The sequence below is a fragment of the Camelus ferus genome, chromosome X (genome assembly GCF_009834535.1).
Source record: "Camelus ferus isolate YT-003-E chromosome X, BCGSAC_Cfer_1.0, whole genome shotgun sequence".
Taxonomy (NCBI): Eukaryota; Metazoa; Chordata; class Mammalia; order Artiodactyla; family Camelidae; genus Camelus; species Camelus ferus.
Genome location: NC_045732.1, coordinates 29,195,647 through 29,261,447, shown reverse-complemented (window position 1 = coordinate 29,261,447; position 65,801 = coordinate 29,195,647). Strand labels below are relative to the sequence as shown.

Genomic DNA, 65,801 nt, shown 5'->3' with positions numbered 1-65,801 from the left:
ATGAAACTAGACATCAACTCAGAAAAACAAAGGAGAAAAAAAGGACAGCATGGAGATGACAACAGCATGCTACAAAAAAAAAAACCAATGAGTCAATGATGAAATCAAAGTTGAAATTAAAAAACACCTTGAGACAAATGGCAATGAAAACACAACCACACAAAATTTATGGGACACAGCAAAAGCTGTGCTAAGAGGGAAGTTTATAGTGATACAGGCCTTCCTCAAAAAAGAACAATCTCAAATAAACAATCTAACCCACCCGCTAAAAGAATTAGAAAAATAAGAGCAAAAAAAAAAAAAAGCAGAAGGAAGGAAATAATAAAGATCAGGGAGGAAATAGATAAAATATTTAAGATTTAAAAAAATAGAAGAAAAACCAATCAAACCAAAAGCTGGTTCTCTGAAAATAAATAAAATCGACAAACCTCTGGCCAAACTCAAAAAGAAGAAAAAAGAGCATAAATAAGCAAAATAAGAAGGAAAATGGAGAAATTACAAACAAATAACATAGAAATACAGAATATCATTTGAGAATATTATGAAAAACTATATGGAAGCAACATAGATAACCTAGAGGAGATGGACAAGTTTCTGGAAACATAAATCCACCAAGACTGAATCAAGAAGAAACTGACTACTTGAACACACCGATCACTAGAAGTGAAATCGAATTAGCAATAAAAAAAACCTCCCTACAAATAAAAGTCCAGGACCAGACAGCTTCACTGGGGAATTCTAGCAAACATACAAAGAACCCATACCAATCCTCCTCAAACTCTTCAAGAAGTTTGAAAAGGAGGGAATACTCCCAAACTCATTCTATGCAGTCACCATCACCCTGATACCAAAACCAGGCAAAGACACTACCAAAAAAGAGAATTACAAACCAATACCAATGATGAAGATAGATGCCAAAATCCTCACCAAAATATTAGCAAATAGAATCCAACAGCACATAAAGAAGATTATACATCATGGTCAAGTGGGGTTCATCCCAGGGACACGAGGGTGATTCAACATACGCAGATCAATCAATGTAATACACCACATCAACAAGAGAAAGGACAAAAACCACATGATCATCTCAATAAATGCAGAAACAACATTTGATAAAATTCAACACCCATTTATGATAAAAACTCTCACCAAAGTGGGTATAGAGGGAACATATCTCAACATAATAAAAGCTATCTATGACAAACCTACAGCCAGCATAGTACTCAATGGTGAAAAACTCAAAAGCTTCCCAGTAAAATCTGGGACAAGACAAGGCTGCCCACAGTCACCACTCCTATTCAACATAGTCTTGGAAGTCCTCACCACAGCAATCAGGCAAGAGAGAGAAATAAAAGGGATCCAAATTGGAAAAGAAGAGGTAAAAGTGTCACTGTATGCCGATGATATGATACTATATATAGAAAACCCTAAAAGGTCCACACAAAAACTACTAGAGCTGATCGAAGAATTCAGCAACGTAGCAGGTTCAAGATTAACGTACAAAAATCAGTTGCATTTCTTTACACTAATGATGAATCAACAGGAAAAGAAAACAAACAATCCCCTTTAAAATAGCACCCAAATTAACAAAATACCTAGGAATAAATTAACCAAGGAGGTGAAAGAATTATACACAGAAAACTATAAACCATTGATGAAGGATATTAAAGAAGACTTTAAAAAATGGAAAGATATCCCATGCTCCTGGATTGGAAGAATCAATACTATTAAAATGGTCACATTGCCCAAGGCAATCTACAGATTTAATGCAATCCCTATCAAATTACCCAGGACATATTTCACAGAACTAGAACAAAATGTAATAAAATGTGTATGGAACCACAAGACCTAGAATTGCCAGAGCATCACTGAAGAAAAAGAAAGAGGCTAGAGGAATAACTCTCCCAGACTTCACACAATACTATAGAGCTACAGTCATCAAGACACCATGGTATTGGTACAAAAACAGACATACACACCAATGGAACAGAATAGAGAGCCCAGAAATGAACCCACAAACTTTTGATCAACTCATCTTTGACAAAGGAGGCAAGAATATACAATGGAATAAAGACAGTCTCTTCAGCAAATGGTGTTGGGAAAACTGGACAGCAGCATGTAAATCAATGAAGCTAGAACACTCCCTTACACCATACACAAAAATCAACTCAAAAGGGATCAAAGACTTAAACATAAGATAAGATACAATAAACCTCCTAGAGGGATATATAGGCAAAACATTATCTGACATACATCTCAAAAATTTTCTCCTAGAAGAAATAAAAGCAAGAATAAACAAATGGGACCTGATGAAACTTACAAGCTTCTGCACAGCAAAGGAAACCATAAGCAAAACAAAACGACAACCTATGGAATGGGAGAAAATTTTTGCAAAAGATGAAACTGACAAAGGCTTGATCTCCAGAATATATAAGCAGCTCATACGACTCAATAAGAAAAAAATAAACAGCCCAATCCAAAAATGGGCAGAAGACCTAAACATGCAATTCTCCAAGGAAGAAATACAATGATCAATAGGCACATGAAAAAATGCTCAATATTGCTAATTATCAGAGAAATGCAAATCATAACTACAATGAAGTGTCACCTCACACCAGTCAGAATGGCTATCATTCAAAAGTCAGCAAATGACAAATGCTGGGGAGAAAAAGGAACCCTCCTGCACTGCTGGTGGGAATGCAGCCACTGTGGAAAACTGTGGAGATTCCTCAAAAGACTAGGAATAGACTTACCATATGACCCAGGAATCCCACTCCTGGGCTTGTATCCAGAAGGAAATCTACTTCAGGATGACACCTGCACCCCAATGTTCATAGCAGCACTATTTACAATAGCCAAAACATGGAAACAGCCTAAATGTCCATCAACAGGTGACTGGATAAAGAAGAGGTGGTATATTTATACAATGGAATACTACTCAGCCATAAAAACCGACAACATAATGCCATTTGCAGCAACATGGATGCTCCTGGAGAATGTCATTCTAAGTGAAGTAAGCCAGAAAGAGAAAGAAAAATACCATATGAGATCGCTCATATGTGGAATCTATAAAACAAAAAGAACATAAATACAAAACAAAACAGACTCGTTGACACAGAATACAAACTTGTGGTTGCCAAGGGGGAAGGGAGTGAGAAGGGACAGACTGGGAGTTTGAAATTTGTAGATACTGACAGGCATATGCAGAATAGATAAACAAGATTATACTGTGTAGCACAGGGAAATATAAACAAGATCTTGTGGTAGCTCACAGCGAAAAAGAACGCGACAATGAATATATGTATGTTCATGTATAACTGAAAAATTGTACTCTACACTGGAAATTGACACAGCATTGTAAACTGACTATAACTCAATAAAAGAAAAATCTCCAACAATCTACCTTTACACTTAAGTGAACTACAAAAAGAAGAGCAAACAAAGGCCAAAGTTAATAAAAGAAATACATTTCAGAGCAGAAATCAATGAAACAGAGATGTAATACACAATGGAAAAGAGCAACAAAACTACGAACTTGTTTTTTGAAAAGATAAACAAAATAGACAAAACCAGCTAGACTCACCAAGAAAAAGGACTCAAAATCAGAAATGAAAGAAGAGATATTACAACTTACACCACAGAAATACAAAGAATCATAAGACTGAAGAGTAATTATATGCCAACAAATTGGATAACCTAAAGGAAATGGGTTAATTCAAAGAAACATACAACCTGCCAGGAAAGAATCATGAGGAAATAGAAAATCTGAACAGATCAATAATAAGCAAGGAGATTGAATCCATAATCAGAAGTCTCCCAGTAGAGAAAACCCCAGAATCAGATGGTTTCTCTGGTGAACTCTACCAAACGTTTGAATAACTAACACCAGTCCTTCTCAAACACTTTAAAAAAAACTGAAGAGGAAATAATACTTCCAAAATTATTTTACAAGGCCAGCATTACTTTGATCCCAAAGCTGGATAAGGACACTACATGAAAAGTATACACCAACATCTTGTGGATATATAGATTGAAAAATTCTCAACAAAATATTTGCAAACCAAATTTGACAATATATTAAAAAGATCATACACCATGACCAGTTGTATTGATCCTTCAGTTGCAAGGATGGTTCAACATATATAAATCAATCCATACGATATACCACAGTAAAAGAATGAAAGATAAACATCATCTGATAATCTCAAGAAATGCAGAAATACAATGTTTTTTTTAATTTAACACCAAAAGCAAAGGCAACAAAACCAAAAATAAACAAATGGGACTGTATCAAACTAAAAAGTTTCTGCACAGCAAAAGAAACCATTAACAAAAGGGAAAAATAACCTACAAAATGGGAGAAATATTTGCAAATCATGTAACTGTGACAAGTGATTAATAGTCAAAATAGACAAAGAACTTGCACAACTCAATAGCATGAAAAAAGTCCGATTTTAAAATGGGCAGGAGATCTGAATAGACATTTTTCCAAAGAAGACACACACATGGCCAAAAGGTACGTGAAAAGGTGCCGAACATCACTAATCACTGGAAATGCACATCAGAGCCACCATGAGCTAGCATCTCACACCTGTTAGGGTGACCATCATCAAAAACACAAGCAGTGGGGCTGGGCCAGGAAGAGAGCCACGCCCGGAAGCTGTTCTTCAGGGGAGGGTTTGAGGAGCTGGCAGCAGTGGTCTCCCAGGAGGAATTCGAGACACCTTGCTGCTGCTGGGAAGAGTGGTTGGGGCGGCAGGGCCTCGGGTCTGACTCTGCCACCCTGTGATGCTCACTGCATCCCTCACAGCTCCTCCTCTCCTGGCCCCTCTACCTGGCCCTGCAGTTACTTCCCCCAGAACAGGGGAGTGAACTGCCCATCCGAGGGCCACGCGCTCTCTGAAACTTTCTGGTATCATATACTGAATGAACTGAGTCCAGTTTTCTTATATCATTCATTTTGAAATCACATTTGTGAAAGCATATATTTTCAATCGGAACCTGAGACCCATCTCTGCAATTCATGACTATGCCAATTGCCACAAACATTTTAAGCACTTTAAACAAACACATGAATTATTCCTCAATTCAACAAAAAGTATTAAGACTATGAGTTACGTTTACATTGTAACTATAGTGATGAATGTTAACCAAGCTTATTATGGTAATCAATTAGCAGTATATACATATTTCAAATACTTATGTAGTACACCTAAAACTAACACAATGTTATATGTCAGTTATATCTCAATAAAAATAAATACAAAGGAATAATAGCTACTAATTTCAGTATCTTTCACCACCATTCAATACTCACCAGCAAATAATCAGCATCATTTATATACCATTAATATTATAAGAATGTAAACACACCATTTTTATGTAAAATTGAAACCATCTACCATAAATCATAATTTTAAAAGTCACTGAAGGTAAATATCAGGTACTAGATAAATTTTTTTTTTCCTTCTGAAAAACTGGAGAAAGGCAGGAAAGGTATAGGTTGGAAATTGCCTAAAAAACAAAATATGTGATTTAAATCACTAATCCAAAGGAAAACAATGTTGAGCATATTTGCTCATACACAGCCCCCCTTTTAAGAGAAAATCATATTCTAATACACAGGTTCTTTTTGTGTAAAGAGAAAATAGTTTGCTTGGGTGTAAACAAAATCATAAGTATAAGGATTCTTGTGTCTCAGCTGCACAGACTGGCTCAAATCACTTTTCAGGCAAGTAGAACCATTATCGTCGTTTCAATTAAGGAAAAGGAAGTGAGTTGGATGGCCTTTTATCCCTTCAAGAAAACCTACAACTATGGTGCATTTCGGAAGACTTAAAGAATATCTTGCCCATAGCAAACTATTTCATTTCTTTTATCTCAGGTTAAATTGAGTTATTTCACTTCTTTTTTCCTTCAGTTCAGCAATGTCTATCATATCATGCTGTATCAGAGTACTTTTAAAACTTTGACTATGTCTTTCCTTATTTTGAAACATTCATTTTTAAGATGTTTCAGTCATTTCTTTGGCCCAACTTCATTGTAGCCATGAAACCTATAGCTAATAATCCAAAACGGATTTTTATGCATGTCTGTGGGAATCACCTCGGAGTAAAGTCAAACTGAAGAATTAATGCTAAAGAATTGCCATTAACTCACATGAAAAAATGCTCAGTATCACTAATTATCACAGAAATGCAAATCAAAACTACAATGAGGTATCACCTCACACCAGTCAGAATGGCCATCATTCAAAAGTCCACAAATGACAAATGCTGGAGAAGGTGTGGAGAAAAGGGAACCCTCCTACACTGCTGGTGGGAATGCAGTTTGGTGCAGCCATTATGGAAACAGTATGGAGATTCCTCAAAGGACTGAAAACAGACTTACCATATGACCCAGCAATCCCGTTCCTGGCCATATATCCGGAGGGAACTCTAATTCAAAAAGATACACACAGACCAATGTTCACAGCAGCACTATTTACAATAGTTAAGACAGGGAAACTGCCTAAATGTCCATCAACAGATGACTGGATAAAGAAGTTGTGGTGTATTTATACAAGGGAATGCTACTCAGCCTTAAAAAAGAATAAAATCATGCCAATTACAGCAACATGGATGGACCTAGAGATTAAGTGAAGTAAGCCAGAAAGAACGAAAAATACCATATGATAGCACTCATATGTGGAACCTTAAAAATAAAAAAGATACAAGAGGACACTAATGAACTCATGTACAAAACAGAAAGAGACTCACAGACATAGTAAACAATTTCATGGTTACCAGGGGAAGGGGCGTGGGAAAGGATAAATTGCGGAGTTCAAGATTTGCAAAGGTTAACCACCATACATAAAAATAGATTTAAAAAACCAAGTTTCTTCTGTACAGCACAGGGAACTATATTCCGTATCTTGTAATAACCTTTAATGAAATATATATATATATATATATATATATATATATATATATATATATATATATATATATATATATGAATATATGTAGGTATATGCATTACTGGGACATTATACTGTACACCAGAAATTAACCCATTGTAACTGACTATACTTCAGGTTAAAAAAAAAAAAAAAAAGGTGCCTCCTCTTCCCCAGTTCGGCAAAATTTTGTATCGGTAATGGAACAAAGAGATGTGATCGACCCTGCGGTTGTCAGCCTCCTCTTCCTCCTGGAAGTATTTAATTCATTCCATCCTCTTCAGATAATGGCAGTTTAAAACCACAGGCAAAAAGAAACTAAAGATGCTGAATTTCACTTTTTCATTGCTAAAGGCATAAATATAAGCAAGCAGTATGTATATGTGGATGGGCAGATAGATATTGTACTTCCTTTTCCACCTTATTACCTAATTTCTTCAGCATTCATTTCCTCTCCTCAGAATATCAGAGGTTTCCTATGGTATGTTACCAAGATACAGACTCAGGGTTTTTGTCTACCCCAGGTCCTTACCCCTCCTTTCTAATAATGGTATACAGCCTCACATCCACCTAGGATATGATTTTGTCTAAATGGGGAGCATTGCCAAAGATTCTTTTAGCTTGTACTTTAAAAAAGAACAATGAAAACTTGATAATAAATGCAGGATTATAATCATAGTCGAAAATCCAAGTGGCATAGACCAAAGGAAATGACAAGCATATTTAAGTCATTAAATCACTGGCTCCCCAGTCATTTCTAACTCTGATGTGAACCTGAGGTTGTCCTTAAGCATGTCCATTACTGTTGATTTGCCGAAGCAAGGTCTTGTTTTAAATGGAAGTAACAATGTGCAGAACAAACGGAGCTTCAAAAGGACTTATTTTCATTATTGGAAGATTGGATGTTATGAAAAATTACTTTCAAATGACCTTCAAAGTAAGTTCAAAATAACTGTTTGCACTTAAGAAATTTCTTCCTTGCTGCAAGTGCTGTATTTCACTGACACATGAATACAGTAGAGACACAAATCGACAAAATCTACAAGGAGATTCCCACCCCCAGAGGAAGAACATCCATCGCTAAGCTCCTTTCCATCCACTTCCTCATTCTCTCCTCCCATGAACAAATTCTCAAACATGGAAAAAACAGTTTCCCTTTACAAGCCTCCAAACACATAATTATGATGAAGTAGCCCCATGTAACAAAGAAGAAAGGAACGTAACTTCCCAGGATAGCGCGTATCTACACTCCTTAGAATATCAGTATTTCATTACCGATATAGGTCATCCACAACTCTTATTTCTCCCTGTTACATTGGACTTTAAAGGTACTTGAGCTTTGTTTGTATTTTTGGTTAAATGTCACAGGAACAAGTGGGGAAAATACTGCAGTGTCTACACTCCTTTCTTACCTTCCTAAAGTGAATGCAAAATGTCACATTCTTCTTTTGTGTTGAAGAGACACTGCAAGTGTGCGATAATAACTTTTTATTACAAGAGGAAACATTTCACATTTGTTAATGGGGCATAAACTTACAGCAAGTTTATCTTAACTTCTAAGCAGATACACAGTTTTTTCCCCCAAAGATAATGACAGATAAATCCTGGCATGAAATTCTTCTTCCCTTGGAGGAACTGTTCCTGAATTATTAAGCTTCGGGATTTTTATGTATGTTATTTATGAACAAGTAACAATGAATTTATAATGGATTTTAAAATGCCATCATGAACGTTTTCTCTAGTTCCTCTATTTTTCCCTTAAGTGTAATTTGCCATTATCTGTGTTTGCTTTCATTAAGGCGAGGAAGATCTTCTCAGTCCTCCCCAGGACACAAGCACAGGGTTAGAGGAAGTGATGGAGCAGCTTAACAACTCCTTCCCCAGTTCAAGAGGTAAGCTCCGCTATCCAGAAGTCACTCAGACTTACTGGACATAGGCCATTTGTTTCCACACCCAACGAGGATGTGTTAGTTTCCATGTTTAAATAAACAGGTGCTGACAAACTTCCAATATGGGATCATTGTTACAAGATTTTATTTTCAAATGTGAACGTCTGGTTTGGAGTATTTTGAGTTCAAATACCTGTGTAATCAAGATGTTTCTAAAAATAAGAATACTAACTTCCATTTATAAAGTATTTTTACTTGTTTGGCACATTAGTCTGAAGAGTTAACTATGAGATAGCTTTCACTTCAAGAGCAATTATTAAGTGACTTTTAGAGACGAGGAAATTAATGCCCTGATGGTGCCTTTGCCAGGGACATACAGCTACTCTGTGATACAGCGAGGTGCAGTACATGCCTAGTGTATGGTAGTGGTGGGGACTCTGGCTTGCAATCTGATGCCCTTCGTTTATATTTAAAACCTGTCTCTTACCCCATCAATTAAAGATAGGTACAATAAAATCTTTATGTAATACTTTGTTACTTTTTTCACCTCCATACCGTCTTCACAAAGAAAGGCATTAATATTATTTACTTTAAATATTAATATAGCTTAATATTGTTTATTATTATTTCTCCCCATCTCTTTGACCTTGTATATTTTGCCTCTGCTACCAAAAAAACAGCATTTTACGCTACTGATTTTTCCTACCAGCCAGTATCAGGTGCCTTGCTTCATCCAAAGAGGCATCTTGCTATTGTTAGTTTTTCAAAGTTTTTATTTTGGTCCATGGCCCTAACAGAAAACAGTCACTGACCCACCCACTCCCCTCTTCAATGATTAAAAAGAATGGCAGACAGCAATGGGGACTATAGTCAATAATACTGTATGGCAAATTTGAAATTTGTTAAGAAAGAAAATCTTAAGAGTTCTCATCACAAGAGAAAAAAAATTGTATGCTGAGAAAAAACTTTGTCTGTGACAGATGGTAAACAGACTCACCGGGGTGATCATTTCACCACGCATACAAACGTCCAATCACTAGGTTGTAACCTGAAACTCATATAATGTTGTATTTCAATTATACTTCAATTAAAAAAAAAAAAAAGAATGTCAGTGGTCACTCTGGGAGCTAATAGAGGAAATTCTGGAGAAGCCAAGGAGGGAAGCAGAAGGCTTTGTGGCCAGTGATTGGCACCCCTAATGGGCAGCCAGGGAGAAAAGGGCGACAGAGAATCTGGCTATTTGTTCCTCTCCATAAGGGCAACGAGGAGGGTGTTTTGAGTCATGTGTTTTTCCTATCTTTTTGTTCAGTGTCAGTTAACAATGGCCATTTCCCAGCTATTTGATGTGCGAGTGAACGTTGTGCAGCGCACATTAAAAGCAATAGTGTTCTGATAGAGCGTTGCTAAGGAACCATCAGGGGAAGCTAATTTTAAACGTCTGCACCAGCCATATTTTCACCACTGAGCACCTCTGATGTGTTGGTCTTAACAGATAAAAATCTTATGTTTTCCACCCACCTCCTTTCCCCCACCTGCCACCCTCTTCTCCATCCTGTCTTAGCTCTTTCCTCTCCCTAGATGCCATGATTCATAATGAGAAGACTGCAGACTGGCTTCACATAAATCAAATGTGTTCACCTCTACCCTGCCAGCCTTTACTAGCACCTACTGTGTACCAGTGGAGGTGTTAGGGATGCAAAGAAGAAATGCCAGGCTCCTTGCCCTCAAGGTGCTTATGGTCAGCTGGGGGTACAGACTTCCCAAGAAGTTCATATCACAGCGCGGTAGTGTCACTGCTGTGACACAGAGGTGTACGACAGGAGAGAGCCCTAGGAACGCCCTTTTACATCAACAGGACAGGGGTAGCCTTGAGCAGAGAAAAGTGTCTTCCTCAAGATCACAAAGCTACTAGCGGGGCCCGAACTCTGGGCCCCACACCTCACACACATTTCATTGACCCTAAGACGTGAATCATCCCAGCCCTTTGAACTGAAAGCTGGTTTCCCTGCTGTGGGTGAAGTTAGTGTCAGTGCCCTGGGCATTTCTTTCACATCTAAACAGCTAGAGTATAGCAGAGGAGAGGCTACAGCAGGGCTCCAGCCTCTGCTTCCCCAGCACCAACCCTTTTGATCTCTGGGCCACCCTAATCATCTTTAAGGTGATATTTTTGTACCTTCTCCCTGCGTCCCCCCTTTTGGAGTCCCTGAAGCCCGACACCACATGAGTACGGAAGATTAGAAATATACCTCCTCTGATACGGCATTTCGCAGTCAGCATCTCTGATGTTTGTTATATTTACTTGTACAGTGTTATTTACATGGAAACCTGGGAAATTCTATTCAGGTCGCCTGGATAGTGTTTACTAAATTAGTGCTTTCGGAAGCATATCATCCCCTGACTGCTAACTTGAGTTCTCAAACAGAGGATAAGGGGGCTTTGTCTGATACCGATTCCATTAACTCAGTTCCTACTCACTCAGTAGTAACCCTGGTGACCTGAGAGAATTCATTCATTTCCCCGAAGAATACACAATCAAATAAATAAACAAAAAACACGTAACAAGAGAGTAGATAAGGTGCTAGAAGATCTGGCTAGTTTTTCTGTGATGCCATGACCTTGACATTTTTTCCTTTTTTTTTTTTTTTTTTTTTTTTTGCTGCTTCCTACCAAATTATGTCTTATTATAGGACCTTTATGATTTTGCACCTAATTACACTGTGTGGGTTTTCCCCCTCACCACCAAGCAATTCTCTTACACCAGCTGGGTGTCCTACAGTTCAACTCAATTCTCACGCTATCTACCCAGAGACAGGCTCAGAGCCCACAGGTTAACGGCTCAGTCTCACACGACTGCCTCTCCCTTCCTCACTTCTGAATGCCAATTGCAAGTCCAGGCTGTCCTCTGTGCTTCTGACCCACTGGCTGTAGACTAGAGATTCCCATGACTCTCTTCTTGGGTTTGATTAATTTGCTAGGGTGGCTCAAAGAACTCAGAGAAACATTTTACTTACTAGATCACAGGTATATTATAAAAGGATGTAACTGAGGAACAGCCAGATGGAACTGATGCTTACGGCAAAGTATGGGGAAAGGGTACAGAGCTTCCATGCCTCTCCAGGTGCACCACTCTCCTCACACCTCCGTGAATTCACCAACCCAAAAGCTCTCCAAACTCTTTCCTTTTGGGTTTGTATGGAGGCTGCATTATGTAGGCAGGATTTATTAAATCTTTGGTGATGACTGAACTCAACCTCTAGCCCTTCTCCCCTCCCTGGAGGTCAGGGGGTAGGACTGAAAGTTCCAACCCTCTTATCACTTGGTTGCCTCCCATGGCAACCAGTTGCCATCCTTAGGTACTTTCCAAAAGTCAGCTCCATAACGTAACAAAAGGCACCTTGCTGCTTCTCATCACAGGAAATTCCAAGGCACTCTGTGCCTGGAAACGGGATGAAGACTATAGTTTTCCTATTATAAAATCATAATATCATACCTTTTTCTCCATATATTTAAATACATAGAAAGTCTCATCATTGTAAGAATAGGCTGATCATCAGTGTACCCTAAAAAGTGCCTTTGTGTCTAACTAAAAGCATTTTTATTTTGAAATAATGGAGACTATATAAATATATATGTGGAGGATTTAGTGGGAACATCTTACCAATTAGTAGGTATATTAGGTTGATATTAAGCAGAAAATCTTAAAATTTCTAACATTGTGGGATCAACAGACTCTCCCAAATGGAAAGGTCTTGAAAGGTCATCTTCGCATCTTTGACATTCAAAACAGTGGCTTTTGACCTTTTTTGACCATTATCCATAATTAAGAAAAACATTTTACACATCAAACTGCAATAAAGATATGAAACAAATTATTTGTGTGTATCTGTACACACACACATGTATATATCCACTGTGTATACACCACACATATATGTATATGTCACATAGATACAAAGGTCAGAAACAAGTTTTATGAAACAGTTCTTTCTATACTGCATATAATTCACATTGTTTCTGTTTTATTTTTTTAAAAATAAAATGCTGCTTGCAACCCACTAAATTGATTTTCTGATCCAGTTATATTCAATAACTTATAATAACCTTTATTGGAAAAGAATATGAAAACAAATATATGTATGTGTGTGTATATATATATATATATATGTATACATATGCATGACTGTGACATTATGCTATACACCAAAAAGTGACACATTGTAACTGACTATACTTCAATTAAAAAAATTTTTTTAAAAAACTGTTCTAACTGATCTCAATTTTCCTTTCCCAGGTTAATATCTTTTTTAAAAAATTACATTTTAAAAGTTTTACCATGGAGGTTTCTGCCAAGACTTTGCTAAAACTCAGAGGCCACTGTATTTTTAATATTTAAGTTTGCCATCCACGTTCCCATTGTAGTGTTAGGAAAAATGAAGTTCATGGTTGCTACAGCTGTTTCAGACAGCTGTTTGAGTAACTTGAAACAGATGTCAGAGCCAAAGGTCTGACATTTAGTGGAAATGTGCTATTAAATACCATCTCCTGGTTTACTTAACCCTGCTAGGTAATTGCCCACAGAGGAAAAGACTTGTTTGTAATATTATGTTTTTCATAAATACAAAGCATATAAATAAGGGAGTTACTGTGTACTGTAAATTCACAAGTTTTCTGTTACCCTTTGCCACAGTTTTGATTTAGTGCTTAAGTCTTAAAGTATCAGCTAATGTTCATCTTCCATTTCCACCAGAAGTGCCTGGATGCCCTAAGAAGTTAAGAGCCTTGTTCATGGCCATTCAGCAAGTTAAATTAGGCTTCAGGTCTTATCTTCATGGCCTTGCCACACTGTTACACAAATTAATAAAGGGTGGGCGCACGCTTCTCTACATAGTGATTAACTGATAGCCAGCAGTGTCCTGCATAATGGCCACTATAAACCGCAGGGAGTTCAAGGTGTGAATGTGCCCGTGTTTAGCTTGGCAATCATATCTTTCCTGATTAATCTTTATATACAGTTAGTTATTCATAACCACTTGAGGAGTTTGAGTGCCTTGGTGTATATTCAACACAGACTATTAGCCAATTTCTATCTATATAATGTATTCCTCTGTCTATAAATAGATGTAGAAGTTGAATTCCACTGTGATAAAAATTATTATCTACCCTAAGACAGTTTCTAAATCGCCACCATTATGCTATCAGAACACTACATGGCTACAACAACCAATAAACAATTTTAAAATAAACTTTTTAAGCGATTTGTTCACACATCTCTGATCATTTAGCAGTCAAAGGTATTTTTATATGCATGTGTATTCATGAAAGAAATGCTCCCCTAGTCAGTAGTATGGTACTGGCCTCTCTAAAAATTAGGTTCCACTGTACCTAGATTAGTGATAGGATCCAATGTAAGTTCCTAGTACAGTAAGACAACTCAGGAAGCACTGAGCATTGCTATGCGTGTATTTCTGCTGCCTGTACAGTCTCTTACCTGCTGACCTGTGCCACATTACTTTTATCCCCAACAGCCCATGCCATCCTCTCCCTCTCATATACCCCTTCCCAGATAAGCCCACAAACATTCTGGTAAATGCTTCTCAAGCGACTCAACAGCTTTGCAAAATCTGCCATTTTCTAAAATTCAAGTCTTGCCGGTGGTTCTTTCATGGAAGAGCCACATAAAAAACAAAGGCAGCCGGAGGTACCCCGTGCCCCCTTTCGGGCACCCTTTTCTTCCCCCTCGGCTTCCATAAAGGATTTGAGCTGTTCTGTTATTCCTTTATACCAGGGGCCAGCCAACTACAGTCTGTGGGCCAGGTCTGGCCCACTGCCTGTCTTTATAAATAAAGTTTTATTGTAACACAGCCACACCCACGCATTTACATACTGTCTATGGCTGCAGTCTCACACCAGGTGCAGAGTAGTTGTGGCAGAGTTGGATAGTTGCTACAGAGACTGTGTTACTTGCAAAGCCTAAAATATTTACTATCTGGCCCTTTACAGAGAAAGTTTGCCAACTCCAGCTTTACATTATTAAATTGTTGCCTATTCTAGCTCATTACATATATACAGCCACAGATTTTGGTGCTGATCAACCTTCAGGTCAACAAAACTTCTTTTGAATTGCTTCATACATTTATATCCATGTTCACCACAGATCCTGTGTGTTTCAAAAAGTATAGCCATTTGAATTTTCTTTCACTTGTAATGAAACAGAAATCCTACAATGGGATTCATTCTTCCTTAACTTTTTAAAGCAGTCAGTGAACTGAGACAAAGAAACCAATAAAGATACCCCAAAACAGTAACGTCCCATGATTCTGACTCTCAAAAATGACTTACAAGCAACCATCACAAGTTCATCCGAGGAAATGAGACTTCCCCAGACCTCACCGTGCCCTTTATTTAGACTCGGAACTCCCCAGCACACTTCCCTTCTCTTGTGACTCATTTCCTGACAGACAGCACACCACACTGCCAGATGGACTCCCTAACTGAAGGTCTAAGGCAACTCATTTCCCAAGAATGTATTTTTGAAATAAAAGTTTCATCTGGTACTTTACTTATTGGTAAAGACTTTTTTTTTAATTCAGCCAATGAGCCTCTATTTTTGTCAGTGCGGAAACTACTCCTAGTATACATAAAACACAGTATTTGTTAGAACTTTTTCTAAACAAAAAGTGGACCTTCCTTTTGTACTATGCTAATGAGCACATGGAAACCGAAGTGATGAGGGAGAATTGTGAAAGAGGCTAGGGTTCACCTCACTCTGGGAGGTCCATTTCACATGAGTCTGAAGTACCTGAGACAAAACCCAGATCGTCTGCTGCATCTTCAGCGGTGACCAGTTGATACGGAGCTCCGAACATGGTTTGCGGCGAAGTAATAAAGATAGCTAACTTTTATCATTCTAGGAACCACAATTACATTCTGAAACTAAATCATACGGTTTTCTAATAGCACTGTCCTGCCTAAAGTTCTGAAGTTTAAAACAACAGGCCCAAGTTACAAGTCAGAACGAGTTACCCGCTGTTGGCGTCCAAACTAAAGGGTAGCAGGCCAGGCCAAGTTGCCTAAAACACCAAAGGACTCTTGGCCGTGACCTAGTGGCTACCTTATTAATTCAGTTCAGCCAGCGTTTATCAAATACCCAGAGTGTCAAAGTATAGTAGACGTATCGGGGACAGACGGGGACATAAGCAAAGTGTGGGCCCTGCCTTCACGGAGCTCACAGTCTTGTAGGGGAAGGGAATGAACTCCACCACCAGGCAGTATGACCATGAACTAAGAGATTCTTTAAAATGTTTGCTAAAGGAGTCAAAAAGAATGGATAAATAATTCACGTTGGGATTTGTCTGAGCCATCAAGGATGAAGTAACGTTCACCCCCTTTCCTTTCCCCCTCTTTTTTCTGGTTTGAGGAGCATCATGAGTATCTTGACCATGCTTATAACATGCACTTTTTGTGTCCCCAGGAAAACTCTGACTCAGGAAAATTTAGAAGGAAGGAAGGAAAAGAGGGAGATGGAGGGAGAGATGGTCTACTTAGTAAACCTTTAAATGTACACTAGAATTTTGAAACCCTAAACTTGAATTTTTAAAGGTTTCTTTAGGGGTAGTAGCTCCAGACCTCTACGTTCTAGACTAGGCCTTCTCAAACTGTTTCAGGGAGATGTAGGGATTCTTGGAGCCCCTGAGCATGGCTGGTCATGAGGGAAGAGAGATGCTGTACACGATCTCACAGCTCTGCCTGTATCTGCTCTAAACACTGGGATTTCATGGAAGATTGTTTCAGGAAGTGTCCCATTGCTAAAGCCAAAGTTTGAAAACCAGCATTTTACTTAGAAGACCCCAGAGATAAAAAAGAAATTGCATGCCCAAGATATGCTAGGTATGGTCAGAGATCCCTAATTTTCCGTCCATTTATAAATTTTACCATAGAAAACCTTTCTCATCGTAATCTGCTTTTCCAAAATACATAAATGCATACACCTGTAGGATTATGTAAAACAAACTAGACCAATGGGTCTTTGGCCACCGACTCTCAAGGTTCCTGGTATCTGTTGAATTATAAGGAGGAAGTTGAAGGCTCATTCCTAGATCTGGCTCTGTGTCTTGCCCATAAGTGGGACTTCCTCCTTCCTCCTTTGTTTCGATTTTCTCATATGTCCCCAGTCCCATCACGGGCATGCTCAGCTTCTATCAAATAGGACACGTCTACCCTCTAAGGGCATTCTGCCTTGCATTTGGGGTGTGGACTTTTGGCACGCAAAGCCAACTACTGTTTGTGTTTTGGTGTGTTAATTGTCAAGTCCACAATAAAGGGATTCAGATATTTTTGGACAGTAAGCTTGAGATTCTACAGTTGCCCTTGAAAACAGTGCTCGATTTATCAGACTTCTATGCTGTGCCAGCATTCATCCAGCTTAACACGTGAGCTCTGTGGATTCTATAAGTGATGTCTCTTGGACCATGTTATCTGTTGACACCAACTTTAAGTGTATGTAAAGGTTATTTGACTGGATGTGTCTTTTGGGTTTTTTTGTTCCTGTTTTTTTTTCCAGAAGGGAATAAATGAATTGTCATCTCAACATTTGTTTGGTAAAAGCAGCAAACTGGTATGAAACTGTATATTTATGCATGTTTTTTTTCCCTTTCTGATATCTCTGCCTCTTCCTCTCTCTACTATTAAAGGAAGAAATACCCCTGGGAAGCCAATGAGAGAGGTTAGTGAGATTCAGGCTCACAGCCATGGCTTCTGTCTGTCTCATCCCGCTTTGTTTGGCGTTTGTGTAAAAATTGTGTGCGTGCACGCGCATGTATGTATTACACATGTCATCATGCGAGGATGGTAGTCACCTCTCCACTTGCAGCTCATGAGGAACATTCCTCAAATGTTCATTGGCATTGTCATCACCATGACAACAGGACCAGGGGTTGGGGGAATGAGAATCTCTTTAAAACAGCAACCCTTTGCAGTCCCTAGGTTGGAATCCTGCAATTCATCATCTGTTGCCATTTGCAACACAAACAAAATCTTCAAAATAAATTAGGCTTGAACATAACAGATAAGTCATGAAGCTTCCTTCTACTTCCAGGATCCTAGCATTTTCTGCCAGCTGCCTTGATTTTTATTCTTCTGGGATGACTTCATTTTGTTTTTGTTACCTTTTTCCTGGTTCCTATACTCTTTCTTTCCCACTTTAGCTAACACTTTTTGAGCACTTACTGTATGCCAAGGACTTCTCTAAGCACTTGCCATCCTTTACATTATGTAATCTTCACAACAAACCTATAGGTTGGTACCCTTATTAACCCCATTTTACAGATAAGGAAACTGAGTCAATGAAAGGGAAAGCAGTGTGTCCAAGGTGACATGGCCAGGATTTGAATCCGGGTAGTCTGGGTCCAGAACCACACTCTTAACTTTTATGTTTTACTGCCACTTAGAAAATGGTATATGAAAAGCATATGTCATCTCGCTTACCTTTTTTTTTTTTTCCCTTACTTGACATTTGGAGCCAGATAGAACAATAACCAACTAGGGATAAAAACTAAATGTCGGAGTCTTAAGGGATTTTTAATGCCTTTCATGAGTCGGGCACAGCATTATTACGGAGTCTGGTTTGGGGTTTTACAGTGAAAGCTGCTTCATACGTCTACCAGGAATATTGTCTATACATTGAATCACCTAATGAAATGACATCGGATGACAAAGTGTTGAGTGACAGCCCAAGTGAAACAAGATTGCCCTCACCAAGAGTGTAGCGTGAAGGACGTGAGAGGTAAAGAAAGGTCTCCCATAGGTGGCAAAAGCACATACTGTTGTGGAAGACGGATTGGATGGGATGAGAGTCCTTTATATGAGAAGGTTCTGGATCCTTAGCAACAGGCTAGACCGAAGTAGCCACTGATTCATTTAAACATAAGAAGTCATACTGGAAATCCTCCGACGCCATGCCATGCAAATCTAATGAATTTAATGATCCTTCAGCGTGTCTATACCAGTGCTCCTCTCCAAGGCTTGCTTGGGACAGTGGGGTCCGAGGGAGGGAGTGGTGGGCTGGGAGGAGAAACAGGAAACTCCTGAATCGGTGAAGCATTGACTGTTCCTGGCGGTTTGCCTTCTTATATGAGACTTCTTGGGGAATGATGGTAAGTGCCCCTTAAAATTTATTTTAACTCGCGGTAAAAAGTTGCACCATATTTTTAACCACCCTGAACATATTTGTTTCACGAACGAATTAAAATTCTACAGAAAAGGCCAGCGCATATAGTTGAAGTCACGTAGGTATTTGGAAACTTTACTACCTGAGGTCTGTTACAGTCAGATACATTTCCAGAAAGCCAGAGAATCCAAACAAGAGTGATTTTTTTAATACTACGAAAATACCCCAAATGTATGGTAGACTACATATTTTTTCAAAGATTAAATTACCAAAAAGTAAAGATAAGCAAATTTCACTCCAGGATGCTGGCTTTGCTTTGGCTAACTGAATGTTCACCATTTCTTTGGGAATGGTATCTTTTTTAAATACAGCGCCTGAGTGCTAGTGAGGTCTTGGATCTCTGCCAGAAAATCTCAATCCCAGTCACTGGGGAAAACGACCCCCTGAGGCAGAGGTGGCTTGTGGGACCCAATGTGTCGGGTTAGTACCAGCTTGGAGAAACACACAACTTCCCTAATGTTAAACGTGGGGTGCCTTTCTGTTCAACAATCCCTGCTTAAGAACGGATTAAACGAATACTTTATATATGCGAATTTTTATGTCAACTTGTGCCTGAAGCTCCTCGCAGACACCCGACCCCTGCCTGCTTCCCAAGGCCTCGCATGCTCTTAGTACGAGGCTTTCATTTCGACTTTAGACGGATCTGTCAGGTAAAATTAATGACCTCACTCATTTTCTGCCTTACACACATAGGTAACAGAACCAGGATACAAATCTGCTTTCTGTGTCCCTGTCACAGTGTGATTTTGTGCCTTCAGCAGGTTGAGGTATACGATTCTTTGGGGCAGTATTTTGTCAGAGACAATTTTTTTCTGGCTCTAAGGAAAACCTCTATGAAACCCATTGGAATTCTCATTGGGGTGAAACAGATACTTGTAAATAAAGTAATGAAAGGCATAATATAGACACAGTGAGGTGACTCCAAACGTTCATTATTCTAGCATAGGGATGGCCATGAGGTCATTTGTGAACATTTCACGGTCTGGACAGGTTAAAGGCCACCTACCATTTTATGAGAGTATGTGTGTTGCATTAAGAATCATGAACCTCTGTTTGACCTGATCACTTGTAAACAGCAGATACCTCTAGAACTCAGGCTCTTGAGAAACTCAAGCATTTTCCTCCCATTTAGTAACTGAACACCATTTGGAGGCACAGAAGTAGCACTGGGGTATGTCATCTATAAATACACTTACTTGTCTTTATGGTCTTTGGAACTGCAGTCTACACCTCCTAGCGCACCGTCTGAAATAGGCACTTTTGGATTGCTATCAATATGTCGATGGGAAAAAATGAGTTCCTCCCTCGTTTATGTTTGATAACACATTTCCTAGCTACCAGGTGGGCTGTACTATAGGCAGATGTGGGTAATGAGAAGTGGTTGTAATTATATTTTGGTATCAGGTCGTCATAGGCTTGCCTTTTGTTCTTACTGGCTTCGTTAGTTCCTGTTAAGATCGCAGGTAATTAAAAATTTGCAGTTAGTCCGTGTCTTCTCATTTATACGTGAATAACTGTGCAGGTTTCCCAGGGTTGTTGGGTACTCAAAGATAGATACGAAGGGAGCCCTCTAGCCTGGTGGCATCAGTCATATACTTGTGCTCTGAAGAGCAGCAAAGGACCCACTATGTTTTCCTGTGGTTTTTATATTTTAGAAAAGCCAAAGATGATTTTAGTTCTTCACTGAGGGCTGCCAAACTGTTGGCCCACTCTACGAATAGTGCATGTGCTTTGTTAAAAGTTTTTATATTTGCAATCTCAACCAAACTCCAGACTGATTTTTAAAGGCATAATTAGTCCTCACTGAAACTCTCTGCTCTAATAAAACTCAAAGAGATTTACAAACTTGGTCACCTTAATATAAATGGCTGAATGGCATTAGACTTTTAATAAGTCTTACCTTGATCTGGTGCCATTGCTGTTTAAGTGCCTGCCTGTGAATCCTCTTCAGATCCTCTCATATATTTAAAAACGATATGTCTGTTGAAATAAATATTAGAACAGAATACCTGCCCAAGTCTATCTTTAATTTTTATAGGGATTTTAACAGTTATTATGGGGATCTGTAAAGTTGATACATGGCAAGGTAGTAATAGCCTAGTAAAGCATTTTTAGTTTCAAAGGCAGTACTTGAATAGAAGAATGATTTACTAATGTCCAAGAATTAAAATTAGCTGTATAAAAATATGGGGCATATACAGAAAGGCACGTAATAAAGTATGTCTCAGTTATCTTACTCTAGATCTGAGTTTTGCCACCAAGTACCCAGGGACATTGTGCCACTTTTGTGCTCCGTGCTGGGGGGTTAACGCTAGGTCATGTCACATTATTATTAAAAGGCTGGTAGTTAAACCCTCTCTTAGGAGGAGACCAAAAATGGAGTCACAGGCTACCCACATCCGTGCTCTACATGTGGGTCATATTCTAATTAAGCTCTAGAGTTATTAGGAACGCAAAGTGATTTTACTCAGAAGCTTCCTAATTCAAATATTAACAGTGTATAAAAAAAGTCATTCAAGGGAATATTTTTCAACCCAAGTAAAGACAGAGAGACAATAGTCATCTCCACCATAGCCTTACAAGTGAGCCAACAGCTTGAAACAACCTTGAGATGAAGATTTCGTGTTGTGGTGGTGGTCGTGAAGATATGGTAATGGCAGTAGGGTGGTGGCGGCAGTGGTGATAGTTACAGTGGCGACTGTCTGATAGTCAAAAAAAAAAACTGTAGTACAAGTATGTAGTAAATCACCCCCCACAACAAGGTGGCAAAGAAACATCCCATCATTAATTATTCCGATTATGACAGGAATCCTGTGCTTATCCATAGAATCCTTTTGATATATATTGACATTGGGAAGATGAGTGTAGTCTTTGACATTTTTCCATTTATATGACACTAGGAGCCTGATACTAACAATGTGGAATGGCTTCATTAACAAGGCTTTGCTTCTTCCTGGAAACTGGTGAAAAACCAAACCCTGTTGTGTAGACCCTCGATGCAGCGTCTGTGTTGTCTTCACTCGAAACGGGATGATTTCCCAAGTGGCAAAGAGTCGGGGTGACGTGATGTGCACCTTGTGTAAACTCGGTCTTTCTTTTTGTTTTCCAGGACACAATGTAGGAAGCCTTTTCCACTTGGCAGATGATTTGGGCAGAGCAATGGAGTCCTTAGTTTCAGTCATGACAGATGAAGAAGGGGCAGAATAAATGTTTGACAACTCCTGATTCCCGCATGGTTTTTATAATATTCATACAACAAAGAGGATTAGACAGTAAGAGTTTACAAGAAAAAAACTATATTTTTGTGAAGGGTAGTGGTACTATACTGTAGATTTCAGTAGTTTCTAAGTCTGTTATTGTTTTGTTAACAATGGCAGGTTTTACACGTCTATGCAATTGTACAAAAAAGTTATAAGAAAACTACATGTAAAATCTTGATAGCTAAATAACTTGCCATTTCTTTATATGGAACGCATTTTGGGTTGTTTAAAAATTTATAACAGTTATAAAGAAAGATTGTAAACTAAAGTGTGCTTTATAAAAAAAAATTGTTTATAAAACCCCTAAAAAACACATATACACACACACATACACACACACACACACACACACACAAATTCTGAGGCAGCGCATTGTTTTGCATCCTTTTAGCGTGATATCCATATGAAATTCATGCCTTTTTTTTTTCTTTTCTTGCATATTAAAGACAGGACTTCCTCTAACACCACCAAATGGCTACTTCACATTGCTCTTTTTGGAACTGCTGACAGAGTGGGACTGGCTGTGGGTTTCCGTTTTATATATCTATATGTCTATAAGTATGTAACTACTATAGGTATATAGACAAATAGATATAAGTTTCCAGAGACCTTTTAAATTGCTTGTTCAAATGCTCTTGCCACTTCCTAATGGAAAGAAATTGCTTCTGGTCATCCAGGCTTACCTGCTTGGTCTTGAATGAATTTTCCCTGGAGCCTGAAGCCAGAAGGAAACTACCACACTAAAACATTGTCTGGGGCTCCAGCTGTTTCTCATTTTAAACTTTCCACTGACAACTAGAGTAGTGAATTTTTTAAGGGACATATGAATGAATACACAGGACTTACTATGTCAGAGTGATCCGTTGGTTGATATATTCAGCTTCCTGAACCGTGGCAGTGCCATGGTTTAGATTTAATGATGCTTTAGTCAAAGTCAGAGCATCAGAAAGCATTCTTAACTCCCAGAAAAGAGGACAACTAGGGTAGAGCTGGGGGCTATGGATTCCCAGCCGATCCCTGTCAGGGAGCCGGCCACTCTTGAAGGATTGGATGAATATTCACAACCTTACGTAGAGATCTTTATAATTACAACTAAATTATTCTTTTCTCACAGTCAAACAGCAGTGGGTGTTTTGGTTTTCCGGGTTTTTTTTTTTTTTTTTTTTTTTTAGGATTTTCCCCCATTGCAGTGAGTTTGTAAATGCCGCAAGACTTCATTCAAAATAACCCTTGTGAAAATGTGTAAGACAGTAGCCCCATCGCATTGTGATGCTGTTAAATATCTACCCAGAAGCCCATGAACCATGTTTCCCTCCTTCGCATTTCTCTACAAGTAATTCCAGACAGGTTTGTAAGTGGGAATGCAAACTGATTCAAATGTTCAAGAAGGTACTCCAAGCCCTTTCTGGTGGATTGGGCAGGTTAAATACATAAACAAACACAATCATTCAAAAAGAGGACATTCAAGAAGACTAACTGGTAGGAAAAAGCTTTACTCTTTCATTTCATCTTATTATTAGTCTTTGATTTTTTTTATCATTCACTCAGCAGAAATCACTGTGTGACCTATCATTTTGCAAATCTGTTACCTCTTACATCAAGTGTAATTAACTGTTGGAGAGTAGGTTTTGTTCATTATTTTACTAATGATAATTAACATCAAACATGGCTTCTCATGCTATTTCTACCTCACTTTGGTTTTGGGGTGTTCCTAATACTTGTGCACCTGATTTCACGGCTTCACCACTTGTCCATTGTGTGAACATTTTTCTCCATTTTCTTTTTCCTTTATAATTTGCAAAAGAAAACCCAAAGCTCTAAGGTAACAAATTACACGAACATTTGGTTTTAGTCTTGCATTTTTTTTCCTTTTTGTGACGCTGGACTTTTTCTTTACCCAAGGATTTTGTTTTTAACCAGGACTTAAAACAAGGGGTTACTTTACTGCCTACTAAGAAGTTTAAGTTTCATTCTAAAATCAGAGGTAAATAGAGTGCTTAATTTTGTTTTAATCTTTCTGTTTGATCTTTTAGACATTAGTTCTGGAGTGAGTCTGTCAAAATATTTGAATAAAAATTGAGAGCTTTATTGCTACGTTTTAAGCATAATTTGGACATTATTTCGTGTTCTTTATAACCACCAAGTATTAAACTGTAAATCATAATCAATGTAACTGAAGCATAATCATCACATGGCATGTTATGTCATTGTTTTCAGGTACTGGGTTCTTACTTGAGTATCAATATATTGTGTTTTAACACCAACACTGTAACATTTACTAATTATTTTTTTAAACTTCAGTTTTACTGCATTTTCACAACATATCAGACTTCACCAAATATATGCCTTACTATTGTATTATATTACTGCTTTACTGTGTATCTCAATAAAGCACGCAGTTATGTTACAAAAAATATTCAGTGGACTGCACTACTTTATTTTTATTTTAGATATTTAACTTTTAAATAGGGAAGACTTTCATCTGGTTAAAAAATGAAAAATCTAGAAAGCCAAACAGTCAGAAGACCCTGACAACCCTATTTCCACCTCAGCCTCACTGCCCTCTGAGTAAATACTATTTCCTGTGTATCCTTCCACAGTGTCATTATTATATAAGCAATTATAAACAAATATTCCTACTTTTTCCCTTTTATTACACAGAAGAAAGCATTCTATGCACCCAGTTATATACCTTGGTTTTTTTTTAATTTAAGAATGAACTCAAGAGGTCCATTCTTAATTATACTGAAATAGATCTTTTCATTTCAATATGTAAAATGCTTCCTCATTTTTCATAGTTCTGTAATATTCCAGTGTGTGTTTGTGGGATATCATTTAAGTGGTCCCCTTTGGTGGGATGTGTGGTGTTTCAGTCTTTTGCTCTGACAAACAGTAACACACATCACTCATTTCATTATTTCATTTGTGAAAAAATCTATCAGTGGAACATATGCCTAGAAGTGAGATTTCTACATCAAAGGTGGCAAGCATTTGTAGCTTGGGAGGTAATTTCTGTGCAACAATGGTCATAGTGTTTGTTTTGTTTTCTGTTCCAGTAATAACAAGTATACAAATTAACCAGTTTGCAAGTTACACTTTGCTTTTCAAGACGTCTGAGCAATAGAAGTCACGCCTATTCTGAGGAGGACAGCCCTCTCATACACAGTCATGACCACCACCAGAGGGAGATCCGCTCAGCCCTGTCCCTCTCGGCTTCTGCCCTAGGCGCAAAGGAGGCTAGGAAACTGAGTGGCAATGTCAGCTCCTCTAGGGAGAGGCTGTCTTTGCCTCCCACCAGGATTCACGGAGAGGAGTCCCTCAACAGCGTTCAGATACTGCTGGTCCCATGAAATGACAAAAGTCCACTAGGTATGACCTATTCCAGTGATTTGGGAAATAACAGGAAATGGTCAAGCTGATTTAAGAATGGTGTTAAATGGGTGTGGCACCTGATATGAATCACTAAGTTTTGGAGGATGGGGTGATGATGCCAACCTAAGTGACTACACTGAAAGATTTCCCTTGAAGTCCACATATACCAAGACTAATTTCCATTCTATTTAAGTGATCAGTTATCACCCCTGCCAGTCCCCGAACCTGCTTTTGTTTCAGACGCCCAGACTGGCTGTTTTGATGGCACTCAACTGGGTAATGGAGGAATCTTCAACACTTCAACCTGTCTGAGACAACTGTGCGTGGATGACTCTGAGGAGGGCATTTGGCTTTCCTGTCCACGCCTGGCACAGGCTGGAGGGAGGGAATTATTTCAGTTAAAAATTACAACGGATCGAGGTGGCGCAGTCTGTGCACCAGCCAGCAGAATGTGTGTTTGGGGGAGATCTCCAAGACGCGTGGCTGCGTTCTGTGGAGCTGCAGCAGGATTTCCCTGAAACTGCAATGCTCTGATGGCAGAATGAATGCCAAGGCAGGCACTGGCACACTTGCAAAGACTCTGCCTTCAAAGTGTAGGAAGGACAAGAATCGAATTCTTTCCCACAGTAGCAAAGCCAGTAGAGTAGGAAGCACAAACACATTCTTTGTTGCTCCTTCAGCTGCAGAGCACTGTGATCTCACAGACTTACCTGACAGCAGACGTGCCGCACCAGGTGATGTGCGGAGCGCGTAAAGTCTGGGCGTGTTTCAGAGTGGCTTTCACATACAGAAAACATACGGACAATAACTTTAGCCTTAATTTCTACACATATATATGTCTGTGTGCATGTGTATGTGTTTTACATATATTCAGGATAAAGTTTTAGTTCATCCACAACTTTCTAAAATGACATTTTAAAATAATTCAAACTTATAAAAAAGTTACAATAGTACAAAGAACCCTCACATAGACTTTACTCAGATTCAACAACTGTTTACATTTTGTCCCATTTACTTTCTCCTTCCACACCCTCCCCTCTCTCCCTCCCCCACCTCAGAGCTGACCCTTGAACGACAAAGGGGTGGAGTGCCCAATCCCATATATGCAGTTCCTGTGTCTGCCGTCCCCCACGTTGTAGACTCAGCCAGCCTCGGATCATGTCACACCGTAGTATTCACAGTATTCACTGCGATTAAGTGGACCCATGCAGTTCAAACCCATGTTGTTCAAGGGTCAGCTGTAGTCTGTTTTATTCCTGGACCATCCTGAGAGTAAGTTTCTTACATCATGCACCTTTATGCTAAAATACATCAGGTACGTTTCCTAAGAACTGACATTCTCTTGCATAAACACATTACAATTAACAAAAATTTTTAAATTAACCTTATACAAAGCTGTCATGTACTCCACAGCCCATATTCAAATGCTGACAACTGTGCAATGATTTTTTTTATAGTTATGTGTGTTTCCCTGGTCTGCTCTAGGATATAATTAGCGATTTAATGACATTTAGTCATGTCTCTTTACTCGCCTTTGCACTTATAGGATGTGCCTTAATTTGGGTTTGTGTGATGTGTCCACATGATTAGATTCAGGGTATGTGTTTTTGGCAGGAATAGGACATAAGCAATAATGTGTCAGTACATCATAGCAGGAGGCATGTATATAATGGTGGTATGTCCCATTCTCAGTGATATTAACTTTTATCACTTGGTAAAGGTGGTATCTCCAGGTTTCTCCACTTTGTAAACATTTTTAAAGCCTAATTATTCTTAAATTTTTAGGTTCAACTAGAAATCTAATTTTCCTGTATATCCTGTAGATGACCTCTGTATAATAAGAACACTCCCTTTCTGAGAGTTCCAGTTCAACATGGCCACATAGGAGCCTCCTGAACTCACTTCCTCCCCCAGGCACACCAAATCTATCTACAAATAGAACAATTCCCTCTGCAAGAAGCTCACAATCTATCCTACTCCTACACGTCAGGCAAATTAAGAAAAAAAAAAAAAACACATGGAAACAAGTAGAAGAAGCTGAGACAGGATGTCACCATAAACCTCACCCCCTGGCGTGGAAACACACAACCAGATGGAACTCGCAACTACCAGTTTCTCCCTAAATAGAAAAGGGTTTGAATCCATTATCTGGAACCCTAATTTTTAAGAACTCTACCAGAGACACAGGCTCCCCAAATATCTAGCTTTGAAAGCCAACAAAGCTTATGTCCATGAGACCTACAAGGCTATAGACTAAGAGACAGTCCTTAAAGGGCTCATGGCGGACTCACCATGGCTAACCCCCCAGGACACAGAGGCAGCAAACAGAAACACCCAGTCTTTCTTTGAAAGAGGCCAATTTGCTTATCTTAGTAACTGTGGCCTGAGGGGCAGTATCCTAACTGAACACACATCTAGGAGCTGACTACAGCGCTCCCCGGAGACCCCGGGCACCACACTGGTGCTCTCCTGTGCCTCGCTCCAGGTCACTGGTATCTCCCAGAAAGGAGCTTGTGAACACATCTGGCACCTCAGTTTCTGTGGCTACAGCCCAGGGGCCAGTATCATTTGGTCATTTGGTTTGGTAACCAGTGGGGGGTACACATCACTGTTGGGTTCCAGAAAAGTGTAACAAACATAGAAACAGTTCTTAACCAGCCATCCCCTCAGGGCGTCGTGTGGAGGCAGCAGACAGAAATGCCCAGTCTTTCCCCGAAAGATGCCTACTTGCTTATTGCAACACCTACAGCCCGAGGAGTGGGCTTCTACTATAATGCGCATCAAAGTCAGCCCGCAATGCTCTCCACGGACCCCAGAGCCAGTGCACATTATCTTCGTGCTCTCCTCTGCCTTGCTCCAGGCTGCCTGTACCTCCCAAAAAGGAGCTTGTGAACACGCCTGGTGCCCCGGTTTCTGAAGCTATTGCCCAGGGAATGCCCCTTGATTGCCTGGCTCCGGTGCCCAGTGGGGCTTACATTCACGGGTCCCACAGGATTGTAACAAAGAGAAAAGTAGTTCTTAACCAGCTATCCCCACCAAGGCACAGTGCAGAGGCAGCAAACAGAAACAACCACCTCCCAGTTTCACCCTGAAAGAGAGGGGTGACTATGATTCAGCCTGCTTCTAGATGCTGATCGAGATCCTCCCCTCTGGGATACTGACAGACCTTGGCACACCTTCAACTGCTAGGAGCCACTAAGAACAAAGAAGTCTGCTTTGATAATTGCAAAGGTTGGAGAGACAACCTAGAGCTGGGCAGGATGGAACAACAGTTTTGATCTCCCACACAGACCACTCCTTCCAGACTAGGAGAGGTGGCAGTTTTATCTAATGCATGGATACCTACACAGAGAGTGCAGGAAAATTAAGAAACAGAGGAATATGTTCAAAATGAGTGAACAACTTACGAGCATACCTCATTTCACTGTACTTCACTTCATCCCACTTCACAGAGATTATGTTTTTTTTTTTTCAAATTGAAAGTTTGTGGCAACCCCGCATTGTCAGATGCTGGCTAGCATTTTTTAGCAATTAAGTTTTTTTTAAATTATATACATTGTTTAGACATAACAACGGACACTTAAAACACTACAGTATAGTGTAAACATAACTTCTATATGCCCTGAGAAACCAAAAAATTCACCAGGCTCACTTTATTGCTATACTCCCTTTATTGCAGTTCTAAAACCAAACAGGAGATATCCCCAAGGTATGCCTATAAAACGCTAGAAAAGGCCTTAATAAAATGGAAATAAGTGATTTACCTGATAAAGAGTTCAAAATAACAGTCATAAAGATGCTCACAGACGTCAGGAAAACAATGCATGAACAAAGTGAGGATTTCAATGAAGAGAAGATATAAAAAAGTACCCAACAGAAATTATAAGAGCTAAAGAACACAATAACTGAACTAAGAAATTCAATAGAGGGGTTCAACAACAGACTAGATGAAGTGGGGAAAGGATCTGTGAACTTGAAGACACGCAATAAGAAAAAGAATAAAAATATTTCTAGAAGAAAAGAGAGAGACAAAGGGGCAGAAAACTAATTTGAAGAAATAGTGGCTGAAAACTTCCTTAATTTCAAGAAGGAAACAGATAATCAGACCTAGGAAGATGAGAGGGTTCCAAATAAAATGACTCCAAAGAGACTCAAACCAAGACACATTATAATTAAAGAATCAAAAGTTAAAGGCAATGAGAGAATTATAAAAGCATCAACAGAAAAGCACTTTGTTACCTCCAAGGGACCTCCCCCATAAGACTGCCAGCAGGGTTTTTAGCAGAAACTTTGCAAACCCAAAAGGGACTTTTGTGATATAGTCAAAGAGCTAAAAACAAAACAAAACAAAACAAAACAAAAAGGCAACCAGAATACTCTATCCAGCAAAGTTGTCCTTCAGAATTGAAGGATAGTTTTCCAGAGAAGCAAAAGCTGAGGAGTTCAGCACCACTAGACCAGCCTTACAAGATATATTAAAGGAACTTCTTTAAGCCAAAACAAAAGGGTGCCAATTAATAATAGGAAACTGCATAAAAGTATAAATCTCACTGGTAGAGGTAAATATATAGTTAAATTCAGAACAATCGAATGCGCTAATGGCAATGGGTCAATCACTTATAAATCTAGTGTGTGTGAAGTTTAAAAGACAAAAAGTGGTAAAAATAACAATAACTACAATAATTTGTTAATGGATACACAAGATAAAAAGATATAAATTGTGACATGAAAAACATAAAACATTGGGCAGTAGAGTAAGAATGTAGGGCTTTAGAATGTACTCAGACTTAAGTTGTTATCAACTTAAAATTGATTGTTATAAATATGTTATATGTCAGCCTCACGGTATCCACAAAGCAAAAATCTAAAGTAGATACACAAAAGATAAAGAAAAACAAATCTAAGTGTACTACAGAAAAGCATCAAATCATAAAGAGGGAGAAGTAAGGAACAAAGGAATCACAAAAAAGCCAGAAAACAAGGAACAAAATGGCAATACATTCATATCTATCAATAGTTCTCTAATCAAAACACATAGAGTGGCTGAATGCATTAAAAAAAAAAACCCAACTATACACTTCTTAAAATAGACTCACTTCAGCTCTCAGGATACACATATTGAAAATGAAGGGATGGAAAAAGATATTCCATGCAAAGCAAATCCAAAAGACCGTAAAGGTAGCTATACTATATTAGACAAAATAAGACTTAAAGGCAAAGCTGTAACAAGAGACAAAGGTCATTATAATAAAGGGATCAATTCATCAAGAGTATATAACAATTGTAAATATATACACATACAACATCAGAGCATCTAAATATATTAATCAAATACAAAAGACATGAAGAGAGTAACAGGCAACAATGCAGCAGTAGTAGGGGACTTTTAACACCCTACTCTCACCAATGGATAAATCACCCAGATAGAAAGATCAATAAGGAAACACTGGGCTTGAAACACACGTTATATCAGATGGACTTAGCAGGCATTTACAACAAGTTTATATAGTATAGCACTGGGAACTAAATTCAATATCTTGTAGTGACATATGGTGAAAAAGAATATGAAAACAAGTATATGTATGCTCATGTATGACTGAAGCATTATGCTGTACACCAGAAATTGACACATTGTAAACTGACTATACTTCAATAAATATATACATACACACACACATATGTGTGTATATGTGTCTGTGTGTGTATATATATACATATATATATGTATATATGTGTGTGTGTGTGTGTGTGTGTATATGAAACAAGAAAAACCAGACATTTACAGAACATTCCATCCAAAAGCAGCAGCAGAGTACACATTTTTCTCAAGCATACATGGAACACTCTATGGATAGATCACAGGTTAGGCCACAAAACAAGTCAATAAATTTAAGAATACTGAAATTATGTCAAGCGTCTTTTCTAATTATAATGCTCTTAAACTAGAAATTAATTCCAAGATAAAACTGAAAAATTCATATACATGTGGAGATTAAACAACATACAATGAACAAAGAAGAAATCAAAAGAGAAATATCTTGAGACAAATGAAAATGGAAACACAACATACCAAAATATACGGGATACATAAAAGCAGTTCTAAGGGGGGGGAGTTCATAGCCAGAAATGCCTACATCAAGTAACAAAGTTGTCAAAAAAAAAAACAAAACAAAACTAAATTTACACCTCAAGGAACTAGAAAAAGAAGAACAAATGAAGCCCAAAGTTAGTAGAAGGAAAGTAACAAAGACCAGAATGGAAACAAGATGAAAAACACAGTAGAAAACATCAATACAACTGAGAGCTGGTTTTTTGAGAAGATAAGCTAGAGTCACCAAGAAGAGAAGAGAGAAGACTCAAATAAAATTAGAAATGAAAGAAGAGACACTCCAACTAATCTCATAGAAATAGAAAGGATCATAAAAGACTACTATGAACAATTATCCACTAACTAACTGGACAACATAGAAGAAATGGATAAATTCCTAGAAACATTCCACCCACAAAGACTGAATCATGAAGAAATAGAAAATCTAGACAGATCAATTATTAGTAAGGAGATTTCATCAGTAATCAAAAACTTGCCAACAAACAAAAGTTCAGGACCAGATAACTTCACCTGTGAACTCTACCAAACATTTAAAGAAGAATACCAATCCTTCTCAAAGTCTTCCAAAAAACAGAAGAGGGAATACTTCCAAATTCATTTTATAAGGCCAGCATTAGGGTGATACCAAAACCAGACAAAGACACTACAAGAAAAAAAAATTACATGACAATACCCATATGAACATAGATGTAAAAATCCTCAGCAAAATATTAGCAAACTGAATCCAACAATACACTAAAAGGATCATACAGCAGGATCAAGTGGGATTTTTTTTCCACGGATGCAGGAGGGCTCAACATCCACTAATCAATGTGACAGACCACATTTTAAAAACAAAGAATAAAAACCATATAACTATGTCAATAGATGCAGAAAAAGCATTTGAAAAAATTCAACATCCATTCATGATAAAAACTCTCAACAATGCAGGTATAGAGGGATCGCACCTCAACATAATAAAGGCCACACATGATAAGTCCACAGCTAACATGATACTCAACAATGAAAGAGTGAAAGCTTTTCCTCTATGATCAGAAACAAGACAAGGATGCCTACTCTCACCCCTTTTATTCAATATAGTACTGGAAGTCATACCCAGAGCATTAGGCAAGAAAAAGAAATGAAAGAAACTCAAACTGGACAGAAAGAAGTGACACTGTCTTTATTTGCAGATGACATGATATTAAATACAGACAACCCTAAAGACCTCACCAAAAAAAAAAAAAAATAGAATAAACAAATTCAGTAAAGTTGCAGCATATAAAATCAATATACAAAAATATCTTGCATTTTACACACAAATAAACTATCAGAAAGAGGAATGAAGAAAATAATCCCATTTATAACTGCATCAAAAAGAATAAAATATGTATGAATGAATTTAACTAAGGTGGTGAAAGATCTGTGCACTGAAAACTCTAAGACACTGATGAAAGCAGTTGAACATGACACAAATAAATGGAAAGATACTGTGTGCTCATGGATTAAAAAATTATTATTGTTAAAATGCACATACTACCCAAATCTATCGACAGATTCACTGCATTCCCCATCAAAATTTCAATGGCACTTTTCACAGAAATAGAATAAACAATCCTAAAATTTTTATGGAACCACAAAAGACCCTAAACAGCTAAAGCAATCTTAAGAAAGAAGAACAAAACTGGAGGCATCACGTGCCCTGGTGTCAAACTATACTACAAAGTTACAATAATCAAAACAGTATAGTATTGGCATGAAAACAGACACATAGAAAATGGGGCAGAATATGGAGCCCAGAAATAAACTCACACATACATGGTCAATTATTTACAACAAAGGAACCAAGAATATACAACGGGAGAACAGTCTCTTTAATAAATGGTGCTGGGAAAACTGTATAGCCACATACAAAAGAATGGACCACTATTTTACACCATACACAAAAATTAACTCAAAATATACTGAAGACTAGAATGTAAGACCTGAAACCATAAAACTCCTAGAAGAAAACATAGAGGGTAAGCTCCTTGAAATTCCTCTGGCAATGTTTTTTTTTAAAAATTTAACACCAAAAGCAAAGGCAACAAAACCAAAAATAAACAAATGGGACTGTATCAAACTAAAAAGTTTCTGCACAGCAAAAGAAACCATTAACAAAAGGGAAAAATAACCTACAAAATGGGAGAAATATTTGCAAATCATGTAACTGTGACAAGTGATTAATAGTCAAAATAGACAAAGAACTTGCACAACTCAATAGCATGAAAAAAGTCCGATTTTAAAATGGGCAGGAGATCTGAATAGACATTTTTCCAAAGAAGACACACACATGGCCAAAAGGTACGTGAAAAGGTGCCGAACATCACTAATCACTGGAAATGCACATCAGAGCCACCATGAGCTAGCATCTCACACCTGTTAGGGTGACCATCATCAAAAACACAAGCAGTGGGGCTGGGCCAGGAAGAGAGCCACGCCCGGAAGCTGTTCTTCAGGGGAGGGTTTGAGGAGCTGGCAGCAGTGGTCTCCCAGGAGGAATTCGAGACACCTTGCTGCTGCTGGGAAGAGTGGTTGGGGCGGCAGGGCCTCGGGTCTGACTCTGCCACCCTGTGATGCTCACTGCATCCCTCACAGCTCCTCCTCTCCTGGCCCCTCTACCTGGACCTGCAGTTACTTCCCCCAGAACAGGGGAGTGAACTGCCCATCCGAGGGCCACGCGCTCTCTGAAACTTTCTGATATCATATACTGAATGAACTGAGTCCAGTTTTCTTATATCATTCATTTTGAAATCACATTTGTGAAAGCATACATTTTCAATCAGAACCTGAGACTCATCTGTGCAATTCATGACTATGCCAATTGCCACAAACATTTTAAGCACTTTAAAGAAACACACATGAATTATTCCTCAATTCAACAAAAAAAGTATCAGAACTATGAGTTAGGTTCACTTCACCATGTCTTTGTTGTACTCTAAACTTGCTAGGCTTTCAAAGACTTACCTGGTAAGGCAGGGCTTCTCAGTGGTGTAGTCCCAACGTGTCCCAGGAGTGTCGAGGTCTGACACCTTGAAGTTGGGGGTGGACAGATACAGCCTGTAACCTTCACCTCTTGCAGTCAACCAAGGATGCCCTACAATTAAAAATCTATTTCTCTGTATGCCATGATGCGAAAATAGCTGGGAAATACTGCATGGAAGGAATACTTTTACCCTCACAAGACTTGAGGTTACTGGTTCAATTCCTGTCCGTAATAAAACTAAACATCCCAGGCATGTTGACAATTTTTATCAGTCAGGAATTTGTGGCTAAGATGGGTAACTCTTCTTACACCACAGGTGGAAAGGTATTCCATCCCCTTTTATAGTCGACATGATAGCAGGGGGACTTCAAGCCATAGACGAAGTAAGTTTTTGCATACATTCCTCACACCCTGTGTTCCCGGGTTTGGCTCACCCCTTTACCTGGGTGGGTAACTGCCGGCCCCTATACTAGGGCTGAGTCCTAGCTCACTGGCTTCACTCATGGTTTACACTGGTCATATTGACGTAACATTAATAAAAACCCTTTCAATCTCAAAAATTCCTTGGTTAACAGAATAAATTAGCTGCTCATCCTAAGTATAACCAGGTTGCACCTGACTTCCTTCAACCACAAGCGTTTCTCTGCAGAGATTGGCATTTGGGCTGGGACGATTCTGCATTATGCAGGATTCTCCCTCCTTTTGCCATTCTCCCAGTCACTGTCATGGGAAGGCCACCTCAACACATCTCCAAAGGCCTCCTAGGGAAGCCGTAGACAAGTACTGGTCTCCTTCCAGCCTGAATACAGGCTGTATTCTTTTCACACTCTCCCTAACTGGCAGGCTCCGGCTCTTAGAAATGTTTTAATGGCATTAGCTCTTGCATACTTTTCCTATTTTGTCCAAGCCTCCAGTCACTTCTCTCAAGCAATTTAATAGCACCACCCCAGATGAAAACACTAACCATCTGATAAAAGCCAGCAAATAAAGAAATGTTTTCCACGAGTAGAGAAAGGAGCTATTCTCATTTTTTGCATTCACTTAAAGGGAACAACTTATCTCTCCGTGCATTTTCAGCTTGTCCTCGGGGCCAGGACACCCACGCCTCAGCTTCTGAGCCAATCGGCTGCCGATGGTGCACAGCTGTGTCCCTCTCTAGGCACTGCCTTCAGCTCCAGGGACCTGTCTTGCCCAAGGCACCACCACCTCTCACGGGGGAACAGCCTGGGCCAACAACTGGCTGTTGTAATGATACAAAGACCCAGTCCCCTTACCTCAGTTTGGGACAATTCAGAAGGGCCATCCCACCTCCAGTACACCCTGTGGGGTCTGCTGAAGCCTTAGCTGCAAGCACCTCACCGTTCAATTGTTCTGCCCCACCTCCCCTCCTCACTTCCTTCCGGGGTATTTCCCATGAGCACTCTCCAGTATACCCCCTGCAGGTGAGCAATCCCAGTCAACTGTCTGCAGATGAGTACTCCGTCTCAGAGGCTGTTTCCAGGGAGCCTCATCTAAAGCATCACTGTTAGTCTGACTGGGAAAAAGTTGCAAAAGAAGAGAAACCTAAGCCGTTCTACCTGTCTCTCCATCCCGCTGCCTACTACAGGCAGATTGGCCCTCTAGCCATCAGCCTAGGCTTTTTCACTCACTGCTGCATTCTTATTTTTCAAGGCTTCATCTGTCTGGGCATGTTTTACCCATCAGGATCTTTTCCTTCCTCTATACTGGGCTGAATCATCCTTTCTCCAAAGTTTACTCACTCAGGGTTGTTTCCACCAAAATGCTTGTGTGTGATGTGTATGTTTCTATTTTTCCAAAGTCCATCCCCCTGTGGCATGTCTCAAGGCTCACTTCTTGCACCTCTTCTCTTAAATGTGTATGCTACCTTGGCGATCTCATTCAGTCTCAAGGTTATAAATACCTTCAATATGATGACGACTCCAGGATTTGTATTCCTAGCCGGAACTTCATCCATGAACTCCATATCTGTAGATCCATCTGCCTCCTCAACATCTCTACTTGGAGGTCTAGCAATCTTCAGTAATTTACCGTATCTAAAACTGAGCTCCATCATTACCCACTACCACCACTTCCCTGTCACGATCTAAAACATTTTCCCCCCCTAGCCATTAATGGCCTCTCCATCCTTCCAGTTACTCAGGCCAAAAACTTTGTTTTTTGTTTGTTTTTTACTCAGGCCAAAAACTTCGAATTAACCCTTGACTCCTCCTTTCCTTTCATACTCACATCCATTCCATTAGCAAATTCTACCGGCGCTCCCTTAAAAACATATCTAGAATCTGCCCACTCCTCCCCATCTCTGCTTCCACTCATCTGGTCTCAGACGTCAAAATGACGCTGCTGAATCATTGCAATAGCTTTCAGCTGGTCTCCCAATTGCCACGCTTTCCTCCCTCGTTCCAACCTCAACACAGGGTTATCCTGTTAAGGTATAATCAGATATGGTCAGTCCTTGCCTTAAAACCCACAATGGTTGCCCCTCCCAGAGTAAAAGCAAAGTCCTTCCAGTGGCATACAAGGTTCTACACAACCTGACCTGAACCTCTCTGTCTCCATCCCTGCTCCCCTTTCTCCTCCTTCACTCTGCATGCCACCCATCTTACTGCCACTTCACTGTTTCTCAGACATGCCAGCCAGTTCTGACCTCAAGGTCTCTGTGCTGGCTATTTTCTCTGCCCTATACGCTCAACTCCAGATGACTGTTTTGCTGGCTTTCTCACCTCCTTGAAGTCTTTCCTCAAAATACACTTTGTTGCAACAAATTTCTAGGCCAGAGATGGAGCCGCTCCTGCCTGGGGTGCCATGTCAGTAAACTGAAACGTAGATCACTTTGTGCCCCTGTGAATGCTCTGCTGGACCAGAAATGTGGTACATCCAGTCAGCCAACCCCTAGACGCCAAGCCAGCTCTGGGCTTGATGCTTATTTCCTTATTCTTTATCCTGTAAAAGCTTCCTGCCTTCTGTCCCATTCTGCAGTTCCCTGGGCTCTTGGGAACGAGACTGCCTGCTTCATGAACTGTTAAAGTTTGCTTGTATCACCTCAATTATCTTCTTTAATCATTTTTAACAACCTTCTCAGTCAAACCTATTCTAGCCACTATTAGAATTGCAACCCCAAACACTGTCTTTCCCCGCTCTATCTCTCTGCATCACATTTATTACCAGCTCGCATCTTGTGATTCTTTACTTCTATATGTTGTGTATTATCTGTCTCCCCCAGCTGAAATCTTAAGTCTGTGAAGGATTTGCATCAGTTTTGTTCATTATGATGTCCCAGAGCACCTAGAACCCCTGGCACATAGAATGTGCTCCAAGTGAGGTAACGAACTCGGAAAGGGGACAAGGACACAGAAACGTGACATCTAAGGATGTCATATACTAGCTTGTCTTTGCTGGGCATTTGTCACATTCTTGTTATGGAGTGGTGTTCAGAGCTTTAGGATGAAAGAGACAGGGAGGTGCCAGCAGAGAGTCAGAGACATGACTGCTTTGGAAATAAGATCCTCAAAGAAATAAATAGGGGAGCTGGACTTTCACACCAAAGGAAACAAAACTAACTGGGGTGATTTAACATCTTATGTGGAAAAGGATGACCAGTTCTCTAGCTCTACTGAGGAGAGACCCCCTAAAAAAAGAGCTGAAATCACAGCTTAAAGCACCTGGGATTATATACAAGGAAGAATTCAAAAAAAAAAAAAAAGAATTCAATAACAACCACCCTGGCTAAATACTAGGTGAGATGCATTCGTCTTCCTCTGGAAGCTGCTATAGGAGAACAGGTTCCCCTTCAGGTCTGGTCCTATCTGATAGCCGTGTAGGCAGGGTAAAAGTTAAACCAAGAATGTAAATTGGCTTCATAACAAACCTTTCTTTCCTCTGACCCTCTGGCTTCTGTTTCACTATCTTGTTTGGCTGAATGTCTAAGCCTGGCCTTTGTCACATATGATAGGACATCCCACCCGAAGTCATAAAATAATTAGCACCCTATGGCCCACTCTGGCATTTTTTCCCTCACACACAGGTCAATGTTTGGACCTTTAAATAATGTTACATTGTTTCTTAAATCTTTCGTCAACCTCCCACCATGTTTCTTACTACCCTAAAACCATATAAAATACCCCGATGTAGTTATACAGAACCTGATTCATTTATATACGTGCTACATATAAAACTCAGTTAAACATTAACTGTAAAGTAGGTGTCTAATTGTTTATTTTAAGGGACTTTTCAAACTCTAAAAGCACAACAGTCTAAAAGATATTATCAATATTCATAAAATCCGCATTTACTGGGTTTCTGCTTCAGGCCAGGCACTTAGGATGTGAAGTTAAAAGGCGGTTGGTGTGCGCCCTCCTGGACCTCAGTCAGCTAGAGGAGCCAGGGGAGAAATAATTGCCATAGGTCATGATAAAAGGCTCACACAAGCTAAAGTGCTGGCACAGGGAGGGTGTACCAAGCAAACAGGGGGAATCAGGCAACAGCTCATACAGAAGATCCCTACAATGGATCAAATAATCGCATTTGCAAGCACTAAGCTAATATCCTTTCATGTGTTTGGTTTGGAAAAGACCTTTTCAATTAATTTGATTTTCGGAGTAAATTAATGTTCCCTGCAGTGTATGATGGTCATGAAAGGATCCTGTATGGAACTGGCAGCCAGATGTCTAATAGAGTAACATGCAGTCCAAGGATTATAATTGCCAATTAAAAATTCCGTATTTCTGGTCACATTTAGCAAAGATTATTTAACAGACAGGCATCACTACAAGCAGCTTGAATCCACCAACGACCCCATCTGAATACCAACCGAAAAGAGCACTGCCGTACAACAAAGCACACACAGTAGGTCCTAATTAATTTCTGGTTTGATTTCATCCTTACATAAATAAATCAACAAATTAAACACATAATGTATTCATGTGTTTGACAGAGTTGTATGACCCCCCCTTTTATCGAAAAGGCAGTGTATCTGGAGCTTTCTATTAAACATAGCAGATTTCCAAACTAAAAAAATTAAGCACAGAAGAAATGAAAGATTCATATTAATAGCAAGAATTGTCATGCTAATTGTGAGTTATTTGTGCTCTGTACTGTTTTTCGCTTTCTACTGAATAGTCATTATCTTACTCCATGTTTCCCTTTCAAATCATCTGGAAAACAAATGAAGAAGCTGAATAAGGAGATATGCTTCGACATCTGCATTCCAAAGTGTCAAATTAAAGTGACCATGTACATCCTGCCCAGCTCAAAAACAAGCAGGGTTACAAAAGTTTCCTTGGAAGATGACGCAGTCAGGAGAAGCTAGGTTGTGGCTGAAATAACAAACAGACCCCACAATCTCAGTTGCTAAAGTCAACAAAGGTTTATTTCTAGTCCACATCACAGATCAGGGACCAGTCTCACTCCATCTTGCAACTTCACCATTTTAGAAATCTCTGAGTCCAGCCACGTGAACCAGAGAATGAGAATATGCAGAAGGCACATTTGTGAAAGACAGATCATTTCTATTCCTATTTCCATCAGCTAGAATTCAGTCACAATTTCCCCACCTAACTGGAAGGAAGGCTAAGAAAGAGTTTTCCTGGGTCCCTGGGAAAAGGAAATGTATTGGCAAACATCTAGCCAGTGTTTGACACAGAGGGAAAGAATCTAAAACACACTTTTTTATTCAAGCTGTATTATATATTATAATGAGGTTCTCAAGTCAACCCACCCCAAATGCAAGTGAAACACATTACTAATAGAGTAAGACCTCAGTGACTTAAGTGTCACCTCTCTGGCCATCTTGTTTACCAGGGCCAAGATTGAAAACTCACTAATAGTCATAATAGAGATTCGGCAATCTACACACCCATTCATTCTTCATTCAGCAAACATTAACTGTGTCTACTTACGGTAAGTACTATTCTAGGCACTAAAAAAAATCAAAGATTAAGATCTAGATATTGCTCTCAGTAGCAGTGATAAGACTAACTCTTGTCAGACCAAGATAAGAAGCAGGGTGTTCTCAGGAACTACAGATAAATCAGTGTGGCTGAAACAGAGTGGACAAGACAGGTGCAGCAAGGGCCAAGGGCCAAGGCCCTGTGTGCCATTCCGACAACAATTTAGGTTTTAAGAAGGAATCTATCAACGGAATTTAAGCACAGAAGTAACACAACCAGATGAGTACCTCTGGAAGGCCAGACTGCCTACTGCGTAGAAGATGGACTAGTGGGACCTGGAGAGAGGGCTGCAGCCGCTAACACAGCCACCACTCTTTTGTCATCAAGAACTTCCTATTGCAGACACCTTGACTTAAATGTTTTGGCATGGGGTAATTTTGAGGCAGTATAAAATGCACATCATTACACATACTCTTTCCATTTTCAAAAGGAAAACTGCTTCGTTGTTTTTTCCTCCTGGTTATATGCTCATTGTGAAATATTTAGACAATACAAGGAAGTATCAAGGAAAAGCAAAAATCGCCCATAATCCACTGTCTGATGAAAATCGCTATTAACAGCGCTATTCAGTGTATACATTTCCATAACTTTCCCCATGCATACTTTTTCTAATAGAAATATGATACCATAAACGCAAGTGTAACCTGCTTCCTTTCTTTAGTAATACATTCTGAACATTTTCCCAAAGCAGTAAATATAGTTTGGTATCATACTTTTTAACAGCTATAGAGTATTCCATTGATTGACTGTTCCATGAGACAGTGTAGGGCAGTGGCTATGAGTGTAAGCTCTACATTTAAATTGACCACATTCTGATCCTGGCTCTTAGCCAAGGGTGAGCAAACTTTTTCAGTAAAGGGCCAAAAAAATATTTTAGGCTTTGAGGGCTGCATTAGGGTTCTCCAGAGAAACAGAACCAACAGGATATACAGATATAGAGATAGAGATCTCTCTATATAGATTCTGATATAGATAGATCTATATCTCTGCATCTATATTTAGCTAAGTCTAGATATAGATACTGGTAACTATATTTCTATAGATATCTATATCATCTATCTACCTACCTACCTACCTATCTGTGAGAGAGAGTATTTTAAAGAATTATGAAGACTGGCAAGTTTAGAATCTTAAGGGTGGGTCAGCAGGCCAGAGATCCAGAGAAGAGTTTCGGTTCAAGTCTGAAGGCAGTCTGCTGGCAGAATTCCCTCTTAATCCAGGGATGTCGATCTTCTGTGAACTGACTGGATGAGACCTACTCATACTATGGAGGGTGATCTGCTTTACTAAAGTCTACTGATTTAAATAGAAATCTCATCTATAACATACCTTCACAGAAATATCTAGAAAACTGACCAAATATCTGGGTTCTGTGGCCTAGTCAAGTTGACACATACAATTAACCATTACATAAGCCCTATGATCTCTGTTGCCAACTACTCAACTCTGTTACTGTTATGTGACAGCAGACAAATCCAGTTATGCACACAAATGAGTGTGGCTGTGTTCCAATAAGACTTTATTTACAAAAACAGGTGGCAGGCTGGATTTGGTCCTTGGGCTATAGTTTGTTGACTCCTTCTCTTAGCTGCTTTCTAGCTGTGCGGCTTTGAATAGGTAATTTAAATTCTTTAAACCTCAGTTTTCTCAAAGGAACCCTCCTACATTGCTGGTGGGAATGTAGTTTGGTACAGCCATTATGGAAAACAGTATGGAGATTCCTCAAAAAACTAAACATAGACTTAGCATATGATCCAGCAATCCCACTTTTGGGTATATATCCAGAGGGAACTTTAATTCAAAAACTGACATGCACCCCAATGTTCATAGCAGCACTATATACAATAGCCAAGACATGGAAGCAACCTAAATGTCCATCAACATATGACTGGATAAAGAAGTTGTGGTACATTTATACAATGGAATACTACTTAGCCATAAAAAGAATAAAATAATGCCATTTGCAGCAACACGGATGGACCTAGCAATTGTCATTCTAAGTGAACTAAGCCAAAAAGAGAAAGAAAAATGCCATATGATATAATTCATATATGGAGTCTAAAAAAAAAAAAGAAAAAAGGACACTATGAACTCATCTACAAAACAGAAACAGACTCACAGACATAGTAAACAACCTTATAATTACCAGGAAAGAGGGTAGGAAGGGATAAATTTGGGAGTTTCAGATTTACAAATGTTAGCCACTATATATAAAAATAGATTTTAAAAGTTTCTTCTGTATAGCACAGAGAACTATATTCAACATCTTGTAGTAACCTTTAATGAGAAAGAATATAAAAATGAATATACATATGCATATGCATGACTAGGACATTGTGCTGTACACCAGAAACTGACATATTGTAATTGACTGCACTTCAATAAATACAAAAACAAAACAAAAACAAATACAAACCAATACGATATTTGGCCAAAAAAAAAACCACCTCACTTTTCTCATCTGTGAGAAATGGGAACGATAATAGTTTTGAATTAAAAGTGTTACGGTGAGAATCAAAAGCGATGCTATTTGTAGAATGCCTGGCACAATATCAGGTACATGGTAAGTGTGCAGTAAATCTTCCCCTCGTTATTATTAGTTATCCATTATCTGCTGACAGAATTATTTTAAACACATTTATTAAGGTTTTGCAGCAAAGTGTGTTACACCTCAGTGTTACAGCTCAGTTGTGACAGCAACCTGGATCCTGACGAGAGACCAAACAGCACTCGGAGGGTTAGAGAACTCAGGTTTATTATGCTGACGGGCCCAGAGAAGTTAACACTCCAAGCTCTGGACCCCGTCTGTAGGTTTACACAGGCTTTTATAGGCTGCTAGTCTAAACTTTGCAACATCATATGCAAATAAGGTGTAAGAAACTTGACTAATTAGGAATGAGCTTTGTAGAAATGGACCAATCAGGAGTGATAGAAATGGACCAATTGGGAGTGAGCTCCATGCAAATGAGGCACTACAAATGGACCAATAAGGAGTTAGCTCAGGGAACCAACAGAATCTTAGAGGTAAGTTTCACTTTCCTAGAAGCAAGCTGTTGTACAGAAGCAAAAAGCGAGATAATGCCACCAGGCCAGGGAACCAGATGGTGCTGGCAGGAAAGCAGTGGCCCTGCCTGGGGGTCTTGCCAGTCTTTTCATGGGGCTTCCCACCTCAAAGGTATAACTGACATATAATAAACTGCATATATTTAAAGTGTATAATTCAAAAAGCCTTAATATATCTATACACTCATGAAATCAGCACCACAATCAAAGACAGTAAATATGCTCATCACCCCAAAAGTTTCATCCTGGCCATTTGTAACCCTGCCCTCCTATCCCTTCTACCCCTCCCAGCCCCCACTCCCACTTCCATACAACCACTCATCGTTTTTACATCACTATCTTACTAACAAAATTTTGATTGTCTGAACACTTGCACTATTAGAAATGACAGTCATTCACACCCATGGACATATCTCTGCATATGTGTTCAACTGCTTGCTTAGAATAAAATGCCGCAAGTAGGATCACTCATTTGTAGACGATGTTCACTTGATATTGTTATACATGTTGACAAATTGCCTTTCAGAAAGGCACCAATTTGCAGTGACTGTTTCTCCCTACCTATTTTCAATTGTTCTATTGACAGTGTGTCTGTATGCACCCAAGGTAATTCTGTGTGCTTAAGCTAGGAGTGTGAGTGTGGGTTCACACTCGAAGTATCTTAGAGATAGACAAGCAGCCCAATCGAGAATCAATGCCTTCAGAGGTGGTGACCTAGAACTTTAATAATGAAAAGAGATGTTTTTAGTGGTGAGATGATTGGTGTTCTAGCTGGGAATGCTGTACAGGCTCCACCGCCCTTTAGGGAATAAGGTATAAAATTCCAGCCCTGGTGCCTAACTCCACTGAAGCAGCATTCCAGCTCTACAGTCTTGCTGCTTCTGCCTGATCCTGACTCATCTCCAAAACCAGCCACTTACATTCTCAGGAACAGAGGAGCATCTACCACAGAATAAGCCTTTCATCCTCTTTTGTACTTGCTTGCTAATAAATGTTTGTACGTTTGAGAGAATTTGGTAAATTTGGTTTAATACTTAACTTCATAATAATAAACCAGCCACTAGCAAGGTTGGGAGGACAGGTACATACAGCCACCACCCAGCTTTAATATGTTCACTAAAGGACCTTGACATTTGCTGGATTGCAAAATTAGCTTGGGTCTGTTTGCAACATTTTTCTTATGCCTCATTGTTTTCACTTGTATTTTTTATTAATAGTTCAGTTAAGGATATTTTCATATGGCTGTTGACTATTTGTATTCTTCTTTTGTGAATTACTTGTACATATCTTCTTTGGTATTAAAATTTTTCTTATTGGTTTATAAGAGATCTTATATTTAAGACATTAGTCTTCTATCATATGAGTTGCAAATGTTTTCCCATTTGTCAAATGTTTTAACATTGTTTATGGTGGGCTTTTTTCTCAAGTAGTAAAGGTTATCAATATATTTCTTTACAGTTTCTGGCTTTGGTGTCATGCATAGAAACTTCTCTTGCAGAATTATATACATAATCACCTAAATTTTCTTCTAAGGGTAAGAATGACTGTTTTACACATTCCTTGGAAAAAAACATCTAACAGCTGAAAGTTTAATGGTTTATAAAAGGTACTCAGTGGTTTAAAATTGCCTTCCTGATGGGCTGATAAAGTAGTGAAAACAGTTTTTGGTGTAATTTCTGAAATCTGGCCTTCATGTTTTACAATCTCTCTCTCATCCTTCTGAATAACTAATTCAAAATAGAAGGGGGGGCGGGAATTTGTAAACCATGAGAGGCAGGGGACACAATAATACAGACATAGAAGCCTAACCTTCACCAATGAGACACTATGCCAGACTTTGAATCCAAAGCTGGTGACCCTTTCACCAAGTATAGGATTGTAAAATAAAAAAACAAGTAGAAAGGAAATAAAATTTTAAAATGAAAAATAAATAAATAAAAAGAAGTTGGTGATCCAAAGAAGCAGGCACTGCTTGAGTTACTGAGACACGGGCAGTAGCAGACATTCTGTTTCCAGAAGCATCAAGGGCAAGTTCCTAGCAGTTGTGTCCAGTGCCCAGCATCACTGATGTGATCAGAGCGGCCATCCCAAGGAATAGTGGCAGCACTGTCTCCACTAGAGCAGTTCTGCTGGGAGACTGCAGCCCCACTGCAGAGCATGTGAACTTTCTCATCTCTTATCTAACGTAAACTAACAAGAGAGGTTTTGTTGTTTGCAACTAAGAAACCTGAATGATACAGAAACAGGACCAGGAATGGCTATAGAAAATACAACCTCAGTGTAATAGGTGTCTGGGTTGGTTTTGCTGGACTAGAGAGCCTGAAGGCAGTGACATGTGCCCCAGCATCAGCCCCTCTCCTATATAGTGGTTCTTATTGTACACTGAGGGCAGAAAAAGCTAGATTGTATCTACCAAGCCATACCTCCCATCCCCCAAACCAACCCACTCACAAATGGTCAAATATTGTGAAACTCTTATCAGTTACACATAAGTGGAGAGGAGAACCATTCTGTTTTTACTGAAGCTGCAGCAGTAGCCAAAATAGCAGGAATCAAATTTCCACACAGCCAGCTTTTTAAAAAAATTGACCTCTGTGGTGACATTATGCATTCGAATATTCTATACATACCTGTAACTGACTCAGTGTTTGTCCCCCCCATCCCCACTGAAGCATTCTTTTGCCAGAGATCCTGGAGGACACTGGGGCTATCTGTACCCAGTGAGCTGGGATTCTAATACAAAACTTGCTAAAACATGCAATTAGACACATATAATTAAGACATCTGGTTACCTTGTGTTGAAAATATGACTGATTCTTCTAGCCTAAAAGTATTCATTTAAATATGGTGTGTACCAAGGTATAATTTCTTTGCACAAAAATCGTAATCCATTCTTCAAAGACAGTAAATGAAAGCGTATGAAAAATATGTGGAAAAATAATGGCCTTGCCTCAACAAGCAGATCTTTACATCAAGCTGCTAATGATAACATACATTAGATGCTGGAAGAGCTCATGAGATTGTTTCCTAATGGAGGCTGTGTTTAGCTCATCCCACCTCTAGGAAATTGACTTAAGGGTGAGGTAATTCTTTAGGTAAACAATTTAGGAAGTCTATCCAAATTGCTCAAAGTGCTTTGCAGACATGAGCTAATTCAGCCTTGTAAATAAGTTTGTATAATTGGATTCATTTCCACCATTTCCTTTGAAACTGTTTCATGGGTGGCAGTTTGTTGGGGAAAAGGCATCTGCGAATAACCCAGGGGCATTCCCAAACTCAGGGCATCTTTGGGAGTCCTGAGATGATCCTCGAATTTTGAGGCCAGACTTCCTGGTTATATCATAACACCTTCCTGTCTCCCCGTCTCCTGGGGCTTCAAAATGAGGAAACAGCTGTGGGGAAAACACCGCAAGGGAAAGGAGCCTTGTAATTGTTGTGTTTCTTTTAAAAACATCCTGAGACCACACAAACTTCGGCTCTTTTAGCCATAACCTCTGAACTTCAGAGCTCCTGCATAACAATAGTTCAGTTCAATGGGGATGGTCACTTGGCTGTGTGCAATAGCTCCCAATCTATTCTCCTAGCACTCCACTTTGAGATGATTCATACCCCCTCTGGTGGGGGCTCCGGTGTCAGCCCAGATGCCCCGTTCAGGACCGACGGATATATCCTCCCAGTTACCGGCAGTGTCCACCAGTGCTGGCTCACTGCTCAGCCCTTCTCTGGGAATTACTCTCAGTTAAAAGTTGCTGTCTCATCCAAAGCAATGCCCCCTACCTGGGTGCAGCCCAAATTCAACCACTGGCCAATGAGGGGCAGAAACGAGGTCCCCGTTCTCTCACCCCAATTTAAGACAACCCTAAAGGGCCACCCCAGCTCTAGAGCTTCCCACAGGGTCAGCAGAGGGCTCTGCGTCACAGTCCAACTTCTTCCTCTATCTGGGCCTGCAGCCTTCAGTTCCGCACAGGTGTATCTCTCTAGAGGACTCCTCCACACACTCCTGGGCACCGCTCCTGTTTCCAGGGAACCCTACCTAACACACACCCATTTTAGGTACAAGGCTGCATTTGGAAGAGTCAGAAAGTTAATTTTGCAGGTTTACCTAATTTAATCCTTTAAAAATGTTATCACCTATAATTAAGTCATCTCTGAGTGAAGTACTGACTAGCCTTGACCTTTGACTCATTATAGGAGACAGGGCCTCATGCCAAAAAGAGGCTTAGTCAGAGTTAGTAATTATCCAACTACAGCAAGGCCAGTAGGTTTAGAGTAGGACACAAAAGGGTAGTTCATATATTAATTCCTCTGGGAATTAATGTCAAATGAGACTTGAAGAAAGAAGAAAGGAAAAAAAATAAAATAGATTGATAGATCAACAAAATACACATTAAGCACCTACATTTTAAGCAATGGGGAACTAACAAAGAGGAAAAAACAATATAGCCCCTCTCTTGTGGAATTTACAGTCTAGCTGGGGGAAATAAAACACTATTAAAGACGGTGTGGTAGGTTGTAATGGAGGAAATATAGAGTGCCATGACAGTACATAGGAAGAACACATAACTCTGTCAAGTATAGGGTTGGGACAGGAGAGAGAAGAAGTGCCTATATGGAACAAAATAAACAAGTAATGGACAGGGGAAAAGAGGACATTAAGGAAGCTAATCCAAGGAAATAATTTACAAGGCAAAAGAAGGAATTTGCATGAAGACATCCTATTTATAATGCTGAAACATTATAAATATTATAAACATTATATTGAAGACAACCCAAATGCTCAACAATAGGGGAATAATAATAGAATATTATGAAGTAGTTCAAATAAAAATGATGATTACATTCACTTGTGGAAATGTGATGTGAAATAATATGAAATGAGTAAAGCAGAAATGGTATGCATTCACTGGGCTAGAACTATATGAAAATATGTGTCTTTATAAACAATAACCAGAAAACTCCATGTACCAGAGAAACAAGGATTTAATATCTTGTGTTTCCTTTTTCCTCATCCCCCTTCGTTGGTTATGCCACCTTTCTGGTCTGATTTTCTTAATGTCTTTTTTTCCCTGTTATGAAAGCATTATATATGTAAGTATCTGTCTGGAAATATTTTTTTAATCTTTCTGAAATACTCAAAAGTTACTGCTCCTTACTACAGAATAGGAAACATGGCAATATCACCCTGGGGAAAGATCAGCATCTTAGACTTTGTGGATTTTTTACTTGAAGGAAATTTAACATTTTGAAATGACATTACGGATATAAACAAGAAAGTTACACCCTTTTTGGAAGGTTTTCTTGACAATATATATCATGGCTTTTTTTTAAGTGCATACACTTTGATTCATTAATTCCAATTCTAACGTATATCTAATGCTGTGGTGGTGTTTAACAGCTGGCTCTCTGGAGGAAAAGCCTTGAATTTGTAGTGTTTGCCAATTTCCAAGATATAGATATTCTGGTCACAGCCAATTCCAAGTTATCAATGTGATATCAAGAGATATGAAAACATATGTCCACACAAAGACTTATACAAAAATGTTCATAATAGCCAAAAAGTAGAAACAATCCAAATATCTATCAACCAATAAATGGATAAAAAAACTTGTGATATATCTAATCCAATAGAATAGAATAGATATATCCATACAATAGAATACTACTCAGCAATAAAAAGGAATGAACTTTTGGTACATGCAACAATATGGATGCATGTCAAAACAATCATACTGAACGAAAGAAACAGAGAAAAGCATATACTGTATGATGCCATTTACGTACAATTCTAGAAAGTGCAAATTATTTTAACAGAAAAGTGGTCAGAGGCTGCTTAGGGATGAGGAGGAGCCAGAGGGAGGGATTATAAAAGGGCAGGAGAAAACTTTTGGAAGCGATGGCTATGTTCAATCTTGACTGTGGTGAGTTTCGTATATACATATGTCAAAATTCATCAAATAGTACACTTTAAATATATATAGTTTATTATATATCAATTATACCACAACAAAACTCATTTAAAAGAAAAACAAACAAAAAAAGGCTAATCGGTATCTCTTGTGCTCCTAGCCCACTTAAACTTCCCCTGTACTTCACCTGACTTCCAAAGGCTAACAGCCACATCTTGGTCAGAAGCCTGCCTCAGGCTGCCAGCACCCACACTGTCCTATAAACTGGATGGAAGTGCCTAGAAGCTAACATTTCCCCACCTCCTGCCCTTCTGCCTCCACTCCCGTGGGCAGCCTTTAATGACTGACAGGTGCAGGGGCATAAATGCCCAGCTCCCTTTCCTCTTGGCTGGGCCCATTCTCAGGTAAATTGTTAATACTGGTGGGATTAAGTTTCAGTTGCTCCTGATGGTAGCTGGTCTAATAATAAACCCACTGCGGGCTGTCTTTCCTTCCCTATGTCACTTCTCCACTCCCCAACCCGTGTCCATGCACCCAAATAAACTACGTGTACTCCAATCCTTGTGCCAACGTCGGCTTCTAGGGGAGCCCAATTCAGACAGGGTCAAAGCCCTGGTGAAGATTTTCCCCAAGAAACTGGAAGAAGAGATTGATCTGAGTATCTGAGTTCTAAGGCACTGTCTCTCAGGTCCCTTTGCATTCAAGTACAGTTTCTAAAGCTAATACCTGGCACAAAGACATGGATGGGTAATAAAAAGCAAAGCATGAAAGGCAGGTCAGCATGATCCCACCCACATTATTGGAAGACAATACTGGAAGAGATGGAGAAATTACAAGAAGAGGAACCATTGGTTTAAAAGACCAAGGTATTTGTGTAGATTGGATTTGGGAAAAAAATACTTGGCCTTCCAGTTCCTTCTCCCCTTACCAATATCTGCAGCTAACATTTGTTCTTATTAGGTACCTCATCTCAGCCAGAAACTGTTCCATGTGCTGGGAACATGGCATTGAAGAAGACAAATAACATCTTTACTTTCATAGAACACACATTCTTACAAGGGGAGACAGACAATAAACTTCATAAATAAACATAAAAATATCAGGGAGTAATCAATTATTCACAGAGAATTAAAATTGGGTGAGATGAGGGTGAGGACTGATGGTGTGGCTGCTTTAGATTTGACAGTGTGGTAGATTAGATAATTGTTCCACAAATATCTCCCTCTGTGGGAAGAGGACCTTCCCTCCCCACTGATGCTGGCCATGTGGACTGATTTGGACAGTGGGGAGAAGGGCAGTGTGTGAGTGCAGAGTTTGGGCCTTAGAGCCTTGAGAACTTTTGTTTGCTTATCCGGGAGGCAATGTGGACCCTAGACTGAGATGCAGAGTAGGACTGCCCCAATCATCTCATGGGCCTGTGGATGTGAGATTAATCCTTGTTCTTTTAAGCCACTGAACTTTGAGGTTGTTTTTTTATGAAACATCATTATAGTAGCAGCTGACTGATCCCCATAGTCGACGAAGTATCTCTGAGGAGGTGATATTTAAGCTGAGATCTGAATGATAAGAAGACAGTCCCGTGATGATCATTCCAGGCAAAGAGACCTTCTAACACGCGTAAAAAGATGTGCAAAAGTGGGAACTGGCTTGGCATGTCCAGGGAACTGAAAGACAACCTGTGAGGCTGGACGAGGTGAGGGGCTGAGCGGGAGAGTGGTATGAAATGAGACTGAAGGGGAATCAAGCAAAGGCCAGCATGTAGAGGCTTCTGCAAACTTGAATAAGGAGTCTGCTTTTCATTCTAAGTACAGCAGAAAAGCCCTGGAGAATGTAAGCAATGTAGTAACACAATCCCATTGATCTTTAAAAGATCACTCTGGCTGCTATGTAGAGAATAGGTTAAATGAGGGACACACATACTCTTCTGCTAACCCAGGATGCAGTCTCAGAATCTTTCTCAACCCAGAGTTCCTGAACTACTTAACAGAGTTAACATCTAGATGACAACTTCAATTTAGGTGGCGATAGACACCTAGTTAAAATCCACACAAAGTAAGCTTAGGTACTATTTCATTCATATGTAACAAACCACCCCAAAACCCAATGACATAAAGCAACAATCACTCACGTGTTCACAATTCTGCAATTTGGGCAGGGCTTGATGGGGACGGCTCATCTCTGTTTCGTGTGGAATCAGCTGAGGAGGATCCACTGAGGACTGGAAGATCTGTTTCCAAGACAGCCTCATTCACGTAGCTCGCAACTCGAGGCTAGTTGTTTTCTTCCGTGTACGACTCTCCACGTGGCTGCTTGGACTTCCTCACAGCTTGGTGGCTGGGTTCTAAGAGCAAGCATTCCAAGAGAACAAGCCCCAGTGTGCAAGTGATTATCAAGCCTCCGCTTGCATCATACTTGCTAATTCCCTATTTGCCAAAGCTAGTCACATGGCCTAGCCCAGCCTCAAAGTGGGAGGGGACTACACAGGACATGAATACTGGGAGGTATAACCTGTTGGGGGTTAACGATGTAACAAAACAAAAGCCAGACCAAACCAAACTTGAAGTGAACTTTTTAAAGAAACCACTGATTTTAAAAGACTTGCTTCAATACCCAAGGGAAAGAAGGTCTGTGTACTCACAACAGGTTCATTTCTCAAACTCACTTAGTTTTAAATAACTACATAGGCTTCTTTTTAGTACCTATGACATCCACTTTTTAGAAATGCACTTCATTCATAGTTACATAAAATGTAAAATACTTAACATGATATACATGAATAACATGTCGTAACAGTGACTGTTTATTTTCAAAAAATTAGGAAGCACATGGAACCCAAAAAAAAAAAGAAGGAAAAAAGACAATCCTTAACAGCATTCCAAGGCAGAATATCACATAATGCTCGGATTTTTCCTTCTTTCCTCATGCATATTTCACAGTTTAGTCAGTGTAGACTAGATACCAACCCAATGTCACTTCAAGCTTGTAATGTGATACTCTGTGGCATTAAAAGGGGACATATCTGTCACTCTTCCTTCCCCTCTGTCCTCTTTCCGCACATCTGCCTCTGCAGTCCCCACAGCCTTGCCCGGGTCTGATGCAGCTCCGTTCACCTGCCAGAACCATGCTGACACACTGAAGATGAATAGCAGGTAGTCATGCCATTTTCAGCACCTGAATGACCAGGGGTTTGGCTTTAATCTTTCAGGGCATCGTGTATTTCTATTGACTCTAAGTAGACAAAGAGGGAGATTTTCCGTAATTGTGCCCTGCCACTATTGTGACCACGAGCTGTTAACAGGAGATAAGCTAAAGCAAAGGCTGGCCAACCCCACGCGGTGATACACACCCCACTGTAGCTCTTACACCGTCCCTGGGAAAAGGCAAAGTTGGGACAGCTAGGATTGATTTCCTCTGAATCAACTGACCGCAGAAGAAGACATAGTTCTTCAATATTCCCTGAGGAAACTGAGTAAGAATACCTGGTGAAAGCATAAGTTAGATCAGGGGGCCTGTAAGTCTGACACCTTGAATTAATTTTGCTATTTTTTTTAATCAAAGCATAACTTACATACTATAAAAGCACAGATTTTACATATACAACCTGATGAGCTTTGACACCATTGTAACTACCATCCCAAGCAAGTTATGAATATTTCCATCATCCTAGAAATTTCCCTTCATCCCTTTCTAGTCAAAACCCTTGCCAGAGGCAACTGCTTTCTGACTTTTCCGGCCATAGCTTAATCTGGCCAGTTATTGAACTTCATCTAAGTGGAAATATACAGTATTTTGTGTGCGTATTAGGCGTCTTTCACTCAACGCAGTATCTTTGAGATTCATACATGTTGTTGAGAATATCAGTGACTCAGTCCTTTTTTATTGTTGAGTATTAATTATATGAATATACAATTTATTTATCCATTTATCTGTTGACGGGCATTCGGGTTATTTCCAGTGTGGCTACTATGAATGAAGGTGCCCCGACCATTCTTTTATAGTTCTTTTGGTGTATACATGTTCTATATCACCTGCCACGTTAGGAATAGAATTTCTGGGTCATAGGATAGGTCCACAATTTAATTTTATAAGAAATCACCATACTGTTTTCCGAAGTGGTTATAGCATTTTATATCTTCATTCCACGTTCACTAAAACTTGCCACTGTCTTTTAGCCAGTCTAAAGGTACAATGGCATCTCATTGATGATACACTGAATGAGTACTTTCAAAATTGAAGGAGCCTGGAAGTTGGAATTGAAGTATAACGTCAGCCCAGACCCTTCCCATTCAACTTGGATGTGGGTCCAGATCTGCAGCCACAACTCAACTGCTGCTCACTCTGGGTCAGCATGGACTTGACAATCCATAAACAAAGGGCTTGATGGAAAGTTCACATCGTACCATACTCAGTAGAACTGAGACACCTTCCATCTTTAACTCACTCTTCTCCCCCCAAATCTTGATGCCAATATTCAATCAAATATATGACCCATATCTGATAAATACCCAGAGAGAACCAGACTGAAATCTCTATTTCAGAATATTACCTATAACACCAAAAAACATTCAGATTCACAGCTGAAATTAAACCCATGGGTTTATTACCACAGGAAAGGCTAAAGGCTAAGTTGGAAAGCCCAGAAGACTATGATCCTTAAACTACAGTCATTCACCTCATAACTTCAACCAAGTTTCTATCCCAGCCAGGGTTCTTGAGTCCTCAGCTATAAAATAGTTGTGTCAAACCTGAGAATCAGAGGTATTTGATTACAACTGATTAAGTGTGAAAAAAATCCGAACTTCCTTGGAAAAGATTTCCTACAAAATACAAGATTAAAAATAAAACTTACAACTATGCTTTAATTTACATTTAAAGAAAAGGGAAAAAATCAAAGGCGAAAGCCTACTGTTTTGTTCTTTTCTCTTTGTTTCCTAGTTTGTCCTTTTTGTCCTCTTACTTCTGGATACCACAGCTAATCATAAATAATGCCCATTGACTAACCTTCTTTACTTCACCCACGGGGTGACACAGAACAACTGTTTAGGGTAACACCTCCTTTGCAGTCTATACCCTCAAGCTTCCTGGAGTTAAATAATAAATAATCGAAAAGAGATAGCATGAAAGAAACGAAGAGGTGGAGAAAGAGGAGCAGTGCTCTTTCTACAGCTGAAATTTGACAAGCTTTAGTAACCAGAGCCGCTGCGTGCAGCACGCTGGGAAGAGAGGAGCCTCACTTTGGGGATGTAGCTGTCCTAGCACATCATGAAAGCCTTCCTCAGCTGAGAAGGTGATGCTAAGGAGCACAGCCCACCCACCGAACGGGCCTCCCTGCGCACACATGCACAGTCACGATCTACCAGCCACCTAGCCCCAGAATTCACTATACGTCCACGCTACAAACTGTGAAAGATACGGGCACGATGGCTATGTGCCAGTGACCTCTGTGCTCGAGAACGTAGGAAATATAACTAGGGAAACCACTCGGAGTGTTCTGCCAATACTTGCAGCCTCCCCTTCCCAGGCACATGGAGAGGTGGCCTTTCTCTGTCCTCTTTGAAGTCAGAGCATGAAATTTCCTTTGGCCAATGAAATGTAAGCAGAGGTGGCATACGTCCTTTCTCGGTGGAAGCTTTAAGAGCCAATGTGCAATTTGCCATGTTTCCGTCCCACTGCTCCGGTGATCATGGAAGTATATGTTGAGATGAGGCCTCTGTCAGTTTGGATCCCTGCGTGGCAATAATGAACAGGGCCTTTTATCGATGCACAATAGACATCTACTATAAGCAAGACCCTGTGCTTTTGTGACCCCGAGAGTAGGTGCCTCCTTTAATTTTGTGCCCCAGGCACTCACTGGCCTCACTGGCCCTGAGCAAGAAGTAAGTTCTTACTGCGTTCAGACACTGAGATTCGAGGGAGGGAGGGATTTGTTATGGAAGCACTCTGTAGCCCATTCTGACTGATAAGACACCCCAGCACTGGACTGGAAAGAGGAACATAGACAAGACTCCAGCACTGGGCCTGAGCTTTCTGTGACCTGGAGATTCCACCCCTGAAATCACGTCTGTTTTAATTAGTAAGGAAGCCATGACATTTAGGAAAATAAAAGCACATTAAATAATTAAATTAAGTGAACTTACAGATATTCCTGTATGTGACAGGCATGGCCAGAAGGGGAAAAAATGAGCAGGTTAGCAATACAATTATCTCAGGGTAGGGCGATTGTACATAAATAGAAAGTAAGAAGGTAAACAGGCTGGTCAAGATTCAGGTCAGGTGAAATGCCTACTCTGCTTCTCTCAGAGCCCATTCAAAGCAGTAAAATTGCATTTCTAACATACATACACATCTGCCACAAATTACCTGCTGGGGTCCAATCGAGCGCTCCATGTACACAGGGGTGGATATAAGCAGTTCCGTCAACACAGCACAGAAAGCCTGAAATATTCTTTATTACAGCGCTTTAGATACCTGCCTTAAAGTACTCCATTTGTCTTCACAATAACCAACTAGTTAAGTACCATGCGGTACAAAGTTGGATTCTTTGGAATCACAGAACCGTGATGAGCTCTCAGACCTTTTCTAGAACATCAAAGAAACTTCCCCTTGCTGCAAACCTTCAGACATCTCATATAATTAGGACGACTGGCATATCGTGCAGCCTTATACTGGGAGATGGCCAGGTGTGTGGGGAGTAGGCCTAATAAAGCCAGGACTGAGCTGAAACCCCACCCCGGTGGGTCAGTCAGTGTCCCACAGAGAAAATCCTTCACAGCCACAAACTACACCCACAATCGTGATCTCAAGACAAATTCTGTCAAATTAACCACCAGAGGAGCCTGGATAAGCATGTCCATAGCTCTCCACCACCCGCAACTAATGGAAAAATGAGGCCTAACACTCGTCTTCCTGGCTACATCGTCTCTCCAGGGTTCTGCCTACTATCACACCATCTTTCAGACGTGCTCTTCCCCAAACTATCACTACAACAGAATAAATACTCAGCAAACAGCTTCATTTTGGCATAGGTTCTGGATACTTTTTAAAAAAAAAAAACAACTATGATGGTAACTGAGCCATTTCCCCTAAACTCTGAACCCAGGAATCCCAGTCCTACATGGCCCCCTGATGTCCAGGAACTCACAGGGCTCAATTAACACCCAGGCCATCGCCTTCCTCCCCCACCTATTTGGCCTTCTGTATGGCCTGCCTTGAGAATGCTGAATCAAAGCCTGAAATCAGGGAGTCCTAGGTTCCTCTCTTTCCCTCATTACCAACATCCATCTTCAAATGCCGTTGCTTTTCCAGCTCCATGACATCTGTACCCCATCCTTCCTCTCCATTTCCCTTGCCGCTGCCCCACTCCACGCCTCATCTTCTCCCCCCGGATCATTACAGAAGTCTCCTGGCTGTTTGTTCTCTTTCTCTGCAGTCTCATGCCCGCACCACTAACCTACCTCTCACCCATGCCAGAGTAATGTGTCTGAGACAAAAGTCTGATTTTGACAGTCCTTTGTTTTGAAAAGTCCCAAGTGCACCATTGGGTAGAGAATAAATCCCAGAGCCTGGCTCCTGGATTTCCAGTTTTCTCTCAAAATACCTGTAGCTCCCCTTTGCATTCACGCATCATCCATCACAAACTGCTTGTAGTTGTCTGCACCTGTCGCATACTTTCACAACCCCATGCTGTTCCTCCTGCGGGGTTCCTAACTGGAAAGCCCTTCCTTTCAATTTCTGCTTGGGGAATTTCTCCTCATCAGCTCAAATGTCACCTCACTAAGGACATTCCTGAGCTTCCTTCATCCTTCTCCTTCCTTTGTGAACCCACTGTACCGGTAAGACTTTCTGATCCATGTTTCAGTTATCTTTTGCTGCAAATCAACCCCCTCCTCCTGCAAAACATAGTAGATTAAAACCACCACCATTTCATGACTGGTCATAATTCTGTGTGTGAACTGGTTCAACTCAGTGATTACTCTGCTCTTTATGATGTCAGCTGGGGCTGCAATCATCTGGAATATCTAAAATGGCTCACTCACATGGCTTGCAGTTGGTGTCAGCTGTTGTCTGGAAACTCAGCCTCTTTCCCTCTCCTTCATGTGTTTTGATCTTCTCATAGCAAGTTGGCTAAATTCAGAGGCAAGACAGTGTCCCAAGAACAAAACTTCTAAATGAAAGGAAGAAAAATCTTCCATCCTCTCGGAAGTCTCAGAATACCTCTTCCACTACATTCTACTGGTCAAGGCAGTCACTGTGTGGGAAAAAATAAATGCCAACTCTTTAAATGAGGAGCAGCATGCTCAAATGAGGGGAGGAATTGTCCAGGCCATCTTTGGACACTAGCTACCACATACTGCTGGTACGTATTCAGTCCATTTCTAAAATTCTAAATGCCTCTTGAGGATAAGCACTGTGTTTCAAACATCTCTTTACCCACAGCTCTTAGCATAGATCCTAAAACATAATACTTAGATGACTCATACATGTTTGCTGACTCTATCAATCCAATTAAATCAGATTAAATCAGCCCATCGTTTCTGAGTTCCTATTCTGTGCTCTTCTATCTTCTGTGCTGTGGAGTTGAAGAAAAGGTGTTTGTCCTCCAGAAGGTTATGAGTAGGAGATAACATTGCACCAAAGGGACACAACAGAAAAGGAGATGATTAATAGTTCAGGAGAGTTACAGGCAAATCATCACTGGACAGTCCATGATTGATTGCCATCCTAATTGTGTGGACACTAATCCCTATAGATCTTTAAGGAGGCGATGTTCACTTCAGACGGAAGTGGTTTTAGGTAGGAGATAGGGTTGGATCTGAGTCTGAATGTCAAGCTAGGATTGGCATGGGAAAAAAATATGCCCCTTGTGGAATACTAGAAGCAATTATATGCAAATGGGACCACACAAGTTGCATTACTTAGTATGCTTACACACACACACACACACACACACACACACACACACACGCCCAATTGTAAATTTGTTTTTCAAAAGTATCCTTGTTATAAACACACTCTAATAAGTAAGTAAATAATAGTGGTCAAAAATGTGAGTTCTAAATAATTTTTTAAAAATAACTTAGAGTAATGGATCAAACGTGCATGGCATAGATTATATTTCTCACTAAATATCACATGCTTTCCCAGCCTCTTTAGAAGTTGGTTTGGGCTGAAGTGCATATGACTTCTGGTCCAAGGTAATAAAGAGCTAGTGGGAGGTCTCCATGCATCCTCTTTCCCTTCTGTACAGTTGAAAGTGAACAGTTCTCAGATGGTAGAACTGCAGGATGGAATGTCGACTGCATCTGTAAGTTAATCTTTGTTAGAGAGCCATGAAAGAGAGCCACTTCACCTGCCTTAGACTGTGATGTGAGCAAGAAATAAATATTGTCTTCTGCCATACAGAATTTTAGGTTTTATTTGTTACTGCAGCATAGCTTACCCTATTCTGACTATTAAACCTAGTGTTCTCCAGAAAGGAACTGAATATCACATAATAAAAACTAGTCCTCTTCTATTGAGAAAAGACAACAAGCAAAGAAAGCTTTTAAAATCTACTTTTGGCTACCTACAATTGAGTTATATCTTCCTGCCTAACAGCAAATGATTAAGAGGTGTCTAATTAAATAGTCATCATCTACACTCCCTTGTGTACATTGATTGAACTCACTTATGCAGTGCTGTGCAGAACTCTCTGCAGTAGCTCTAATCACCAGCAGTAGGTGAGCAAAGGACAAAGGTTATTTGAAATAAGCAGATAATCCTCAAACCATATTTATGAAGTCAACATCTTTCCCTAACCAGACTTTTTAACATGGATACTTACCAGTAGAAAATGACACTCCCTGCTTCCTCTTCTTTGCTCCTCACCTAATTAGATGAGAAATAACCAAAAGGCCTATCACCTAAGAAAAGAAAGGAGCCAGAGGCCAGAGAAATCCACAAGCTAGAAAACTACAGCCTGAATCTTGGGTGGCAGCTCCACTCGGGCCATTATTTTACTGCCTGAGACTGTCTTAGATGAGGCACTTTATTTCTTCTATCAGCTCCATTTATTCTCTGGTTTGAAGGAATGTCCAGCTGCACACTGGTTTCTGGGTCCTCATGAATTTCTTAGGCTGCGCATTAAACTTGAGACAAAGAAAACTTGTTCTTTGGAGTAAATTCGTCTTAAGTGAATAGTGTTTGCAGAAGGCCCATTCTGAGAATGGTCCTACTTCACTGAGGGAGCAAAATCTATAAAAGGGAAATAGATTCGCCTCTTAATTATCTGCCCTGCAGAGAGGGAGCCAAGAGAATAAAAATCCCAATCTCAGGAGTGGAGGGATAAATTAGGACTTCAGGATTTGCAGATACTAACTACTATGTGTAAAGTAGATAACAAGGTTCTACTGCATAGCACAGGGAACTATATTAGATACCTTGCAACAGCCTATAATGAAAAATAATATGAAAAGGAATATATTTGTCTAACTGAATAACTATGCTGTACACCAGAAATTAACATAACATTGTAAACTGAGTATTCTTCAATTTTAAAAAATTATAAAATAAATCCCAATCTCACTCTCCTCTTGCCCTCCATCTCCTGCCAGTGCCTCCCATTGGCTGAACCCACACAGAAGCCAGAGGGCAGAGGCGCCCATGGGTGCAGTTCATACAGGCCAGCCTCCCAGGGCTCAGAGTAAGATGGAGAAGGATAAAAACCAGTCCTAGAGAGGCTAATGGAGAATATCCAGCACATTGACTAAAAAACTGAAAGGTTAAATTTCCTTTGCCCCTCAAAACAGTGATTCTCCTTTTTTCCTCCAAATCAGAACAGTGAGGAAGTGGAGAGTGCAAGGACCTTTCTCTTCTTCAGACTATAACGGATGTGGGTGTTGGACAGGTCTCATCAGTACCAAACCAAATAGGCACCACCACACAACTTTCTTATGGCCTTTGTGCTAAAAAAGATGCCCTTTAGTGGAGCCAACCAGAATGCATAAGAACTTCCCTATCTCTGATCACCAGCCAGAAAAAGCTTCCTTGGAAGGTGAAGCCCATGGTCCAGTCCTGAATACTTCACACCCTCAGTATCTGTGCGTCCCAACAACCCTTTCAAGAGTATGACTCGGGTAGCACAAAAGTGCTGATGAAGGAATCCTTTCTCCTGGCTCTAAAAGCTCACGTTTCTACTTCGTTTCAGTGTTAATTCTACCCAGATCATGCATCTCACACTGTCGGATTCCCATGTAAGTCAGGTCAATCCTCCACTCCTCAGATCTCTGCTGATTCCTTTCCCTGCCTGGAAGCTCTCACCAGTCCCCTGGTTTTCAGCTGCTTCTGGTTCTCCAAGGGTCTCTACTGGCCATGCCTGCTTCCCTGCCCTCCCTAGCAAGCACTGAGCTAGCCTCAGCCCACAGTGGTATAGTGTTCTGCCAGTAAGACCCCTCCTATGACATACTCTCTAAATGCCTCCTTCCTTCGCTGATTTGTCCTGGTTCCCTGCTTCCCCACAATACCCTTTGCCTCCTTCTCCTCAGAGATGCTATCCTTTCAGTCTACATCCCAGTCAGGAATTCTGTGCCTTTAGATCCCAAATGCTTTTCTGGAATCACATATCTGGTGAGCAGCCCATAAAAGTGCTTAATGTACTAAGCTAACTACTGTGAGCTTTGATTGTGTTCTTAGTGGGGTAGGGATGAGAAAGAGAAATGTTAGAGGATAATTTTTTAAAATAAAGTAAATCATGGCTCTCATGTAAATATAAAATAAATATATGTCAAAGATTTTACTTAACTCATTAATGAGGAAACCAGTAAGATGTTACAGATGGTTCAAAGGAGCCATACATATACATAGGCAGGCAATAAGTAATGTTGAGATGAACGTACAAATAGATGCAAAATTAGTTCAAAATAAGTTGCATCCCACCAGATACAATTCATTTGCATTTCTGTGGACAAGAATAATTTGCATTATTATTAGTTTTCTACAAGTTAGAGTTATAAAATAGCTCAAAATCAGTGAAAGGTGGAGATAACCACGAAGGGTACTCTAAAAAGGACACCCAATAAGCGTCTTCTTTGTCAATTTTAAATTCTTTAACGATCTTTCTTGATAGGAGGAAAGCCTTTCCCCTTTCCCATAGGAACTCACATCTAATACAACTATCAGAAGTGCTGTCTGTGAGGTGGGAAAAGGCATTTCTGCTTATGGAGACCAAGATGTGTCTCCTTAACTCCAAACCTCAATAAGTGCTATAGAATGAATGTCTGTATCCCCCACTCAAAACTTGTATGTAGAAATTTTAACCCCAAATGTAACAGTCTTAAGTGGTGGGGCCCTTGAGAGGTGACTGCATCATGAGAATGCAGCCCTTGCAAATGGGATTAGTACCCTTATAAAACAGACTCTGGAGAGCTCCCTCACCCCTTCGACCATCTGAGGACACAGCAAGAAGATGGCCATGTGTGATGCAGAAGAGAGTTCTCACCAGAACCCGACAATGCTGGCATCCTAAACTTGGACTTCCAGCCTCCAGAACTGTAAGAAATAAATTTCTGTTGTTTATAAGCCACCCAGTCTATGGTACTTTGTTACAGCAGGTTGAATAGACTAAGACAACAAAGGATGGCAGCTTCTTCCCTTTTAGAGCATTGTTATTAAGAGTGTGGTCTAGCATTACCTGAAAGCTTATTTAGAAATTCAGATTTTGGCTCCAGTCTAAATCAGAATCTATATTTTAAAAGGTCTGAGACCTCTATAAATTGAAAAATATCCCATGTTTATGGATCAGAAGACTCAATATTGTTAAGATATCAATAGTCCCCCAAATTATCTACAGACTCAATGCAATCCCTATCAACAGTCCAGCTGGCTTTCTGGGGGAAAAAATTGACAAGTTTATCCTAAAATTCACATGGAAATATAAGGGACACAGAACAGCTAAAACAATCTTGAAAAAGAAGAATAAAGTTGGAAGACTCATATATTTTCCTATTTCAAAACTTATTACAGACCTACAGTAATCAAGACAGTGTTGTATTATCATAAGTTTAGATATACAGATTTATAGAACAGAATTGGGAGTCCAAAAATAAGCCCATATATCTGTGGTCAATTGATTTTTGACAAGTGTGCCAAGACCATCCAATGGGGAAAGAATAGCCTTCTCAACAAATGTTTCTGGGATAACTGAAGATCCACATACAAAAGAATGAAGTTAGATCCCTGCCTTACATAATATACAAACATTAACTCAAAATGGATCTGAGACCTAAATGTATCTAAATCTAATAGCTAAAACCATAAAATTCTTAGAAGAAAAACTGGTTGTAAATATTTGTGACCTTGAATTAGGCAATGGCTTCTTGGATATGACATCAAAGACACAAGTGACAAAAGAAAAAAATAGATAAATTGGACTTAATCATAATTAAGAACTTTTGGGCTTCAAAGGAATCACCATTAAGAAAGTGAAAAGACAATCCACAGAATGGAAGAAATATATCCAGAATATATGCAGAACTCTTACAACTCAACAATAAACAAATAATTCTATTTTTAAAAGGGGAAAAGATATGAATAGACATTTCTCCAAAGATGATATACAAATAGCCAATAAGTACATACAAAGTACTGAACATCACTAGTCATCAGGGAAATGCAAATCAAAATCACAATGTGATACCACTTTATATTCACTAAGACGATTAAAATTTTTTTTAAAAAAAAAACAGACAATAACAGTGTTGGAAACTTCACACATTGCTGGTGGGAATGTAAAAATGGTGCAATCACTTTGGAGAACATTCTGGGAGTTCCTCAAAATATTAAACATAGAGTTACCATCAACCCAGCAATTCCATTCCTATGTATATTCCCAACAGAATCGAAAACATGAGTCTACACAAAAACCTGTACACAAATGTTCATAGTAACATTCCTCATAATAGCCACAAAATGGAAACAACTCAGATGTCTATCAATTGAAAGGATAAATAAATTGTGGTATATGCCTATAATAGAATACTACTCAGCAATAAAAAGGATAAAGATTAAAAACATTATGTTAAGTAAAAGAAGGCAGATACAAAAGGTCATATATTGTATGACTTCATTTATTTGAAAAGTCCAGAATAGGCAAATCTATAGAGACAGAAAGTTGATTAGTGGTCACCAACCCTGGAGGGAGGCAGCATGGAGAGTGACTGCTAATAAGTAGGGAAATTTTCATTTTGGAGTGACAAAAACATTTTGTGATTAGAGTGTGATGATGGTTGCACAACTCTATGAATATACTAAAAACAAGGTAAATACTCACTTTCAAAAGGTTAATTTTATAGTATATGAGTTATATCTCAATAGGGCTACTTTTTAAAAGATGGTTTCAAGACAGTGCAGAGTTGGCCTGGGATTTCCTGCTTCGCCCAGGCTCCTATGAAGCCTAGAACAGGGAGCCCCGCCCCCATCGCCCTCTTCCTGTAACGGACCCTCTGGCCCCGCCCCCTCGGCCCCTCTTAGCGGCCATCATTTCCGGCCTATCCCAGAGCTCACACCCAGCGACCTGCCTGCCGGTTTGACGCCCGCCGCCTCAGGCCGCCCTCATCGCTCGCCCTGGGGACGCTCGGAGGCCGCCGTCGCCTTCACGCCCGCCGCTGCCCGCTTCGCGGCCTCCGCTTCAGTGTCGCCTTCGTCCTGGCCTTGGTGCCCCTGCCGCCAGCCATGATGCCCGCGGGGCCCTCGCAGGTGTGCCAAAACTACCACCCCGACTGCCAGGCCGCCATCAACAGCCACGTCACCCTGGAGCTCCACGCCTCCTACGTGTGCCAGGCCATGGCCTTCAACTTCGACCGCGACGACGTGGCCTTGAAGCACTTCGCCCGCTTCTTCCTGCGGCGCTCGCGGCACCTGGGGGAGCGGGCCGAGAGCCTGATGCGCCTGCAGAACCAGCGCGGGGGCCGCCTCTGCTTCCACGACATCAGGAAGCCAGACCGCGACACCTGGGAGAGCGGCCTGCAGGCCATGCAGTGTGCCTTGCGCCTGGAGAAGGGCGTCAACCAGAGCCTGCTCCACCTGCACCAGCTGGCCAGCGAGAAGAGCGACGCCCACCTGTGCCACTTCCTGCAGAGCCACTGCCTGAACCAGCAGGTCGAGTTCATCAAGGAGCTAGGGGACCACATCACCACCCTGCGCAAGATGGGGACCCCGGAAGTCGGCATGGCGGAGTACCTCTTCGACAAGCTCACCCTGGGCGACAGTGACAAGATGAACTGAGCCTGGACTGCACTTCCCCGTGGTCACGGGGTGACTTCCCGAGGTCACCCTGCCTGGCATGCATAGCGCAATATTGCCCTTGCAAAAAAAAAAAAGTTCACTTAAGTTTTTCTTCTTTCAATGTTATCATTCCTTCCAATAAAGTTACTGGTGCTTAAATAAAGGTGTCTGGTTACTTTGTATGTGCAAAACCCTAACCTTTTAAGTTTAAAACAGGTATGCAGGAGTCTCTTCACCTACCCCCACTCCATCCATATGCAGCTCAGGGTCTCCATGGATGGAGGGAGGATTCCATGGGACCCTGAAAAACACAAAATCAATCTTCCCCTTATTAAAAGGGGGGGGGGGGCGTGGAGTGAGGTGAGATGGGTGATCCGAGGCCCTGTGCCTAGGTAGGTGGTGTCTGTGGGTGCCTGTGTATGGTAAAGATACAAAAGAACATGGTCTAGAATTTATCACAGTAGTTGCCTTTGGGGAAGAAGTGAAGGAAATAGGATTGGACAGGGATGAAAAGAAAAGGGATCTTTAGATTTATACAATATATTTTACTTCAATTAATTATGCAAATGTTAATGTTTATTGAGTCTCACTAGCAAGCCAGGGGCCCTGGAAGACAGCATGGCTGAGACTGCCTCTGACAGGTTGACACTGGGCTATAGTGATAAGGGGGGATGAGCCTTGGGCTGTCTTCCTCATAGCCAAGGGGTTGACAAACTAGAATAAAATGTGATTAGCACTTTGCAGCTCCAAGTCCTTTTATTTACATTATTGTATATTATTTTTATAAGAACCTCAAGAAGTAAGAAGGATAG

General features: G+C 40.1%; 1 protein-coding gene and 1 long non-coding RNA gene across 2 annotated transcripts; both read left to right on the top strand.

Moving 5' to 3' along the window:
- Window positions 1-8,734: 8,734 nt before the first annotated feature.
- On the top strand, window positions 8,735-24,727 carry LOC106730455. The gene is made up of 3 exons (XR_001366916.2): window positions 8,735-8,829; window positions 17,517-17,548; window positions 22,161-24,727. It is a non-coding gene; the product is annotated as an uncharacterized LOC106730455 (long non-coding RNA).
- Window positions 24,728-64,267: 39,540 nt separating this feature from the next.
- On the top strand, window positions 64,268-65,152 carry LOC102524052 (ferritin heavy chain-like). Its single transcript, XM_032475082.1, has one exon. It carries the CDS (start codon window positions 64,438-64,440, stop codon window positions 64,987-64,989), a length of 552 nt encoding a protein of 183 aa, XP_032330973.1. The 5' UTR covers window positions 64,268-64,437; the 3' UTR covers window positions 64,990-65,152.
- Window positions 65,153-65,801: the final 649 nt, after the last annotated feature.

Coding starts and splice junctions, on each gene's coding strand:
- LOC102524052 (XM_032475082.1), top strand. CDS start 64,438: ATGATGCCCGCGGGGCCCTCGCAGGTGTGCCAAAACTACCACCCCGAC.